Source organism: Ranitomeya variabilis, chromosome 5, assembly GCF_051348905.1.
Source record: "Ranitomeya variabilis isolate aRanVar5 chromosome 5, aRanVar5.hap1, whole genome shotgun sequence".
Classification (NCBI taxonomy): Eukaryota; Metazoa; Chordata; class Amphibia; order Anura; family Dendrobatidae; genus Ranitomeya; species Ranitomeya variabilis.
The window spans coordinates 83,658,855-83,730,943 of NC_135236.1; the positions used below are offsets into that span (position 1 = coordinate 83,658,855).

Genomic DNA, 72,089 nt, shown 5'->3' on the forward strand with positions numbered 1-72,089 from the left:
CCAGTGTGCCTAAACAACATTTAGCGTCCACACGTTTGGCATTTCTGTAGTGATGAGAGCCCGCCTAACTTACAGGTGCGTGTCTCCAGAAGCACGGGCTGGTCATAATGTACTGGTCACTACAATGGCAGTTTGCAATTTTCACTTGGCAACATTCATTGCTGCCTGTTTCTGGAAATTACCCAAGGAGTCAAAATCTCAAAATCGTCACTACACCTGTAGATAAATTCCCAAAGAAGTATAATTTCCAAAATGGGGTCACATGAGGGGGGATTCTGCTCTTTCTTCTAGCAATTAGTGTCTCTTTATATGGAATCCGCAAACTAGTCTAGGAAAATCTGCGCTCCAGGAGGCAAATAGCGCTCCATTCCTCCCGAGTCTCTCCGTATGGCTAAGCAGTACTGTACAGCCACATATGGGACATTGCCACGTTCAGTAGAAATTGTGGGAGAACTTTTTGGTGCCGTTTTACCCACTTCTTGTGTGAAATTGTAAAATCTGGGCCTAAAACTAAATTTTGATGGTAAAAATGTAGTTATTTTTTCTTCACTGCTCAATGGTATAAAATCTTGTGACACACCTGTGGTGTCAATATGATCACTGCACCCCTAGATTAATTAATTGAGAGGTGTAGTTTGTAAAATGGGGTCACTTATGGGGGGTTTTGATGTTCTGGCAACTCATGGGCTCTCCCAGTGAGTCATGGCACCTCCGAACCATAACAGTAAAATCTGGCGCTCCTTGCCTTCTGAGCTTTGCACTGTGCCTGAAAAATATTTCCTGATTTAGGGTATTAGCGCACTCAGGAAACGAAGGAGTTCAGTTTATTGTAAAAAAATTTCTATTAGCCCTTAGAAAAATTAAAAACTTGGGGCTAAAACAACGTTTCATGTGATTTTATTATTTCCACGGGTTAACTTAGAAACTTTTGTGAAGCACTTGGGGGTTCAAGGTGCTCACTTCATCTAAATACATTCATTGAGGGTTCTAGTTTCCAAAATGGTGTCACTTGTGGGGGGATTCCACTGTTTAGGCACATTAGGGGGTCTCAAAATGGGACATGATGTCCGCTAATGATTCCAGGAAATTTTACATTTCAGATTCAAAAAGTCAAATGGCGCTCCTTCCCTTCCGAGCCCTGCCGTGTGCCCAAACAGTAGTTTTCTCCCTCATATAGGGTATTGGCGTACTCAGGAGAGATTGCACAACAAATTGTATGGTGCAATTTCTCCTATTACCCTTATGAAAATGCAATATTTTGTGCTGAAAACAAATTTGTGGGGACATTTTTTTTTTACGGCTCAACGTTATAAACTTCTGTGAAGCATCTGAAGATTCAATTTGCTAACCACATATCTAGATAAGTTCTCTGGGGGGTCTAGTTTTCAAAATGGTGTCACTTGTGTTAGATTTTCACTGTTTAAGCACATATTGCGCCCGCCAATTGTTCCAGCAAATTTTGCATTCAAAAAGCCAAATGTCGCGCCTTCCCTTCCGAACTCTGCAGTGCACCCAAACAGTGGTTTTCTCCCTCATATGAAGTACCGGCATACTCAGGAGAAATTGCACAACCATTTTTTGGGTCCATTTTCTCCTTTTACTCTTGTGAAAATAAAAAAATTGGGGCTAAAAGAACATTTTTGCAGAAAAAATGTGATTTGTTTATTTTCACTGCTCAACGTTATAGATTTCAGTTAAACCCATGGGGGTTCAAGGTTCTCACCACATATCTACATAAGTTCCTAGAGGGGTCTAGTTTCCAAAATTGGGTCACTTGTGGTGGGTTTCCACTGTTTAGGCACATCAGGGGCCCTCAAAATGTGACATGGCGTACGTTATAAATTTCAGGCAATTTTGCGTTCTAAATGTCAAAATGGTTTTGTAAATTTTATTGGAAAAATGATAAATCACAGGTCAAATTTTAACCCTTCTAACTTCCTAAGTAAAAAAATTATGTTTAAAAATTGTACTGATGTAAAGTAGATATGTGATAAATGCTATTTATTAACTATTTTGTGTGATATATCTTTCTGGTTTAAGGACATATAAATTGAAAGTTTGAAAATGCAAAATTTTCAAAATTTTTGCCAAATTTCAGATTTTTTCTCAAATATACACAAATCATCGAACAAATCTTACCACTATGATGCAGTACAACATGCCATGAAAAAACAAGCTCAGAATCAGTTGGATCCGTTGAAGCGTTTTAGAGTTATTAGCACATAAAGGTACACTGGTCAGAATTGTAAAATATGACCTAGTCATGAAGGTGAAAACAAGCTTGGGGGAGAAGGGGTTAAAACTATAAAACATTTTAATGTTGCACAAAATGATTGCTAGAAAAAAAATTATAAAAGAATCTTTTAATTAGAATTTTAAAAAGGTTTACCTTATTGTAATCTAGCCAAATATTTGTAAAAAAAAATGTTATATGCAAAAGTTATTAAAAAGAAATAAGTATTCCCTATGGAAAAAGGGAAAAAAATGCAAAAAAAGCACAACAATATTGGTAGCTTATAAATTGAAAACTGCTAAAACTGTTAAAATGTGATTCGCTCATTTTCGGGTAAAAACATCTTTTGGGTTTCATTCCAAATTTAAAAAAAAAAGTCAGAGTTCATTGAGAATCCTTATGTGAGCTCATTCTGATGAGGAATTTCACACTCTTTTATATGATTTTTTTCTGAACTTTTCTATGGTGATATATGAGCACAGACCACATCAAAGATAAATTGAACTTTGATGTAGTCATAAATCAGATGAGAGGAGCCCAGAAAAACTAAAGGCCCCGTCTCACTAAGCGATTTACCAACGATCACGACCAGCGATACGACCTGGCCGTGATCGTTGGTAAGTCGCTGTGTGGTCGCTGGGGAGCTGTCACACAGACCGCTCTCCCCAGCGACCAACGATCAGGGGAACGACTTCGGCATCGTTGAAACTGTCTTCAACGATGCCGAAGTCCCCCTGCAGCACCCGGGTAACCAGGGTAAACATCGGGTTACTAAGCGCAGGGCCGCGCTTAGTAACCCGATGTTTACCCTGGTTACCAAAAAAAACAAACAGTACATACTCGCCTTTCGGTGTCCAGGTCCCTTGCCGTCTGCTTCCTGCTCTGACTGAGCCGCCGTACACTGAGAGCAGAGCGCAGCGGTGACGTCACTGCTGTGCTCTCACTTCTCACTGTACGTCCGGCAGTCAGTGAGAGCAGGAAGCAGACGGCAAGGGACCTGGACACCGAAAGGCGAGTATGTATTGTTTGTTTTTTTTTACATTTACGCTGGTAACCAGGGTAAACATCGGGTTACTAAGCGCGGCCCTGCGCTTAGTAACCCGATGTTTACCCTGGTTACCAGTGAAGACATCGCTGGATCGGTGTCACACACACCGATTCAGCGATGTCAGCGGGGCCTCAACGACCAAAAAAAGGTCCAGGCCATTCCGACACGACCAGCGATCTCACAGCAGGGGCCTGATCGCTGGTACGTGTCACACATAGCGAGATCGCTATGGAGGTCGCTGTTGCGTCACAAAACTTGTGACTCAGCAGCGATCTCGCTAGCGATCTCGCTATGTGAGACGGGGCCTTAAGCAAGGTACAAACTCCCCATCAGAACTAATTCACTGTCGGATTCTTTGTTATTTGATTCTGCTGTGAGCAATGTGCAAGGAAACACAGAGCCTATAAAAGCAGAAGGGTGGAAACATTTTAATCAAACCTAATTGCAAAGATTATTTTTTAGTCCACAATACATATATTTAAGCAAAGATAAATTACTCCTTTAGGTATCCATGTCCTTTCATTCACTTTTGAGTGAACATGTTGAACATTTTTTTTTTATATATTTATGCAGTACTATGGAAAAGTTTTAGGCAGTCGTGGATAAAATTCTGCTTAAGAAAGCTTTAAAAACATAAATGTTATTAATTTATTTGTATGAATTAACAAAATGCAAATGAATGAATAAAAAAGAAGTCTAAACAAAATCAATGTTTGGTGTGACCCTCTTTTGTCTACAAAACAGCATCAGTTCTTCTAGGTACATTTGTACAAAATCCAGAATTTTGTAGGATTCTAGTCAGGTGTATGAGTAATCAATTGTACCAAACAGGTGATAATGATCATCATTTTTATATATACGATAGGTTGAATCACAGTCATTAAAGTGACTCTGTCAGCACAGAATGACTGTTCAAACTAAGTCCCGCCGCTCGATGGCTCACGGCGGAGCCAATCATTTACATACACCTTTCCACCTGCTTGTTTTCTCTTTATCTCCATCCCCTCTTATGTAATTGACAGCTCTGGCTTCATAGACCACAGAGATGGAGATAGAGGGGAAAACAAGCAGGTGGGAAGGTGTATGTAAATGATTGGCCCCACCATGGTGAACCGAGTGTCTGTACTTGGGTTGAACAGTCATTCTGTACTGGCAGAGTCCCTTTAATTGAAACAAAAACAGTATAGTAGCCTTTAAACTGGGGGAGAAACTGACAAACTTTGCTACAATGGTGGGGTTGCAAAAGAAAGTTTTATGTCACAGATCATAAACCATGGCAAGACTGACCACAGGAACAAGGCACAAGGTAGTTATAATGCATCACCAAGTTTTCTCCCAGGTTGAGATTCTAAAACAGACTGGGGTTTCTGGATGTTCAGCTCTTTTGATGGAGCACCAAAAATGGGCAACCATAGATTCATTGGTTGGCCAAGGAAACAGTGCAGAAAATGAAAGACACCTCATGCTTACTTACCTTCAAAATTGGGAGATGTCAAGCAGTGCCATCAACTCAGAACTTGCAACAACCAGTGGGATATTTCTATGCTTATATTCTATAGTACGGAGAAACCTCACTTTAAGTGCGTTTCAGGGAACAACTATAGCCAAAAAGCAATACTTTCGACATTGACAAGGCCAAGCAATCCAACTAGGAACTAAGAGGCAGAAAAATAGCAGTAGGTGCCCTGGACTGATAAGTCAAAATGTGAAATATTTGGCTGTAACAGAAGGCAGTTTGTTCACCAAGGGCTGGAGAGGAGTACAATAATGAGTATCCGCAGGAACAATGAAGCTTGGTCAAGGATCCTTGTAAGTTTAGTTCTACATTTCAGCAAATGGAATTGGAATTTGGTCAGGATTAATGGTGTGTTATAAATACAGGCAGAAACTTATCCATAATGTCATGCTTCTGGATTCCTTGATTCTGTGTTCTGTGGTCAGCGTCTCTTCTCGCTGAGCCATAACCAATACATCTTTTCTTTGGATGTTTCAGTTCTGTTTTCTTTGTTTCTCTCTCGGTTTTGGGTAACAGGTGTTTTCCATTTACTCTGTTTCTCTGTCCTGTCTCCTTTCGGGTACAAATCTAAATAACTTTCCCAACTGGTGCTTCCTGCTGGTGATAGACTTTGTTGGATTCATTCACTGTGATGTAGTTTGGGTTGGTTGCAGTTGCTTTGTGTGTGATTTCTTTATTCCTTAGGGAACTACTACTCTAGCGATCCTAGGAGCTACTATTATGTATACCCCTTCTCACATGTAAAGCGCTATGGAATAAATGGCGTTATAATAATAAAAAATAATACTAAGGATATTCAGGGTAAGCTGCCTTTGAGTGTGGGTGCCATTGTATTACCTTAGGGTACCAACCTCCGCGATCAGGCAGGGAAAGACCTGGGTCAGAAAAGGGCTTTTACTAGTCTGAACAGGGACCTTTCTGGTTCAGGTATTTGTCTTCCTGGTTTCAACGTTAGGTGTGTGAACTTGCTTTGACAGTCGTAACACATAAATGCAATTCATTCTGCGAGGTACCTGATTGATTCTAAATGTATTCTGCAGCAGAACAATGATCCCAAAATTACAGTCAATCTCAATAAGAACAACCTTCAGCATGAAGAAGAACAAGGAGTCCTTGGAGTGATGATAAGGTCCCCACAGATCCCGATCTCCGATTATATGAAGAGACAGAAGGATCTGTGGATAGTTCTCCAAAATAACCATTCTTCCAAGTGCCTTCAAAACCTGTGTGCGTAGAAGAAGTGTTTTGTACATTCACTTTGCATTATGCTAATTGATAAAAATAAACTATCACATTTTTTTTAAGCATTCCTATTTTGCAGCATTTTTTTGGACCTAAAATAAAAAGACACCAAACTTATAAATGACACATGGTTGGTGATGGCCACTGTTACAGATTTTGCATTGGAGCAAAAAAAAACAAACTACACCTCTGTCCTTTCCTGATTGCCCAGTTTACTAGGAACATTTCCTGCAACTCTTAGCTACATAACGATGCCTTAAACTCTTCTGCCCTTTGCACGTGTTCTCAGAAATAAGTCATCTAATATCAGACGCTGGATTCCAGGGAGATATTAATACACTGACTGCTCTATAAGCAGATAGGCGGCCAGTGTTTGTGTATACACAGACTCATTAGAGGGAAATTCAGGTATCTCCCTGATCAGCAATAACAGAATTCCAGGAGCTGATAAGAGTCACCCCACACGACGTCACCCAGTATTATCCAGCGTCATGTCACCAGATCTCCAATCACGGCCTCCAGATTGGTAAGAATCAGAAAAGCCACTCCTCAAAGTGACACATCACGGACACTCAGGATTGCTGAGTAACAGTATGAAAGCAGGATGCTCCATTATCGGATACGTTGGTACTCAGTGGTACAGACAATCCCTATTGTGGTCAATTACAGGTGTCAGTGGCTTTTATACCTTGAACTTATAGATTTACTGTATGTTTTTCACGCATTGCATAGATATATGACAACCAGTTACAAGGACATTTTTGGAAAATAATGTAAAAGTTGCTCTAATTTTCAATGTGTGTGATGACGCCCCTAAGCATGGATCAAATGTGATGTAAAAGAATAAACAACATAAGGGAGAAAAAACTGTCTACCACAACCCCATCAGGTGTGGACTTCCTCACCCCTATTCGCATTTATCTTAGAATTATCCTACGTGTGCTTTTCTGTTTTTTATTGTTTAGACCAGTCATAGAAGATGCACTATATTGCAGAGCAGCACACAGACAAGGTTTGTTTTTCTGAATTGAAGTACTCACTTTATTCCCAAAATAAATTTTGGGGGAGATTCGCAAGGAGCCACCACACGCAGACGTATCCAGGACATGGCCTACAAGTGTTGCATTCCTTGTGTCAGGCCACTCATGGCCAATAAACAATGCCAGAAGCGTCTTACCTGGGCCAAGGAGAAAAAGAACTGGACTGTTGCTCAATGGTCCAAGGTGTTGTTTTCAGATGAAAGTAAATTTTGCTTTTCATTTGGAAATCAAGGTCCCAGAGTCTGGAGGAAGAGTGGAGAGGCCACAATCCAAGCTGCTTGAGGTCTAGTGTGAAGTTTCCACAATCAGTGATGGTTTGGGGAGCCATGTCATCTGCTGGTGTAGGTCCACTGTGTTTTATCAAGACCAAAGTCAGCGCGGCTGTCTACGAGGAAATTTTAGAGCACTTCATGCTTCCCTCTGCCGACAAGCTTTTTGGAAAAAGAAATTTCATTCTCCAGCAGGACTTGGCACCTGTCCACACGGCCAAATGTACCAATACCTGGTTTACAAACAACAGTTTCACTGTGCTTGATTGGCCAGCAAACTCGCCTGACCTTAACCCCATAGAGAATCTCTGGGGTATTGTCAAGAGGAAGATGAGAGACACCAGACCCAACAATGCAGATGAGCTGAAGGCTGCTATCAAAGCAACCTGGGCTTCCATAACACCTCAGCAGTGCCACAGGCTGATCACCTCCATGTTACTCCACATTGATGCAGTAATTGATGCAAAAGGAGCCCCGACCAAGTATTGAGTGCATTTACTGAACATACATTTCAGGAGTCCAACATTTTGGATTTTATAATCATTTTTCAAGCTGGTATTATAAATTATTCTAATTTACTGAAATAATGACTTTTAGGTTTTTATTGGCTGTAAGCCACAATCATCAACATTAACAGAAATAAACACTTGAAATAGATCACTCTGTAATGACTCTATATAATATATGACATTCACTTTTTGTATTGAAGAACTGAATTAAATTAACTATTTCATGATATTCTAATTTAGTGAGAAGCACCTGTATCTGCTGTGCACACATTCACACATTTTTTTAAATTATTTTTCATTTAGTTCTTAATTGTAAGGCTTTCTGAATGATTTAATCATTTTTCAATAGACTTCAGCTCAATTGCTAGTCATGGTCACTTGATGGATGAACGATCTGTAGGAAGATCGAACTTGTACAGGCCTAGATAGGTCCACCAGGGTCTTCACCATTATCTTGTTATTATCAAGCCATCCAGTTACTGGTCTTCCTTTTCTCCTTGTTCCTTCTAATTCTTCCGAACATGATGTCTTTCTCCAGGGATCTTTGTTTGATATGCTGAAAGTAGGCAAGTAGTAGCTTGGTGATCCTTGCTTCAAGGGACATGGTGGGCCTGATTTGTTCCAAAATTGATTTGTTTGTCCTTCTAGCTATCCATGGTATTGATAACATCCTTCTCCAACACCACGTTTCGAAGGTGATGATTCTTCTTTTGTCTTGTTTCTTTATCGTCCAGGTATCGCATCCGTTTGCTACTACAGAAAAGACCAATCTATGTGCAAGTTGTGCCTTACTTGCCAGTGAAATGTTCCTCGATTTGAAGACCTTGTTCAATTACTTTTTTTTTTATTTGCCCATAGCTATTCTCCTTTTAACTTTCGGTGTTGTTGCTACATCTTGAGTTAGCATCGATCCGAGTAGGTTTAAGTCATTTATAACTTCCAGTTCATCGCTATCCATTTCCAATATGTCCTGCTCGTACTTGGCAGTATTCAATGTATTTGTCTTCTTTGTGTTTATATGTGAAGGTAGGATCCTGCTGTAATTAAAAATGCTTGAGGAAAGTTGGAAAATAGCTATTTCCTTGTCATACTCTTCTAATCTCTGTGCGTCTCTTCATGAAACATTTTTTAAGATGTTTTCAAGCCTTTATGAATCTTACACCTCTTTGCTGGAGAGGATGCGGAAATAATGGAGACTTGATCCATATTTTCTGGTATTGATCTAAGATCCAGAGTTTTTGGAGTGACAACAACTGCTTTAAAAAAAAAAAGTTATTGGTTGCAACATTATAATTACTCAGCAATTAGCTCTTCTTTATGTAGAAATAGAGCATAGCAACTCAGAATATAGATTTATTCTAATACACATTTTCTCAGTGGCTAAAAACGCTATAGCTTTAAATTGGAAAAGAGTTACTATTCCTTAACTTCAAGATATAATAGAGAAAACGTCATTACACAATTCTTCCGAGCAATTGTTTGTAACAATTGTTAATAAAACTTGGGGAAAATACTTATTTAAATGGAAACCAGGGCTTACCTTTTTGGAAAAATTATTGCGCTAACAACCTACTAGTCTAGCTTTTTTCTGTGTTCTGTAATTTTCGCAGTGACGATGTTGCTGTAAGTTATTTTATAACATTCGTTCATTTGGTTTACCTTTTTCCTTTGTCCCTCCTTTTCTCTCTTCCCCTTTCCCTTCTTTACTTTTCCCTTCCCACTATCCTTAAGGGTATCAAGCTCTGCACATTAATACTAATCCCTGACTTACCCTAATGTCTCCTTTTTGTAAATAGTTAAAATTTGTTAATAAAAATGTATTTAAATAATAAAAATGCTTGAGGCTGAGAGGTGGAGTGCTCAGTCAGAGAGCCTATGTATACAAATATCAAAAGACTGACGGTCTCTTCTTACACAGAAAAACAGGTGTGTACAGGTGCTTGCTAAGAGTAGCTATCTCTCTATATATAAAAAACAAATAAAGTTGCACTCTGTAATGTTATAGCACGCAAACATGAAACATATGAAATTTGAATGGCAATACTGCTCTAGAAAATTGGAAAAGTTAGGCTACTTAGCGCATAAATTGGCCAATTCATGTGTACCCAGCAGCCGCAATAAGGCGATTCTCATTGCTGGGAACCTGCTTAATGTGTATCCTCTCTTAGGCTGAAGCCTACATTTATATGAGAAGGTAGGATTCTGCTGTTTGTAAGTGATGGTCAGTCTTTTGATATTTATATATATATATATATATATATATATATATATATATATAGGCTCTGTGACTGAACACGCCACCCATTAGCATCAGGCATTTTTAATTACAACAGGTTCTTACCTTCCCATATAAACGTAGGCTTCAGCCTAAAATAGGATTCACATTAAGCAGTTCCCAGCAAAGAGAATCGCCTTATCGCGGCTGCCGGCTATACATGAATTGGTCAATTTATACGCTAAGTATTCTCAATTTTTCCAATTTTCTACAGCAGTAATGCAATTCAAATTTCATATATTTCATTCTATAGTGCTACAGAGTGCAACTTTATTTGTTATTTGTATATGGATATGGCTACTCTTAGTATGCACCTGTACACCTGACATCTATTTGTAAATGATGGTCAGTCTTTTGATATTTGTAACCATAAATTACTCCTTAAGAGAGAGTCCAAATGGATTAGTCGCACGTACAGTGGGTACGGAAAATATTCAGACCCCTTTAAATTTTTCACTCTTTGTTTTATGGATTATGGAGGTCGCTGTGCTCTTAGAAACCTTGAGTACTGCAGAAATTATTTTGTAACCTTGGCCAGATGTGTGCCTTGCCATAATTCTGTCTCTGGGCTCCTTGGCCAGTTCCTTTGACCTCATGATTCTCATTTGGTCTGACATGCACTGTGAGCTGTGAGGTCTTATATAGACAGGTGTGTGCCTTTCCACATCAAGTCCTATCAGTTTAATTAAACACAGCTGGACTCCAATGAAGGAGTAGAACCATCTCAAGGAGGATCACAAGGAAATGGACAGCATGTGACGTAAATATGAGTGTCTGAGCAAAGAGTCTGAATACTTATGACCATGTGATATTTCAGTTTTTCTTTTTTAATAAATTAGCAAAAATGTCTACATTTCTGTTTTTTTTTTCAGTCAAGATTGGGGGGGCAGAATGTACACTAATGTGAAAAAATGAACTTTTTTGAATTTACCTAATGGCTGCAATGAAACAAAGAGTGAAAAATTTAAAGGGGTCTGAACACTTTCCGTACCCACTGTATATGCTCCAGCATCTCCTATGTGATGTATTTGATGCACCCCCAGTATCTCCTATGTGATGTATTTGATGCACCCCCAGTATCTCCTATGTGATGTATTTGATGCACCCCCAGTATCCCCTATGTGATGTATTACAGTAGTCTCAGTGTCTCCTATGTGTTGTGTGGAGCAGGTCTCCCACTGCTTGAGTTCTGTATTATGTGAGCAGAAATAAATTTCCCACTGTGAAGAGACATACATCTGTGTTCAGAGCTTACTCCTGTGAGTTATTTTCATAATTCATTGCAAAGAGTCGTTTGCGCTCAAGACCCATCCAAATTTGGAAAATCAGTTGCGAGTAGTATCATCAATACCACCCAACATCACACGTCACATCGAAAGCATAGCAGTTACAGCCATCACATTAGTGATGAGATAATTAAATATTTGACCAAATTTAGCAGTATACATTTCAAATTGATACTTTTTTAGTCCTCGAATGAGGTTATAAATAACGAAAATGGCCCCTGGCAGATAAAAAGGTTCCCCATCCCTGAACTAAGGGATCAAATAATTCTAAGACAGCTCCAATCAGTAAAGTGGCATTTTGTGTTAAATTTGGAGAAATCACCTATTATATTTGTTGTGCTGAACATTTTGCATTGTTCTGCTTTCATTGCTTTATTACAAAAACTTTGTTCATCTTGGTAATAAACCTAATTTGCAGTGGGGATGAAATAATTTTTATTGCAACTGTACATACTAATCTCTAAGTATGAGAAACATTGTAGCTTCACGTGTATATCAGCAGCTCAGCGTGCTGTCACGTTTCCCTTTATTTAATTCTTAATTATAAGTCATATAGTTACTAGTAGCGGAGGATCTAGGAATTACCTTGGCTTAATATGTTGCTGAAGTCCTTGAATTTGCTCTTATCAGCTCCCGAGCTCTGCACCCTGAGATAATCTGATGGTATCAGTTATTGGGGTCAAATATCAAGGTTTTTCCAAGCTAAAACAATAACTAATATCATATTTTAAGGCCAAACTGCCCTGACCTGATCCAACATTTTTATGCAAATATATTGCCAATCCTAGATGAAAACCGCATCCAAGTGTCTTGCATTATTAGGTAAGTTCCTTGAGCCACGTACTTACCTATATCAGTACATTATTTTCCCCCTCCCCTGCTTCCCAGAAAAAACCCGATTCATAATCTTCATTTTTTTCAAACGCTTTTTTCTGTCTTGTAGTATTCGTTGACGATTATTTTCACCAAGTTGTTAAAAAAGGCGAATGTGCAGCATGAATTTTTCGCAAAATAAAAAATGTTCTTTATTTTTGTTTCTAAGTAACATTTCTTTACTGTTTTTAGAGCAAAAAGTTGCATGTTTTGCTAAAATCATACATAATCTGTCAAAAATTTTAGGAATATGTAAAACCAGAGACTAGAGTGCATTTGCGACCACAATGATAAACATAAAGGAGATACACATAAAAAAGATCTTAAAAAAGATGCAAATTAAGAGAAAAAAAGCACATATGAAAACCAAGCAAAAATACATCACAGTGACTGCTTTGCATAAATCACATAGGATACCCTGTAACTGCTGTGTATATCACATAGGAGACACTGAGACTGCTGTATATATCACATAGGATACACTGAAATGGATATATATACTGCACATTATATATACTGCACAAATGTGCACAGATCTGCACATTTGATTTTTTTTGTTCCTTATTTCTATTTCTTATTTCTATATCTAAAATCATATCTGATTTCTATTATAGTTATTTCACAAAAGGTGACAGCACAGTTCAGGTTTTTAAACCCTTCACCAAGCCTAAGGAAGTCACCAAGTCAATTAAGAGGGCTATTCAGAGGGTTTTGCAGTCCACGGTGGTAATTACCAACAGTAAACTATAAGCAAGGTACCAAGTAGGTAAATTTAGGGGAGAGAACATGGCTCTGTAGTTGAATTTCCCAATGGAAGACCCTTTAATTTTACACGTCCTTTGTGGCAAAAGAGATGCTATATACAGTGATGAGCAAAAGGGTAACAATGTTTTGAACTTTTGACTTTTGGGCTCCATATCGCACCATCCAACTACTGCTATGAATGTGAGACTACCACCATTTTATAGACAATCATCTTGGCTATCTCATACATACATTTGACTTGCAACTATTTAGCATATAATTAGTTATGCAGGTTCTTGTCATATTACTGTACTGTCACTGTTTTGCCCCTAAAAATCAAAATTTTAATTTTCAATATTTTGTTAGTACTTTACAAATCCACTGTTGGCTTTTAACACTGCGTGAATCCTTCTGGGCATTCTCTTGATCAAATTTAAGCATGCCTCGACTGAAATCTGATACATGGTCTCTTCTACACATTCCCAAAGTGCATACTGGTAGACTCACTTGGTAAAGTATACAGTTTTTCCTTCAACTCTACCCGCAAGTGTCCCATTGGTTTGAGGTCTGGGGACTGTGGGGGCCAATCCTGCACCTCTACTTCATTGTCATTGTCATTGAACCATTTCTTCGCCAATCTAAACTTATGCTTCATGTTCTTGTCCTGTTAGAACACTATGTCTTCCTTTTCACATCCATAGTACTCGAGTGTACGAAGAAACTCATCTTGTAGGATACTCACATATAGCTCAGCATTGAGACCACCATTAATCCTAGTCAATTATCCAATGCCTTTGGCTGTGAAACAACCCCATATCATCAAGCTTCCTCCATCAATCTTGACAGTTCTTTGAATTTCTTAATCTGTTTGCTTCTTTTACCCTTGTTTCTTCCAGCCCCATTTGGACCTATCAGAACCTATTCTATTGACTTTCGTCTCATCGCTCCAAATCACCAGTTTCTAATCTTCTACTGTCCACTTTTCGTACCTTTTTGCAAACTCGAGACGATGTTTCTTATGTCGGTCTTGAAGTCGAGGCTTCTTCACCTTTTTTCAAGTGACCATTCCAGACTTGTGTAACGTGTGTCGCATGGTGCTTGCATGGACATCTGTGATCTCACTACTATGAAGCACACCTCCACTGCTGTGTTTTTTTGCGCCAGAACTGATAGACCTTGTGAAGAGCTGACTTGTTGATGCTGATATTTTGCCCGGATGTCCCCCTCTTGACTTTTGAATTGATGTTAGGACTTCATTTCGTATTCTTACAATGATCATGGCGCTCACATGATGCAGTTTGTCAATTTTCTTGGCTGATAGACCGCTATCGATGAGCTGTATGATGCTGTTTCTTTTTTCTTGGGAAATCTTCATGGCTGCTTCTCGATTCGAACCAATGACCTTTTGCTTGGGAATCAACTTATTTACTATGATGATTTTATGGTAGATTTCAATCTTGGGCTTGAAAACTCCAAAGCAAACAATGGACAAAGGTTCCCTGCAACCAGAGATATCCTGAGGGCCCACATGATAAGATGTGTATAACTTTAACCTATATTGCTATGTTTTGTAGCAAGGTAATTTTGTGGTAGAATTTCTTATTTTTTTGAATAGTAAAATCTGAGTGTTGCTTTCACTGACTCTAAACTTCAATAAAAATTTTACGAAATGCCCATTTTGTAATAAATGATTGATGTAATATCACCAAGGACCGTTAAATGATATCACTGGTTCTTCAATGTCTGCACTCGATTGCCATGGAAAGGATGCGCTACTATGTAATGAATCATTGAAGACCACATTGATGGAGTTTGCTTTATATAAGAGATATTCAACTTTTTGTAGGTTGCGAACAGCTTGCCGAGCATTAAAAATACAAAAAGAATTTAAAAGAATTTAACAAAAGGTATAAATAATTAAACTCTTAACCTCTGGGCCATTTTTGTTTTTTGCGTTTTAATTTTTTGCTCCCCTTCTTCCCCAAAGCCATAACTTTTTTTGGGGTAAATATAATTTTTATTAAAGAGAAGAGAATTTTACAAGAAAAACAGTAGTTGAAAACTACGACAATGATCAAAGTACTTTTCCTTATAATATACAATTCGAGAAGAGTAACACAAAAAACACTCGTTCACAAACCTTGCATAAATCTTACATAAAAGAGAGAAAGAAAAGAAAAAAAAAGAAAAAAATTAGAGGGAGTAAACCCTCTAGAATGACCACGGTAACCTTAACATATAAGCAATAACTCCTTGCCCCCGCAACAGGCGAGGACTTTCATTACCGTGAATAAAAGAAAGCATACCTAAAATCAGTTCGCCCATGTCCCCTAGGGCGAGACATGCACGCAAATAGTATCGTTATATAAGTAACTGGTAAATCATGGTACAGACCTATCACACCGAACTGGTGGAAGGTGAACAGCTCACCCAGGGGGGAGATAGAAAGAGGAGGAAATAGAGGGGGGAGCCCAAGTAGGCGAGGCTCAAGAAAAGAAATATAGAATTAGAACACGAAAAGAAAAGAAGAGTAGCTTAGTAATCGACTGTAAAATAGACAGGTGTATTCAGGTAAACAGGTCAGGGAAACGAGCAGAATCTTTAAATAGAATCCATTCAGTCCAGATACTTAAAAAGGAGACCCTTGTCTGTGAAAGGTCTGCATTAATTTCCTCCATCCTAAAGATGGTTTCAAATTCTGAAAACCACTCCACAATATCGGGGGGAACCGGGTCTCGCCATCGGCGGGGGATCACCGTCCTAGCAGCCGCTAGGCAGAATTTAAGGATGTCCTTTTTTTGGGATCCCACCGAACCGGGAATCATGGATAGCAATGCCATCTCCGGAGTACCGGTGATGTGCTTGCCTGTGATCAAACCATAATTTCGGAACACTTGGTCCCAGAATGTTCTAATCAAGGGGCAGCCCCACCAGATATGCAAAAGGGAGCCAATGCCATTTCCACACCTCCAGCAGCAGCTTGAAATTGAGGGAGAAAATTTGTGTAACCTGTCAGGTGTGAGGTACCACCTATATTGCAGTTTATACCCCTTCTCCGAGGCCTCACTGGAACTCGGGAGTTTATGGTTCATTCCTCATCCGACAAAGTCCGCCCCAAATCCCTCTCCCAAGCAGACTGGAAATAGAGCCTTGCTTCAGAGACACCATAACTTTTTTAATTTTTGGTCAAAATGGCAATGTGAGGGCTCGTTTTTTGCGAGACAAGTTGTACTTTTGAACAACACCATTGGCTTTAACATATCCTATACTGGAAAATGGGAAAAAATTCCAAGTGCGTAAAATTGCAAAAAAGTGCAATCACACAGTTGTTTTTTTACCCGTAGTGTCTCCATTTTTCATGATCTCGGGCTGGATGAGAACTTATTTTTTGCATGCCAAGCTGTCATTTTTAATGATACCATTTTGGTGTAGATACAATCTTTTGATCACCCGTTGCATTTTAAAGCAATGTCGCGGCGATCAAAAAAACATACATTTTGCGTTTTGAGTTTTTTTCTCGCTACGCCATTTAACGATCGGGTTAGTTTTTTTTTTATATTGCTAGATCGGGCGATTTTGAATGTGTCGATACCAAATATGTGTATTTTTAAAAATGTTTTTATTGTTTTATTTTGAATGGGGCAAAATGGGGGTGATTTGAACTTTTATATATTTCTTATTTTTTATGTTATTAAAAACATTTTTTTTTACTTTTTGCATGCTTCAATAGTCTCCATGGGAGACTAGAAGCTGCCATAATTCGATCGGCTCTGCTACATACAGGCGATGATCAAATCACCTGTATGTAGCAGAAATGCTCACATGCTATGAGCGCTGATCACCTGTATATATCAGCTGACATGTGCCCGGAAATGTGCAGGCTCAGTGATGGAGCCCGCACCAAACAGGGGGAGCCTGACTTTAGCGTACTATTACGCCCGATGTCGGAAAGGGGTTACAAAAAAATATAGCAGAAAAAAAAATTACCATACTCATTTGTTAAGTCTATACAAGCCCTGCAGCAATGCTGTCATTTGTATGACCACTGCAGTCAATCACTGGCCAAAGCGGTTAGCTGCGGGGTTAATGTAAATGATGTATATGGCATTATCATTGCAGGACAGGCTGATATTTTATAGGTGAATCATTTTTTTTAGTTAAAATATAATTTTTTTTACATTTCCTTGTCCTAGGCAACTTTCTGGAAATCCTATTAACCACCAGTGCTGTGATTTTGACATTTTGACACTAGCCTTAAGTTTTACGAATGCTAAGTCCTTCCACTATGTGCAATAGTTTTACTGCTGCTTATAGTTTTTTTTTATTTTTTATAACTTTAGTTATATATATATGCAGCGCCCCAGAGTCCTGGTCGTTGCAGTACTGAAGCCCCGCCACTAAGGCGAGTGATGGTATGTCTGATGGCACTTAAGGAGTTCACCTGACCAGGTATCACAGTCACACATTACACTTCACACTCTGGCCACCAGGGGGAGCAAAGGGTTCTATGTATTAGGCCACTCCTCACAATCTGGTAAAACTGGGGGCTGGATAGGAAGTTAGTCAGAAGCTGACTGGATTGGATCCAGGCAACACCCTCTGCCAGAGGGTGTTGCAGGGGAAGATTCAGGGGGGTCTCTGTCAGGGGTGGGATCCTGACAGTGGCCTAGCGACAAGAACAGAATGTTACGGAGCCGCGCCTGCACCCGTTGCGGTGGCATCCTAAGAAAGGAAACGAAGCGACGTTTATTGTGGAGAAGTGAGAAACAAGATCGCAGCAAAAAGGAGATAAAGCCAGTAGGAGTCGTGCCCAGAGATCGTGGCAACATCCTACTGAGGCGCGTAGCCGGTGGCCGGAACGCCGAGGAAGTATTGGGCTCCAAGCATTACTTCAAACCAACGGCAGGACAGTTGATTATAGGTTGGCTGTCTCACCTAAATCACCTAAGCAGACATAGGAGGCAATTGTGGGAGAGGGGCGACGCTAGGGTTCCGGAAGAACTCCAGGCCTACCCCATCATACGGGTGCGTCCTATCCATATCATCTGGGGGACGGAGAAAGAACATCAGAACAGATACGAGTTGTGAGAAAGAACGTCAGAAACAGACACAACAGTTGTGAGGACTATCCCGTGGTGCACAGCAGGGAGGTACTACAACACACAGGCGCTAGAAGGTAGGCACTGATTTCCACCTGCAAAGGGAACTCTGGATGTGCCTTCGGACCGGCCGGTCTCAGCCAGCCCTGTTAACCGTACTCTGGATTGAGGATCTTGAAGCCTTCAGTATAGAGGTAAAGAGACTGCAACCCTGTGTCCTCGTTATTCATCGCGACCTGCACCACGCACCCTCATCACACCTTCCATTGGACGCCCCTTAGCAGGGTCACGGACTGGGTCTAGCCACCGTGACAACCCCAGGACAGAGACAGAGAGGCCCGGTACTGAGTACCCCGCGGCCCTGCGTCTGGGGGCGCTCCATATATATTTTTAACAATGTTTCCTTCTTTTAAGAAACTTTCTGAAAATCCTGAAAATCCCACTAAGCGCCAGTCATATCATTTTGATATTTTGACTTTAGAACTAAGTTATAAGAATGCTATGTCCTCAAAATGTACATTAGTTCTGCTGCTGCTTAAGGTTTTATATTTTTTATAACATCATATTTTTTTTTACATTTTCTTCTATTAAGGCAAATTTTTTAAAATCTTGGAAATTTCTAGGAACGTTTTGTCCTCCCCTAGTGTACAATAGTTCTGCTGCTGCAGGTTTCATATATTTTTTTTTATAGAATATTTTATTTTACAACATTTCCTCCTCTTAGGCAACTTTCTTAAAATCTTAGAAGCTCCAGGAACAATTATTGATATGGTTTTGACATTTTAACACCAACAGTGAGTTCTAGGAATGCTTTGTCCTCCCCTAGTGCACAATAGTTCTGCTGCTGCGAGTTTCATATTTTTTTCTAGAATTTTTTTCACTATAATCCCTTCTCTTAGGCAACTTTACTAAAATTCTAGAAGTCGCAGTGACAAACATTGTTAATATTTTGACATTTTAATTTTAACACAATCAACAAGTTCTAGGAAAGTTTTGTCCTCCCCTAGTACATAATACTAATGCTTTGTCCTCTCCTAGTTTTTCGCCGCTGCAGGTTTCAGAATTTTTTCTAGAAAGTTCTTTCTCGTAAGCAACTTAAGCAAAAATTTATATGATTTTGATAATAGCACTAAGATGTAGGAATGCTATGTCCTTCCCTAGTGCACAATTGTTGTGCTGCTACTTACAGCTCCAGTTCCATGTGCGGGAAATAATAATGTAAAATTAAATTTTTTATGATCGAGTCATCTTTTTTTTAAGGCTTATACAAAGATAAAGATAATACAACTGTACAGCTCTAGTACATACCCACTTTTAATTCCTAAGAAAACAGTTGTTATCACTGCAAGAACTCATATCATATCAAAAGTAAATAGTGTCCAAATTAAATGATCAAATAAGGAAATTATGTAAAAAAAAGCAAAGGAGCAACTGAGAAACACTGGTATTTATAACCATTTGTGTGCACTGTATGGCTTCTTATGTGTGTTGTCTGATGGTATTCACATTGTATTAGTCTATCTTTTGGATCTTTTGCTATTCAAATGTTTTTATTGAGGTTTTAAAATGTTTCAGCAAATAAACAGACATATATATAATTGACTGGGGAAGGCAAGAGGGGGAAAGGGAATAAAGGGGAAAGGAAACAACATTTTTATTTGGGGGAGTACTGCACAGTGTAAGATTAGAATCTTATTTTTTAAACCTCGGAACTTTGTAAAGATGGGTAATATAATTCTATGTAAAAGACAAAATTATCATAAAAGTATCATAATTTTATTCCTAGAGGCAAAAATTGTTTTTCACTGTTATTGTAGGTTTTCTCTATTCATCTATCTATCATCTATCTATCTATCTATCTATCTATCTATCTATCTATCTATCTATCTATTATCTATCTATCTAATATAAATCTATCTATTATCTATCTATTATCTGTCTATCTATCGATTATTATCTGTCTATCTATCTATCTATCTCATATATATCTATCTATTATCTATCTATCTATCTATCTATCATCTATCTATTATCTATCTATTATCTATTATCTGTCTGTCTATCCATTATCTATCTATCTATTGATTTATTATTTATCTATCTATCTCATGTCTAAAGTAAATGTCTATCAGAGTTACTTGGTCCCCATTTAGTACTGTCCCTCGTTGTGTGAGTGAATACTGTAGACTGAGCCGTCCCTCCACCCACTCCTCTCCTAGTTAATAAGAAGCTGGATTTATCACATCTGTCAATCCCAATTGGCTCCTGTGCAAAAGCCTGAGCTAGAAAAACTCAGATCAATATTACATTGTAAGCGTTGCTTGTACAGTTGAACATCCCGGCTCCTGGCACAGATATCCTCCAGCTTTCCTGACACCCACCCGGTGGGCTAGTTTGTAGGAAATAAAGATGCTTCCGAGGATTCTTACACTGGTGATACTGGGAGTCGTGTTCCCTCTTCAGGTTGGTAAAACTGAGTATTTTTGATAGATTTGGAAGATTCCAGAACATACTAAACTTCTATGGGTCAGTGGAAGAATCGGCAGTATGTGTACTGTATGTGGTACATGTATAGTGGCCATGGCATGACAACCTCGCAATCTTGGTCTGTGGATGTCTGGAGGTTATGAATGTAATAGATAGATTGTTTTTAAATCATCCATCCAAACTTGCTTTCGATGGAACAAACATCAAGGCTACAGTCACTCCATAATTTGATGTTGGTATTAATTTTATTACTGGGTCACTTATAGGTGGTGAACTATGTTGGGTTGCACTAGTCATTGAGTATTTGACATAGGGCATACGTATGAGTAAGGCTGTACAGTCCATATTTTGCTGATTTTTACCCAGGGCACTTCATGTACTTGGCTAGAGGCAGCTGTGATCAACTTTTGTTCATTTGGTCTAAGTAACCTTATAGGACACTTAGAAGAGAATATACAATTGTACTTTATTATAGCTCTAAACATTGCCTTACCAAACTATCTCATGTTCATAATTTTCGAGAAGCTTTGGGTAAAGAGGACCAACTTCTTAATTAAGGCCAAAAAGTTTAGTACCATTTTGAGAAACCGGGCATCATTGTCTTGTACTGTATATGTTTAGGCAGCTCCAGCTCCCATTTCCATGACTTCATCATGAATTTGTCTGCTACTTTTATTTTGTATAGTCACCTTTATCTTTATTTTTGTGTGTTTTTGTTCTGTTTTATCTCTATCCGCATACAAAGTTCACTTTGGTTTTTCAGCCTCTATCTTCAGTGCTAGGTGCTAGTCCTAGATGCATTTTCCTACCAGGTTTTACGTTATTGTATTGTTACTGCTAAGGTATGGATAGAAGACTGCCATATATCATGTCAACTCCATTTTTTTGTTGTTGTTGATAGGTCATAGGAAAGACCACCATAAAACAGAATGGATATTGTTCCTTTTACGAGGAATGTGGTAAAAATCCCGAGGTGACTAATGCTTTGCTCGAGACAAACATTCCTTGTGAATCCAACACTGAAGCCAGGAAATTATCTGGGTTACACCTCAATCGTCTGAAAGAAGTTTGCCCGATGCTGTACAATGGTGACAATGATACGTATGCCTGCTGCTCCATTGCTCAACTGCAAAGCCTTACTAAAAGCTTCACCCTTTCTATGGCCATCTTGAATCGATGTCCGTCATGTGCTGAAAACTTTATAAACATTCATTGCCAGAACACCTGCAGCCCGAATCAGAGCACATTCATTAATGTCGCCCGCACATACCCTTTCAATGTCAGCGATGAGATTAAAATGGGCGTACTGGAATATGAGTGCTTTTATCAGACCCAATTTGCTGACAGAACTTTTGACTCCTGCAAGAATGTCCGCTTGCCAGCCACTGGTGGGTATGCTATTTCTACAATGTGTGGAAGATATGGAGCAGAGTTTTGCACCAGTCAACGTTGGCTTGACTTCCAGGGAGACATCAGCAATGGATTGGCACCGCTCGTCATTGATTTCAAACTTGTAGATAATACAACTGAGGTTCGTGAAGGAATCATACCACATGATAGCACAGTGTGGAGCTGTAGTGTTGGACCAGGGGGAGATCCCGAATCTGCTTGCACTTGCCAGGACTGTAAAGAATCATGCCCAACAATACCTGCACTAAAGCCCCTGCCAGACCCTTTCAAATTAGGATCTGTAGATGGGTACTTGATAATAAGCATTGTAGTTTTTGCTACTTTGTTGTTTTTCTTTATAGTGTTTTTGGGTATAAATTGTGCAGCAGAAAAGTGCAAGAAAGACAAGAAAAAAAATAAAGAGCCACCACGTGTCCAACGTTCTGACTTGAACTGTTCAGAGAAAGTGAGCTACATGACTAATCGATCATTGGAGAAGGTATTTCAATGGTGGGGAACTCGTATAGCTACTTACCCTAAAACGGTTATTTGCATTTGTGTAGTAGTAGTTGTTGTTCTGTCAGCGGGCATGGCGTTAATTAAATTGACTACAGATCCGGTGGAACTCTGGTCAGCACCAAACAGTAGAGCCAGACAGGAAAAGGACTTTCATGATGCAAATTTTGGTCCATTCTTCAGAACTAACCAGCTAATCATCACAGCTAAGAACCGGCCTTCATACTCCTATGATTCCATCTACTTTGGAAAGCTGAATTTTAGTGGAATTCTCTCCAATGATATCCTACTGGAACTTCTGGACCTTCAGAACCAGCTGCAAAGTATTGAAGTAAGTGTACTACTATGGTCAGTTCCAATTGAAGTTGAAGGTCTCAGGCAGTAGTAAGATGTATATTTGAAAACCATTGGCAGATCCAACTCAATTTGGTGAGATCTGCTGAGAACCTGACATCTTCAATGGTCATACACAGAAGAATACCAGCAGATGCCACTAAAATAAGAAGGATCTGTCGATAATATGAAGGTTAATATTTCATGTATATTTCAGGCTTAAATATACAATAGAAAAAATCATCCAAGCCCCCAGATATTGGTGGGACTGACCAACTGTCTTATGCATCTAGGGATTTCTTGCCTTTCTCCTAGAAGATGATGTCAGGCGGAAGAGGGGTCGAACATGTTGAATTTCAATGTCTGATCCTTTTGTTCTCCCTTCTTCCCTTTGACAAATAAAAATGAAAAATAGCTGTGGGCCAACAACTATTGAAGGTTTATGGCCATCTTGACGTAGTCATTTACCTCCAATCCCAATACATATGTTTCACTGAAACTCCTAATCTTTAATGTTGATCTGATCTAATGGTCTAATACTTCTGATCTAAAGCTCAAGTGATAAATGGTCCATTTACAAGGAATAATAATTGAATGCAATCATTAAGGAGCTGGCACCTGCCGGTGGTGTTTGATATTTCAAATATCATCCTGGTACTAGGATGGTCAGGTGCTTATCGATTCATTGACCCATATCTTGCAGAATAAAACAAATAAGGGAATGTATCACCAGGTTTTTGCTACCTGATAAAAGTATGATGTAGGGGCAGACCCTGATTCCCAGCGATGTATCACTGGACTGAAGCTTAGGTGGCAAAAACTTGGTGACCGATGCCCTTTAAACCACTTTTTAGGTTGTTTTACCATTAGTATATTTGCTTTGTGAAGAGATAAACTTATGCTGGCTAGCAAAACCTATAGAAAAGAATGATGGAGTACATTTATTTCGGGCCCCTTCTTTAGGACCACATGCTATCTGTAATGGCTGATTAAATGGTATTTATGCCAATGGAAAACGCCAGCGTTTCAGAAGGGAATAAATAATAGATTCAGATTTAGATTTGTGGATTAGTAAGTAACGTGATTCATGAAAATGCCCATTCATTCGATGTTAGCAAATAGGATTCCTTATTTTAGAGCATGGGGAGCGGGGAGTACATAGCAGTATATACGTGGCTTCCTCTGTTTATCTAGATGTAGAGATATACAGTAATCTCATACAATGATTTCCACAGTACTATTAAATATTGCGCAATAATTCATAGTCTACTCACATTAGTCAGTATATAGTTGTGTACGTTCATGTCATGGAGGCCAATAGACATGGAATTGGTGATGAATTTGGCACAGACTAAAAGTTGGTGTCAGGGCTGTGGGGTTTGCAAAAAGTGTAACCATGGACAGATCAGAGCTGTCAGGGAACTGTTGCAAAATCAGGAGTGAAATCGAGTCAAACTAGGGAAATAGAACCGTGAAGAACGCGAAAGATACAGTACTTCATGAACACATTTTACTCTTGTGAGAAGGCAAAAAAAGTCTCAGACAGTTTAAAATATTTAAAGATTATCAGAGTTAGGGTTTGCCCACTCATGGCCGACTGCTCTCTGATGTTTTATCGAATAGCACTCAGCCCAACGCTATACTATGGGGCAGTGCCGATATGCCATTATTTTCGGCATGCAGCGAGTGGCTCCTATATTTGGATCACATGCACCCATATAAGGCTATGTGCACACGTTGCGGATTTTGCTACGGATCCGCAGCGAATTGGCCGCTGCGGATTCGCAGCAGTTTTCTATGCGGTTTACAGTACTATGTAAACCTATGGAAAACCAAATCCGCAGTGTCCATTGTGCGGAAAATACCGCGTGGAAATGCTGCGTTATATTTTCCACAGTATGTCAATTATTTGTGTGGATTCTGCCGCGGTTTATACCTGCTCCATAATAGGAATCCGCAGATGTAAAATCTCAGGTGAAATCTGCACAAAAAATGCAGGAATTCCGCAGTTAATCTGGAGGTAAAACGCAGTTCGTTTTACCTGCGGATTTTTCAAAAACGGTGCGGAAAAATCCGCAGAAGAATCCGCAACGTGTGCTCATAGCCTAAGTCTGTAGGTGTGTGTGTGCAAAATAGGACTGCACTCGGATGCCATCACAGTGTAGTCCGATGTTCATGCACAGAAACAATGGAGAAGATGGAGAAATTAAGTTCTCCATCTTCTCCATACCTGTGATATGATTCTCTTATACGAGAAAATCAGATCACACTCAGATGACACTCGGCTAAAACTCTGAGTCTCATTAGCATAATTGGCCCGATTCTCTCGCTCATGTGACCCCAGCCTAAAATTGGAAAATAGTGCATGCCAAAGATGAGTCACTGGCCAAGGTAAGTTGATAAGTCATCACCATGACATTAGAAAAAAACATCTCTAGCATTTTAGTAGAAATCATACATAGCAGCAGATAAACCTAAGTAATAGATTTTAGTAACTGGAAAGATTGTGTAATGTGTATGACAAATCAGGACGCAAGACTGATGACAAGATGTGGTGGTAGCAGAAAATTTATTTTCAAAATGTTCTAGATGATGATTTTGTGTCAAATTCTTCAAAAGGGTACATACGCTTAATTAATTTTGCTTTTGTGCAATGTAAAAAATGGTCTTGAATCTTTTTGGGGGATTTTTTTTATTGCGGACCTTTTTTAAAATGTCACGAAAATTGCACAAAAATTTAGGGGTACATAAAATCACGTTGGGGAGGAGGACGGTGGGAATACAACTGAACAAAAATGTTGTGATTTTTTTTTTTTTTAAAGTTGCACATGATGAATCAAACAAAAGCATGTGGAATGGTCATCTCACAGCCATGTGTCAGATGGGTGTCAGAACGTTGCCCATTTATCTGAAATGTGTTTCCCCCCATTACTTCGCTTGGTGATATCAAGGCAGGCAAGCCAGACATTTCTATAGATCACTTTTTTTTTCAGCAGAGTCACATCTTAATTTTCTTTCCTTCCAGGTTTGGTCAGAGAAACATAAAGTGAATGTCAGCTTGAAGGATATTTGCTATGCACCATTGAATCCTACAAATCCCACATCAACAGACTGTGCAGTAAATAGCTTGATGCAATATTTCCAGAACAACAAAACGAGGTTCAACATGGAGGTGACACAAACAACATCTGGAGAAACGGGTCGTGTGGGCTGGAGGGATCATTTCATGTATTGCGTCAAGTAAGTATTGGGTTCATTCAAATGCCGGATGACCAGAAATGACTATTGGGATATTACACATTTTGCAAAGAACTAGTGTTACAAGGATTTCACAATGCACCCTACCATCCCTGGCTGTTCAGGTTCTGCATAACAGCAGTCAGATGGGCAACCATTCATGGTATTGCCTCCTCCCCACCATTTTCTAAAATGTAGAGTAATACTACATATTAACTCACACTCCCATCTCCTTCACAAATCTGCTGCATTTTCTATTAGTCAGGAGAGGCACTGTGCAGACAAAATGGGGTCCTTTCATTTTTATGATTGGTTAGGCTCCAAGTGGTTGACCTAGAGTCCACAAAATACCAAATCCAATGAAACCAAATACACTTTTTTTGTTGCAGTTCACCACTGTCGTTTAAGGATATTACAGAGCTGGAACTGAGCTGTATGGCAGATTACGGTGCGCCGGTCTTCCCCTTTCTTGCCGTGGGAGGTTATGATGGTAACAGTCTCTTATTTTATATATAGTAACTTAGGTCTCATATAGTTCAAGAAAACAAAGATATCCAGCCGCTTGAATATAGAAATTCGCTAATTTATTAGTACCGTTTGAAAGGTTTGGCTACAGAATATTGCATAATGTCAAAAATTGATGCGGTTTGGACAAACAAGTCTTCTTAGACATGGTAAAATCATGTAGTTAAGGCAGAAATTTGGAGAATTACCAGTTGCAACCAGTTGGATAATTTTTTTTCCATTTTTCATCCGATACTATTAAAATTTTTAAAGCTAAAACTAATCATCAATTCATCCCATACTAAATTTCACATTAGAGTAACTGCGCACACGAATGCCCTCTCTAAGCCAGACTCGGAAGAGTTGCCCTGGCTTATCATTTAGATCAGAGGTGTCAAACTGCATTCCTCGAGGGCCGCCAACAGGTCATGTTTTCAGGATTTCCTTAGCATTCCACAAGGTGCTGGAATCATTCCGTGCAGGTGATTAATTATCACCTGTGCAATACAAGGAAATCCTGAAAACATGACCTGTTGGCGGCCCTCGAGGAATGCAGTTTGACACCTCTGATTTAGATGGCAAATCATTTGAATGGCTGCCATGGAGGGGATATGTATAACTTCTGTTGGTAATATCTATTTGTGGCTGGGAATTTTGGTTATTAATTAAGGTAATTGAAGGCTATGAAAAAATGTTTTAATATTACCAAAATTAGAGTTTCAGCATGAGTTGTTTACCAGTTTTATAAGCATTCAGATTGGGAGCCAGGAGATTTATTCCAGTATGGCTAAAATATTTTGCTGTTCAGTAGTTTTGAAAGGCCAGGTGACAACTTCTGGCTAGGTTCTCACTAGTATCTCTAACAATATTTTACTTTTTGCCCTCAGACAGTCGTTTCTCCGAATCTGAAGCTTTGATTTTGACCATTTCTTTGAACAATTTCCCACGTTCTGACCCTAAGTTTGACTATGTTCTGGTTTGGGAGCAGAAATTCCTGGACATTCTTCAAGAATATTTGGACAATCCAAAAAGTAATTTCACATTCGCATATATGGCAGAAGTAAGTGTCTTACCACACCAGCATTAACTAAACTTATGGATAAGCATATGGACTTGACCAAGTATGAGAATTTTCATTGGAATGTTTGATAAGTTTCCTCACTTTGTATTTTATTTTCAGTATTTTCAACTATTTCATAATTGAACATCTCCTTTTAACTTCACTTCAATCTTTGCCTTATAGAATTCTATTCTTTTTTCAGTAATATCTAATTTTGTTTTGTCAACAGAGATCTCTGGAGGATGAAATCAGTCGAACCACAACAGAAGACATTCCCATCTTTGCCATCAGTTACCTGGTGATCTTCTTGTACATTGCCTTTGCCCTGGGAGAGTATAGCAGCTGTCGGAGAGTTCTGGTGAGACCAACTTCATATTTTTTATTACGCCCATATAAATTAGATATTTTTTTTTAAACCTGTTCAAATTTGACACAGTCCATTGATTGGATCGGCTGGAGTATGATGTCAAGGGAATGCCAAAAATGTACACTTTAGAATTTTCCTGCACAAGGAAAAGAGGCGCTCACTTCCTGAACAGCTTGTGTTACACGGGAGTACTAGTGGCAGTGTGGGCGCATACCATGATAAAAAAAAATTGCAGTTCTCCTTTATTGCAATCAACTTGCTCTTGCCAAAGCACAGTTGAAATGCAAGGTGCTCAAAAACTGTTTCTGCCTATCCACCCTCTGGCTCTGGCTACCACTTACCTCTCCATGTGTTTCATTTCCACGGTAGAAAATATTCTTTGATGAAAGTTTTTAGTCTCTGACAGAATTAGGTTTGCATTAGACCCTTTAGGTAGATCTTCTCTTCAGTAAGTTCTTGTTCCAGGTTTGGACATGGTCAACCCTGATGCTCGTTTCAATCTACTTCTATCCTTGTAGGACGGACTCCATGCTTATATGTATATTTTAGACCCATTCTTAGACATATTGGGCAGCTTAAGGCACTAGCCCAACATGACAAAGATACCCATACTTTAACCTGGGCCAGCTTTCTTCTGACAGTAAAGAATAGAAGAAACATTTGGAGGAATTCGTCTGGTTCTTTAAAGGTATTCTGTTGTTCAGAACCTTTATAGTCAATTGTCATCAAGGGCAGGCTTCTCCATACTTTCATGATGCCATGTCAAAACCAAAGCCTAAAATTTCTAACAAATGAGAATAAGATATCTAAACCAGACATTTTCTGACCTAGTAAGTAAACAACTCAAAGGAAGACCAGTCAGACAATTAAAATTGAAAAATGTTTCCTTAGCCAAACTCATGGTCAAATGTTCCCTAAGACAAACTCTTGTACCTTATAGTTTATGACTTCATCTCACACCATTGTAATGACTATTACTTTTCCTCAGGTTGACTCTAAAGTGACCCTTGGTCTGGGTGGAATTCTGGTTGTCTTAGGAGCTGTTTTGGCCTCAATGGGTTTCTTTAGCTACATTGGGATAGCTTCATCGCTGATCATTGTGGAAGTTGTGCCTTTCTTGGTTCTAGCAGTGGGAGCTGATAACATCTTTATCTTTGTCCTTGAGCTTCAGGTAAAACAATTTCTTTAAAAATCTCATTACTGAATGCTATCTAGTCTTCTTGGGATATACGAGTTGACCTTAAAAAAAGAAACCAAGAACATATGTACAGTATTATGAGTATGTCGATCATTAAAAGAGAGCTCCAGATTAGGCTAGCTAAAGTGGAAACCTGCCTCATAATTTTAACTTAAATAGGCCTGATGAACTTCCCTGGGTCCATGTCAAATTTTTAAGTAAGCAAAGAGACTTCCGGCCTCAATAATGGAGCAAGTAAAGAGATTCTTCCTACCGTATTTATTTGCCTAAGCATAAATATATATTCACCCAACTACGTGTGGATAACTCATTTCAGTTTACCATGAGAATTACATGTTTTAGAGGTTTGGGACAATACGTTATATTATTTCCAGTAAGTTCCTATCTACAGTATACAAAATGTTCTTCTTTCAGAGAGATGAACGTTGGGAGGGTGAAACACGAGAGGAACATATTGGAAGGGTCCTTGGTGGTGTGGCCCCCAGCATGCTACTTTGCAGCCTGTCGGAGTCTCTGTGCTTTTTCCTGGGTAATAATAGTTTTAATGTGTCTACTAAGGTGTAGCTATCATTACAGGTGTGCGTTCCTGTTTTAAAACTTTCTGCACCATGTCACATCTTGAAATATCTTCTTTGGTGCAGGTTCCCTTACACAAATGCCTGCTGTTCGGACCTTCGCCCTGAATGCCGCCCTTTCCATCCTCTTTGATTTTGTCCTGCAGATCTCCATGTTTGTGGCCCTCGTGTCTTTGGATGCTAAGCGGCAAGAGGTAACATGAGGAACCTGGGGCACCAGGGGGAGACTACATCCTTGGCAGATGGGGTTAGGACAACATTATCTAACATTATATCCACTGTACTCTTCCAACAGGCAAATAGATTTGATTTCTGCTGCTGCATCAAAAGCAAAACTGAAAAACCCAAGAAGAAATCTAAGGGGATGCTAGTCTCTTTCATGAAGAAAGTTTATTGTCCCATTCTTCTGAATTCGTTCAGCCGAGTGATGGTGGTGCGTAATCCATAATGCCAAATTCTGTATCTTTTTTTCTGCACGATTCATTTTCCTTGTTTTTTTACTTCCATGTTACGTCCCCTACTGACCACCATGTCCTTTTCTCTTCACAGATGATTATGTTCATCTTCCTCTTCTGCTGTGGGATATATTTCATGATGTATTCTCGTGTGGGCCTAAATCAGGAGCTGTCTGTACCCCTGGTAAATAGATTATTTATCTGTGCATACATGATACCAAACCAAAGTGATGTTGACCAATGCAGAAATGGATGAGAAGCTTGGGTCTCCCTCTTTGTGGAGGACCTGTCCTGTCCTGCATTACACACACAAACCATGACTCTGAATGGGCACTGTGTAATACTTCATTTCTCCTGTGGTGGTGCTGCAGGGAAATTGAACACTTGCCGCCAGATTTTTCTTCAAATTATAGATGATCACTGAGGGTATAAGCTGAAAACCTCTTGTTGTCCAATGAATCGTTCTAACATATAGAGATTGTCCAACTTGGAAAACCCCTTTAAAACTACAATTATGCATAGCGTGCCGTACAGATTCTGGGACTTCAGGCTGCTGTATTTCTGTAGGGTTGGGATAATGAACTGACAAGGGTACCAGCTTAAGGAAGGGTAACTTATTTTGGGGCATAATGACCAATCACAGTTAGAGCACTGGAGAAAAAATGACACTTGTCACAGCAATAGGTTTTGCTCGTAGATGGATAGGGCTTATTAAAAGGAACGTATCAGCATGATTCAACTCCCTCAAACTGTTTCCATGGTCACGTTGCTCTCTGAAGAGAATGTCATCCACACGTTGGTGCAAACCTGCTTTTTAATTTATATGCAAATTAGGAATAAGTGCTTTGGTGTAGTTAGAGCACTTCCCTGCCAAGACCCCACAATCAAGCAGAGGAATATATGGTTGGGTTGGAAATAGAGCTGAGGAGGCTGAGGCTTGGGAGGTGCTCTGACTATGCCCAGAGCACTAAAGCCTAATTTGCATATAAATTACATTGCATAAGTAAAGATGTGGATGATATTATGTTTCGGAGAGCAATATGACCATAGAAACATATTGGGGGAAGGAGTGATCATTTTAACATATTCTTTTTAGAGAAAGGGGGCATCAGGTGGCACTATATCTTCAAGAAGTACATTACAGATCTTGTAGAGCAGTTACATGAGTTAGTAGACCCACATTCTTCATCTGGGCACTTACTCCCACCAAAAATTGATTAAAAAATCAATAATGTTTTATTAACTGAGGTACATCCACTATGTATAGTTATTTGACATTTCAGCCAGCACTAGGCCTTCATCAGAAATAATCTTCCGTTTTCAGAGACCACACTACAGGTCAGATGAGACTGACCAATAGACTATCAGAATATCGAGATAATACTGATAGTCTAGTGGATGTACCTCAGTTAATAAAACATTATTGATTTTTTTCTGCAATTAAGAGTAGAGTGCCAAATTTATTTTTTTTGCCTGAGGATAGAAATCGAACGAAGTCCACGTTCACAAGTTCAATATTTGGTCAGTATTTTACATCAGCATTTGTAAGCCAAAACCAGGAGTGGGTGATAAATACAGAAGTGGTGACGTGTTTCTATTATACTTTTCCTGTGATTGTTCCACTTCTGGTTTTGGCTTACAAATACTGAGGTAAAATACTGACCAAATACTGAACACGTGAACATGGCCTTATGGTAAGTGACACATTATTTTATTTTTATACATATCTAATACACATTCCTCTCCAAAAATACTGACCCCTTTGTCTGGGCTGTATTTATTATTTAAGTGATTTTTGTATGTTGGAGAAGTGTTATCACATTGGCCAAAGTCCAGCTAAAATTTGACTTACCCTCTTGAGAGTAACTGGAAGGTACAAAGTGCAGTCCATTATACAATATGATGTGGGAAACACCTCCTAGAGAGGGAAGTATATAAATACGCCAATAGGATCTTTTCAAACTAGGGATTAAGATCCGTGACAGGACTGTTTGAATTTCTGCTGCGGATGTGGTGCTGACAATCCTGAAAGTTTATTATAGAAATGCTTATTCTGATAAACCAACATATTTGCTTTCATACATCAAAATTTTTCATGAATTCTCTCTCCACAGGATTCCTATGTACTTACTTATTTTAATCATCTGAATGAGTATTTTGAGGTCGGAGTCCCTACGTACTTTGTGACCACAGCTGGATATAACTTTTCCTCATTAGAAGGAATAAATGGTATCTGCTCCAGCGCAGGCTGTGATAATAACTCAATGACACAGAAGATACAGTATGCTACTGATTTTCCAGACAGGTAAATGCTGCTGAGATAAGTGTGACATTGAACCTTGAGATGAAAGTCCTAGCTTGTTTTATCTAGCATATACTTATAGTATAGTATTGCTTGCAATGTGGGGTAGCGATCACAGCTAAAATGCTGATTTTGTACTTGCCAACAGTGAGAACTCCTGACCACTACTATGATTACACCTGTCTTGTTGGAAGTATACTAAGGAAATGCTGATTCACTATGAATACATTGACTCTCACTCCTCCAATACACATCCAGGGAAATAAAGGCTTAAAAAGAACCTGTTACTTGCTCAAAAAAATCATGCTAAATACTTTGTAAAAAATCTCTGAGCTTTCCTGATTCTGACGCTCTTTTCCATTTTGTGCTGTGTCACCCCATTGTAGAGATATTTACATTTGTTTCTTCTTGAGCGCCCTATGTGAAATCTCTGCTTGTAGAGCAACTGGGCGTGTCTTCAGACTCTTCTCTGAGGGCGTGTGCTTTCATTCCTCCCTCCCAGATCTTGCTAATCACAGTTTCAGACTGCTAGATCAGCTGGTGATCTGTGATTGTCAGAGTCTGGGAGGGAGAGGTGAAATTGCACACCTCCAGAGAAGACCGTGAAGAAACACCCAGTTGGACTGCAAAGTACAAATTTCACTTAGTGCGCTCTAGAAGAAACAAAAGTAAATATATGTGCAATAGAGCAACACAGAGCAAAACGGAAAGGAAAGTCAGAATCAGGGAAGCTCAAGGATTTTCACAAAGTATTGTACTCAATTTTTCAGAGGTAATAAGAGATGCTCTTTAATTTCTCAACAACTGCACATCAGATTACTATGAGCCAGGTCTGATTTTTATTGTTGTACTAAGATTTATACAGTCATACCACAAGTTTCAGTAATAAAATTCCCCTGGCAGGTTCAGGAAAATTATTGGAGATACACATGTTTTGTTATACATATGTTTAATTCCTTTGTGTGTATTGGAACAACAACAAAAAACAGAGAAAAAAAGGCAAATTGCTCAATTTTTCACACAAAACCCTCCAAATGGGCTGGAAAAAAATGTTGGCACTTTTCCAAAATTGTGGTTTAACAACTTTGTTTCAAGCATGTGATGCTCATTAAATCTCACCTGTGGCAAGTAACAGGTGTGGGCAATATGAAAATCACACCTGAAATCAGATAAAAAGGGGAGAAGATGACTCAATCTTTGCATTGTATGTCGGTGTGTGCCACACTAAGCATGGAGAACAAAAAGAGAAGAGCACTGTCTGAGGACTTGAGACCCAAAATTGTTTAAAAATATCAACAATCTCATGGTTACAAGTCCATCTCCAGAGATCTTGATGTTCCTTTGTCCACAGTGTGCAACATAATCAAGGATTTTACAATCCATTGCACTGTAGCTAATCTCCCTAGACATGAATGGCAGAGAAAAATTTATGAAAGGTTGCAATACAGAATAGTCCGGATGGTGGATAAGCAGCCTCAATCAAGTTCTAAAGAAATTCAAGCTGTTCTGCAGGCTCAGGGTGCATCAGTGTCAGTGCAAACTATCTGTCAACATTTGAATGAAATTAAATACTATAGAAGGAGATCCAGGTGGATCCCCCTGCTGACATATAGACATAAAAAAACTAGACTATAGTTTGCCAAAATGTACGTGAGTACGCCAAAATCTTTCTGGGAAAGCATCTTGTGGACACATGAGACCAAGATAGAGCTTTTAGATAAAGCACATCAATTTACTATTTACCGAAAATGAAATGAGGCATGCAAAGAAAAGAACAGCGTACCTACCGTCAAATATGGTGGAGGTTCAAAGATGTTTTGGATTGTTTTGCTGCTTCTGTCACTGGGTGCCTTGACTGTGTGCAAGACATCATGAAATCTGAAGATTACCAACGGATTTTGGGTTGCAAGGTAGTGCCCAGTGTCAGAATGCTGGGTTTGTGTCCAAGGTCATGGGTCTTCCACCAGGACAATAACCCCAAACATACTTCAAGAAGCATGTACAAAAAAAGGTTGCACTCTATCGTGCCAAAGCATGTCTAATATGAAATACATGAAATTTGAATAGCAAAATGGCTTTTGAACATTAGAAAAATATTTAAGAGACGCTTTGCACAGAATTTGATTTAATCAAATAGTGTGAGCCCATCAACCATCGTCAAGGTGGTCTCATTAAACTGATGGGTACCTGACCTCCCTGTCCAAATGTGAACACTTACCGAAGGCTAATGTCTGTATGCTTGGGTGAATATGGACACCTCTCTCAGCAAAGCCTACATATGGGTTGGCCGGAACCAAGTGTGACTAGATGTAATTAAAAACCAGATGGTGAGGGGAGGAGTGCTCAATCAGTAAGCTAACATAGAAATGACAGAAAAACGACTGGCACATCCAAACTAGTGTGAATAGGTGCATACCAGGAGCAGCTACCTCCATATATAATGTACAAAAAAAGGTTGCACTCTATCGTGCCAAAGCATGTCTAATATGAAATACATGAAATTTGAATAACAAAATGGCTTTTGAACATTAGAAAAATATTTAAGAGACGCTTTGCACAGAATTTGATTTAATCAAATAGTGTGAGCCCATCAACCATCGTCAAGGTGGTCTCATTAAACTGATGGGTACCTGACCTCCCTGTCCAAATGTGAACACTTACCGAAGGCTAATGTCTGTATGCTTGGGTGAATATGGACACCTCTCTCAGCAAAGCCTACATATGGGTTGGCCGGAACCAAGTGTGACTAGATGTAATTAAAAACCAGATGGTGAGGGGAGGAGTGCTCAGTCAGTAAGCTAACATAGAAATGACAGAAAAACGACTGGCACATCCAAACTAGTGTGAATAGGTGCATACCAGGAGCAGCTGCCTCCATATATAATGTACAAAAAAAGGTTGCACTCTATCGTGCCAAAGCATGTCTAATATGAAATACATGAAATTTGAATAGCAAAATGGCTTTTGAACATTAGAAAAATATTTAAGAGACGCTTTGCACAGAATTTGATTTAATCAAATAGTGTGAGCCCATCAACCATCGTCAAGGTGGTCTCATTAAACTGATGGGTACCTGACCTCCCTGTCCAAATGTGAACACTTACCGAAGGCTAATGTCTGTATGCTTGGGTGAATATGGACACCTCTCTCAGCAAAGCTTACATATGGGTTGGCCGGAACCAAGTGTGACTAGATGTAATTAAAAACCAGATGGTGAGGGGAGGAGTGCTCAGTCAGTAAGCTAACATAGAAATGACAGAAAAACGACTGGCACATCCAAACTAGTGTGAATAGGTGCATACCAGGAGCAGCTACCTCCATATATAATGTACAAAAAAAGGTTGCACTCTATCGTGCCAAAGCATGTCTAATATGAAATACATGAAATCTGAATAGCAAAATGGCTTTTGAACATTAGAAAAATATTTAAGAGACGCTTTGCACAGAATTTGATTTAATCAAATAGTGTGAGCCCATCAACCATCGTCAAGGTGGTCTCATTAAACTGATGGGTACCTGACCTCCCTGTCCAAATGTGAACACTTACCGAAGGCTAATGTCTGTATGCTTGGGTGAATATGGACACCTCTCTCAGCAAAGCCTACATATGGGTTGGCCGGAACCAAGTGTGACTAGATGTAATTAAAAACCAGATGGTGAGGGGAGGAGTGCTCAGTCAGTAAGCTAACATAGAAATGACAGAAAAACGACTGGCACATCCAAACTAGTGTGAATAGGTGCATACCAGGAGCAGCTACCTCCATATATAATGTACAAAAAAAGGTTGCACTCTATCGTGCCAAAGCATGTCTAATATGAAATACATGAAATTTGAATAGCAAAATGGCTTTTGAACATTAGAAAAATATTTAAGAGACGCTTTGCACAGAATTTGATTTAATCAAATAGTGTGAGCCCATCAACCATCGTCAAGGTGGTCTCATTAAACTGATGGGTACCTGACCTCCCTGTCCAAATGTGAACACTTACCGAAGGCTAATGTCTGTATGCTTGGGTGAATATGGACACCTCTCTCAGCAAAGCCTACATATGGGTTGGCCGGAACCAAGTGTGACTAGATGTAATTAAAAACCAGATGGTGAGGGGAGGAGTGCTCAGTCAATTCTGTGCAAAGCGTCTCTTAAATATTTTTCTAATGTTCAAAAGCCATTTTGCTATTCAAATTTCATGTATTTCATATTAGACATGCTTTGGAACGATAGAGTGCAACCTTTTTTTGTACATTATATATGGAGGTAGCTGCTCCTGGTATGCACCTATTCACACTAGTTTGGATGTGCCAGTCGTTTTTCTGTCATTTCTGTGTTAGCTTACTGACTGAGCACTCCTCCCCTCACCATCTGGTTTTTAATTACATCTAGTCACACTTGGTTCCGGCCAACCCATATGTAGGCTTTGCTGAGAGAGGTGTCCATATTCACCCAAGCATACAGACATTAGCCTTCGGTAAGTGTTCACATTTGGACAGGGAGGTCAGGTACCCATCAGTTTAATGAGACCACCTTGACGATGGTTGATGGGCTCACACTATTTGATTAAATCAAATTCTGTGCAAAGCGTCTCTTAAATATTTTTCTAATGTTCAAAAGCCATTTTGCTATTCAAATTTCATGTATTTCATATTAGACATGCTTTGGCACGATAGAGTGCAACCTTTTTTTGTACATTATATATGGAGGTAGCTGCTCCTGGTATGCACCTATTCACACTAGTTTGGATGTGCCAGTCATTTTTCTGTCATACTTCAAGAAGCACCCAGACGTGGATGGAAACAAAGTGCTAGAGAGTTCTGAAGTGGCAGCAATGAGTCCAGATCTAAATCCCATTGAACACCTGTGGAGAGATCATAAAATTGCTGTTGGGGGAAGGCGCCTTCAAATATGTGAGACCTGGAGCAGTTTGCAAAAGAAGAGTGGTCCAAAATGTCAGCTTACAGGTGTAAGTAGCTTGTTGATGGGTATAGGAAGGGATTGATTGCATTTATTCAACAATTTTGTCTGGAACATTTTTGGGGTTTTATGTGAAATTATGTCCAATTTGCTATTTTTTCCTCTGTTTTTTGGCTGTTCCAATTACACACAAAGGAAACAAACATGTGCATAACAAGAAAAGTATAATAGAAATAATTAAATACTTCACTTTTTGGAACAATTTCAAAGGTGCCAAACACTTTCGTCCATGACTGTAAATTTTGCCATAGATGCACCGCTAATTTGTTCAGTCTGTCAGATAATAAATAATAATCAGTCGGTTTCATTGGTGCATCTTCAGTCCTAATTGTTAGAAATATATTAGATTAATTATATATGTATTTGATGTACGGGGAAATTAACCCAATCGGAACATTACACTGACTTTCACTACAGAAAGTTTAGGCCATCAAAATAAACAATCTGACATTGCAAGATGTGAAAACTATCAAATGTTTGGGGGGGGTTTACTGGCCCTCCATAATGGCGGTAGTTGGAAAAATGACAACCTTGCATTATAATGCTAACTGCTACGTGTGAATGGACTGTCAGCATTATCTACTTTATCTGTGCTCTTCTTTCATCACCTACTGTTCACACCCTGCGTCACAGCTTATCTCCCAGTGACCTCTGTGCACACTTGCTGTCTAATCATGCCGGGCCCTGATTGTCTATAAGGCATAGATTAGTCCTTGGACTTCATTGCCATTTATTAAACATTACTCTGATTATTATAATTATTGTTCCTGGAAATTTAACCATTTCCCATCTCGGTCTTAACACTTGTGAAAGAAATTTAAAGGGGTATTCCGATATTGTACCTTTGTAACATACGGTATATCAACAGCATATGCCATAAATGTATAGTAGATGCAGGTCCCATCAAAAACCGAGCCCCCATGCCTTCTGCTATCAGTGTAGATGTGGTCTGAATTTTCATTAATTTATTTTAATTCAGAGCAGCATGCCTTTAGGCTTGTTTTTTTTAGATAAATAAGGGTCCTATTGGTGGGACCTGCATCTCCTATACATTTATGGCGTATCCTGTGGCTATGTTATAAATGGGCAAGAAGAAAATACCCCTTTACAGGACTTAGAGACTTTATCTCTGTATCAAGAAATGCATAGTGGAAGCAATTTTGCTAATACGGTGCACCCCTTTTTCTCAAAATGGCTGCTGATTGAGGAAACTGTGAACAGACCTGTCCATCAACCTTCTTCAATGGAAAAACAGCTTACTCATGTGCAGAGTTATTCTATTGGACAGGTCTGGTCACATGCTCCTCCATCGGCGGCCATTTTGAGAACAGGAATACTGTACGGTCTTGTGAGGAAGGTGGATGGCGCTTTACCTGTAATACTTATAAATTAGCAATTGCCACAAAATCATGTCTACAACACATCTGTTAAAATAAGAATAAAGCAGCCAACCCATCTATCTGTCATCCACAATACAGAGAAATATAAACGATCAACCATTTTAATAATATCCTCAGTAAACGTCTAATTTAAAATGGCTGATTAGACCGCTATAAGATGTAAACACTTACTCGGCTACTTTCTGAACTCCAATAGATGTGAATGGGGAGAGCTGCACATGTGGGGCCCCTTCTACATTCACAGCGGCTGTAAAGCAGTGACAAAATAGGTGCAGGACCCAAAAGTGGGACCTGTATATACAGACAATAAAAGGCTTGGCCTAAACCGATTGATTGAGGTCATCAATATGAGATACGTGGGCATCCAACATCTGTCACCACCATGGTGCACTGCTGAAAACTGCTCCGGCAGCGGCTGGAACTAAGTGAAGTACGGATGGGAAAGCAGTGGCGCCCCACACGTTTCACTGGCCACTGCGAGTACTGCACTTTATCTTCCACTCAACCATTGATGGCGACTGCTGTGTTCTGCCCGTACGTCGCTTAGATCTTTGAGCAGTTTTCAGATGACCTGTGGGGATGTTGGGTATCGGACCCCCTCCAATCTCATATTGATGATGTAACATGGATAACCCATCAATTATTCAGTACTGGACAACCACTTTAATGGCATATTCGCAGGATTTGGGATTACTGATTTAAGGGTAAATCCACACCTGACAAAAAAAAAACTCTTGTGCTATGGATTTACTTCGGATTTCACCCAACACAGCATACGGAATGGAGTTTCAAGACCTCATTCACATGGATTGCCATTTTATTTGCTTTAGTTTTGCAGTTCGGGCCCCCCATTGTCTAATATATAATTGCCTAGAATACTACTTCCTGCAATTTGTGCCAACTTCCGTGGCTTTGTCCGGAGCTAATGTCCGGAGATAATGTCCGGAGCTAATGTCCGGAGCTAATGTCCGGAGATAAGTGACGTCACCAGTGTCCTACACCCAGGCAGAGCACAGGGGCCCCAGGCAGCATATGGGGCCCCAGGCAGAGCACAGTGGCCCCAGGCAGAGCACAGGGGCCCCAGGCAGCCTATGGGGCCCCAGGCAGAGCACAGTGGCCCCAGGCAGAGCACAGGGGCCCCAGGCAGCCTATGGGGCCCCAGGCAGAGCACAGTGGCCCCAGGCAGAGCACAGGGGCCCCAGGCAGCATATGGGGCCCCAGGCAGAGCACAGGGGCCCCAGGCAGCATATGGGGCCCCAGGCAGAGCACAGTGGCCCCAGGCAGAGCACAGGGGCCCCAGGCAGAACATGGGGCCCCAGGCAGAGCACAGGGGCCCCAGGCAGAGCACAGGGGCCCCAGGCAGCATATGGGGCCCCAGGCAGAGCACAGGGGCCCCAGGCAGAGCACAGGGGCCCCAGGCAGCATATGGGGCCCCAGGCAGAGCACAGGGGCCCCAGGCAGCATATGGGGCCCCAGGCAGAGCACAGTGGCCCCAGGCAGAGCACAGGGGCCCCAGGCAGAACATGGGGCCCCAGGCAGAGCACAGGGGCCCCAGGCAGAGCACAGGGGCCCCAGGCAGCATATGGGGCCCCAGGCAGAGCACAGGGGCCCCAGGCAGCATATGGGGCCCTAGGCAGAGCACAGTGGCCCCAGGCAGCATATGGGGCCCCAGGCAGAGCACAGGGGCCCCAGGCAGAGCACAGGGGCCCCAGGCAGCATATGGGGCCCCAGGCAGAGCACAGTGGTCCCAGGCAGAGCACAGGGGCCCCAGGCAGCTTATGGGGCCCCAGGCAGAGCACAGTGGCCCCAGGCAGAACATGGGGCCCCAGGCAGAGCACAGTGGCCCCAGGCAGAGCCCAGGGGCCCCAGGCAGAACATGGGGCCCCAGGCAGAGCACAGGGGCCCCAGGCAGAGCACAGGGGCCCCAGGCAGCATATGGGGCCCCAGGCAGAGCACAGGGGCCCCAGGCAGCATATGGGGCCCCAGGCAGAGCACAGTGGCCCCAGGCAGAGCACACACCAAATCGGAGGCCGATGGTCCCCGCCCACCAAATCGGAGGCCGAGGGGCCCCGCCTACCAAATCGGAGGCCGAGGGTCCCCGCCCACCAAATCGGAGGCCGAGGGTCCCCGCCCACCAAATTGGAGGCCGAGGGTCCCCGCCCACCAAATCGGAGGCCGGGGGTCCCCGCCCACCAAATCGGAGGCCGAGGGGCCCCGCCCACCAAATCGGAGGCCGGGGGTCCCCGCCCTCCAAATCGGAGGCCGAGGGGCCCCGCCCACCAAATCGGAGGCCGAGGGGCCCCGCCCACCAAATCAGAGGCCGAGGGTCCCCGCCCACCAAATCGGAGGCCGAGGGTCCCCGCCCACCAAATCGGAGGCCGAGGGTCCACACCATCCAAATCGGAGGCCGAGGGGCCCCGCCCACCAAATCGGAGGCCGACGGGCCCCACCCACCAAAGCGGAGGCCGAGGGTCCCCGCCCACCAGATCGGAGGCCGAGGGTCCCCGCCCACCAGATCGGAGGCCGATGGTCCCCGCCCACCAAATCGGAGGCCGAGGGGCCCCGCCTACCAAATCGGAGGCCGAGGGGCCCCGCCAACCAAATCGGAGGCCGAGGGGCCCCGCCAACCAAATCGGAGGCCGAGGAGCCCCGCCCACCAAATCGAAGGCCGAGCGGCCCCGCCCACCAAAGCGGAGGCCGAGGGGCCCGGCCCCGCCCACCAAAGCGGAGGCCGAGGGGCCCCGCCCACCACATCGGAGGCCGAGGGGCCCCACCCACCAAATCGGAGGCCGAGGGTCCCCACCCACCAAATTGGAGGCCGAGGGTCCCCGCCCACCAAATTGGAGGCCGAGGGTCCCCGCCCACCAAATTGGAGGCCGAGGGTCCCCGCCCACCAAATTGGAGGCCGAGGGTCCCCGCCCACCAAATCGGAGGCCGAGGGGCCCCGCCCACCAAATCGGAGGCCGAGGGGCCCCGCCCACCAAATCGGAGGCCGAGGGTCCCTGCCCACCAAATTGGAGGCCGAGGGGCCCCGCCAACCAAATCGGAGGCCGAGGGGCCCCGCCCACCAAATCGGAGGCCGAGGGGCCCCGCCCACCAAATTATTCTTACATTTCAATAAATAAAGTATATATGGATTCTAGACTCCCGATTCTTTAGAATCGGGCTGCCATCTAGTACTATATAATAAATTGAAAAAAAAACCTCTCGTTCTGGTACATTGTTCTCCTTTTGAGCTGACACTAAAGTAATTATTAAATGGCTGTCTCTTTCCAGATCTTACTTGGCGGTGCCAGCATCTTCCTGGGTTGATGACTTTGTGGACTGGCTAAATCCCACATCAGATTGCTGCAGATTATTTAACAGCAATGGCTCCTTCTGCTCCTCCGCTTCCCGTAAGTAATAGCTACCGCATGAGGTTTTTTTTATGAATAGCTGTACATTCTCTAAAAAGTGACTCTGACGGACATAGCAGTCAGTGTAGATGTCTATAGGGTAGGGTTCCATGATTTGGCTAAAAACCATTCCTACATGAGGTGGAGAATGACGAAGTTTGCGAGAAAAGTTTTGTTATTATCAGCAGCCCTAACTCAAATTTAGAAGTTTCTGGAATTCAGTCTATGGCAGGTGAGAACATAAGTAATACACAGGATTGTGATTTCCAACAATCTCCTACACTTGCCTGAGTGTCAGTTTATTTTATACTTTTCATGAATATAGGTATTCTTTACAAAAAGTTAGGCTGTTCATACATAATAGCAGAATTCATAGCTACCTAATAAGTGAAAGACAATCCCTGTGATCTTCCAGACCTCAACAGTTCTTTGTTTCAGTATATGCTGGTTTCATCTACCATATTGTTTTTGGAATTTGGCAGTTCTGAAGACATTAACCTTACTCTGTCATCAGCAAAATTCTAACAGCCTCAATATACATTAGAGCAAAGTAGGCCAAACTTGTGATAATCAGGTTGTGTATGGGGTCTTCCAACTCTCCCCCAACAGATGATGTTGGAGTAAACTCAAATGAGACATGTTGAATCAAAACGCTTTTTTGTCTCTCCCCTATTCTAATTTGCACATTGAAACACGAGAAGCAATGGAATGAAACAGAAAGGGAGAAGATACAGATTAGATATTAGAAAAAACTTTTTGACAGTGAGGGCGATCAATGAGTGGAACAGGCTGCCACGAGAGGCGGTGAGTTCTCCTTCCATGGAAGTCTTCAACCAGAGGTTGGATAGACATCTGTCTGAGATGGTTTAGTGAATCCTGCATTGGACACGATGACCCTAGAGATCTGTTCCAACTCTAACATTCTAGGATTCTATGATTGAGACCTCATACATGCCTAGCTGAACCAAATATTTGTGTGTATTGGGGAGTTAGGAATCAATACCTGTCGACTGACAGATATTAAATGTGCTTGACCAGCTTTAGATTAAATTTCAAAGATTCCGCAACATAAAGACGTTCCATCGATGTACTACCTATCTGCAGCAGATCCTACGTGTAAATGTCAGAAAGGTGAAGTGGGGGCACATTTATGACTGACTCCTCCACCTATTTGGAGAACAGTGGTCCTCTCATCCACATACTGCCAGGTGTATCTTCCACATGACCTCCCCATTTATGATTTACCTGGTCACCAGTGGTGTGACGCCTATATAGAAGACATGTTGAATTTGCACAAGATGTCTAATATGGGAAAACATCATCTTTAAGGCTTTGTTCACATATAGGGAAACAAAGGCTAAATGTATTCATAGGACCTTGCGTAGCCAGTATATGACAATATGGTATCTTTTTTTGTCATATGCTTCACCAGAAAAGCATAGTCTGTTGCACTTTTCTATATAGTGGGAGCACATAGACAACGTACGCAACTGTGTCACAGTGACGTAACTTGAAGCTTGTAGTCCCCAATGAAAAATCTCCATCAGGACCCCCAACTATTGCAGGTTTTTAATAGTGATAGTCTTTTTATATGGGCCAAAGGAAACTTTTAGGCCCCCTAGGCTTCAGGGCCTGGGAGTGATTGCAACCCCTGCACTTATTTTTGTTACACTCCTGATTAGTCACATCATCGCCAAGGAGCAAAAGGTCTAATTTCCACAAAAGAAACCTTGATATAATGGCACATGGCAAGTGTGTGTGTGGAATTGGGGGGCAGACAGATTTTGTATTGGGATCCTGGAAGCTAATGTATGTCTTATAATAAAAAAAATCACTCAGATCTAGATTAGACAATATAACATCTGCCTTTTGTTGGTTTGGAGGACTGTACATACTAATGATGATTATTTTTCTGACAGCCACACTTACGTGTATAAGGAAATGTATGAAAAGTCCAGATGGACCTCTGAGACCAACAGTGGAAGAATTTAACCAATATCTACCCAACTTCCTGGGAGACTATCCAAATCTAAAATGTCCAAAAGGGTGAGTAAAACCGTCCCTACATCCGGCCAGCATTACAGTATTTTAATAATGAGGGTCATACAGAACCAGCTATTTAGTCACTTTTGGGTGCTGATATAGCACTAATATTCCACAGCGCTGACCTAAAATGCACATTAACCTCTCAGTGTGATTGTGAGAGTCTAGAAGAAAACGTGAGAAGTCAAGGAAAGATTGAGAAGGTGCAAACTAAATTTTCAGATTCGAACCCAGGTCCCCCTTGCAGCATGGAGACACCATGCTGTTTTCCCATTGAGTGTTCCAGTCTTTACACATATGGTTTAAATGGATGGATTAGTTCCAAATATAACATGATCTTATATTTCTTTCCAGGGGGCTGGGTGCTTATGATAATGCTGTGAAACGGAATGATGCGGGAGAAATTATAGGTAAGGAACATCGCCTGTGTTGTACGTATGAAATGCCCCATCCTATCTCTCGTACATGATCGATATTCATAAATTTACTTTGGTTTATTATCTGCTGCAGCATCTCGTTTTATGGCCTACCACACACCCTTGAAGAACGCACAAGAGTATACAGGAGCGCTGAAATATGCCCGAGAACTGGCTGCTAATATAACAGAGTCATTGAGGAAAGTGCCAGGCACGGATCCTAATTTTGCCGTTTTCCCTTACACGTGAGTTTCTACCTTTTCCCTGTAAAATAATCACAAGCAATGTAGCAAATATAGGGATACTTTGGGTTTGGTTTTAAGTTGAGTTGGTGCAAAATGATTCCATAGGACCAGGTCCATCGGCCACGTCAGTAATCAGTGACTGAAAGCCCTGAAAAACCATCTCCTAGCTCCCGGGAACCCGACACTCTAACTCTTCTCTCGATGAGCCTGACTGTTGTGACTCTATATCTGCATTGCGCCACATCGAATGCCGTTGTGCCAGGCTGGCTAATCTGAAGAAGACCCGCAAATGCCGGCAGGTGGCAGGTAGTTCTCAGGGCTCCAGTCCAATGGCCACATACAACTGACATGGCCGATGGATGGATGGACCCAGTCCTACAAATCAATTTGCACCAATTTTGATTTTAAGTACAGTCTCTTCCAAATGATTTCTTCCATCAATGGGTGGGGGGCTGACTCCTACGATACTTATCCTCAGAAATAATGGGGCCATGACTAGTTTAGAACTATGTCTCCTTTATTTTTTTCCCCTGCCATCCAGAAGACCTCCGGGAACTGCAGACCATCCCTATCCACTTATATGAAGCTGTGCTGCTCTTTCCTGCACAGGTAGTACCCAAGAGTGTTACTGTGCAAAGAAAAAGCTGGTGCACGACTACAACTGATATTAAAGGGATGTCCCCAAAATAGTATGATTCCCATAATATAGGGAAAAATGTACTGATTGCTGGAGATCCCACCGGAATTGCGCATGCTCGACCTCCATTCCATTCATTGTCCACGGAACTGCTGGAGAAGGTCCGGTACAGCACTACGCTATTTCCGGCAATCCTATGGGCTATGAATGGAGGGAGGTGGAACACGTGCCCCTCGGTCTCATTTAATATGTGGCTTTTCAGAGCACGTTCCTGGGTCCCAGAGCCCTCCTTAGTGGATCGCTGTGGGTCCCATCAGTCGGATCCCCAGCGATCAGTACATTATTCCCTATCCTTTAGAATTACCCTTTAATATTATGGTTAATCTTAGTGATATGCCAGTATATTATGTACTAGGAATATCCCATTATGTATATATTAATTATATATATAGTGTTACTTGGCTTTCACATGAAATGATTCTCCTTCTCACCATATATAACCCTTCTTTACACAGGATCACATACGTCTATTATGAGCAGTACCTGTCTGTTGTCCAGGAGGGGCTTTTCACCTTAGCCATTTGTCTGCTGCCCACCTTCGCTGTGTGTTGCATCCTCCTGGGCATGGACCTGCGCTCGGGATTAATTAACCTGATTACCATTTTTATGATCATCATAGACACAGTTGGCGTCATGACTATATGGGGCATTGATTATAACGCTGTCTCCCTTATCAACCTGGTAACGGTGAGTAACTACTCCCTATTATACATCCATATTGTTCAAGGGCAAATGCAAGATTTTTAACCGGCAGTTTCCTTATTTTTTTATTACCTAAAGATAGCAAAACACCAACTTACTATGTCCCATGTTTTTATATGGGATGATTATTAGTGATAAATATTGCTAATAGTAATAAAAGTGGTTCAGGGGTTAGCAATTATTATGTCAGATAGGTATGTTATAAACTGAAGACTAACAATCTTGACAATTTAGGGTTAATAATAGGTTAAGGTTAATACCTAAAATCTGCAGTGGATGTAATTTCCCTTTATTGTTTGTATTGTATTATTTATGTAGTGATATATATATATATATATATATATATGTATATATATATATATATATATATATATATATATATATGTCCTTTTATTTTTTATTGTATTATTATTTTAATATATATATATATATATATATATATATATATATATATATATATATATATATATATATATATATATATATATATATATATATATATATATATTATACTGTAGCTCATAGTAAATAATATTTCTTTATTCCTGGAGTCACCACTAGGGGGAGCTCACCTATGTGCATTGATACAACTCCCATAGGACTCAGTACTAATTTATATGTAAAGTGCTCCCCCTAGTGGTGGTTTCGGGCAGCAGAAAATATTTTATTGTATAGAGCTGTTTGGTTCCCTTATAAGAGGGATACATGGGTGTCTGCATATTAGGCAGTTTCTCTCTCCCTACGACAGATTGTCTAATGTCCCTTCCATCCCTGTTCTTTTGCTTATAGGCCATTGGGATCTCAGTGGAGTTTGTCTCTCACCTTACACGATCTTTTGCCATGAGCAACAAACTAACCAAAGTAGACCGGGCAAGAGATGCCACTATCCACATGGGCAGCGCTGTGAGTATAAGAGACGGGATGGGAACAAGAGGGAGACACCATAATTCATAGTAAAGTGGGCAAGCATTTTAATGTCTTAAAGGGATTGTCTGCTTTATTCAAATTCCCTTTAAGAAATTGTACTTGTTATCAGGGGAGGGGTGGGGAGGAAACTATTTTGGACTCTGACGGACCCAGCTCCTCTGTGACTTATGTGGACAGCACATTGTTTTAATAATGGCAGTGTAGTGCATCCTTACATATTTTTTACTAACAGAAAAAAATAATTGCCCAAAAGTAGCCAATCAGAGCCCAGCTTTAATTTTACTTAAGTTTTGATAAAATGAAAGCTGCTCTGTGATTGGCTACTATTCATTTTTCTTGCAGAAAATGTCTCTGATTGCTCTAATAATATTTTAGAAGATACGCGTTGACTCATATTCCCCATTTTGTTTGACCCCCTGTGTCTGATTCCATGTCCTTGTGTTGCACACAGGTATTCGCAGGAGTAGCAATGACAAACCTTCCTGGAATTATTGTCTTAGCATTTGCCAAAGCGCAGCTCATTCACATCTTCTTCTTCCGTCTCAATCTGACCATAACTCTGCTAGGACTGGTGCATGGCCTCGTCTTCCTCCCCGTCGCACTCAGCTACTTTGGTAAGTTGTATGTAGATAGGCAGGAACATTAATGAGACCTGTGGCATGGCTGGTGCAGAAAAAAACAAATAAACTTACATACACTTGTATGCAAATACTATACCTAGATGTTTATAGATTTACTATCAGACTCGGACTGGCCCACAGGCAAACAGGTGAATTCCCAGGTGGGCCCCTGCGCAAAAGCCTAACCCCCACTACCTTATCTGAGCAGTAGTTGGCACAGTGTTTGACGGGAGCATCTCATCAAATATTTGACAAAGTACTCTGTTTATTATTATTATATAGAAGCATAGGTAATTTTGTGAATGAGGGTGAAGTAATATGTGTATGTAGCTGAACAGTAGACCCCCAGAGTCAATGTTATTGGTGGGCCCTTGGCACCCCAGTCTGACAATGCATACTACACCTTATAGGATTATTTCTTTATTCTTGCATCACGTTCTGCCATATTTCAACATCGTGAGCGCCAATAATGAAGCACATTGAAGACAGACTATGTTTGTCCTTTTACTAAGTCCAGGCTTAAGCCCCCCATGCAGCTATCTCCCTTATCCCCCCATACACAGACGCAAACAGCTCAGCCGAGCATTCCTGTGTTCTCTATGTGAGAGTCGCTGCCAGAATCATCTCCCAGAGAATCAAGGTACCAACCATTGGCAATCCAGCAGGCCGGATTCTTCCTTCCCCCTAAAATTAGGGGAGAGTTGGGAGACCACAATACATATTAGACTGTTGACCACTTTAGTCTATTGTGTATGGAGGCCTTTAATGGTGATGCCCTCTTATGGCGTTCCATATAGCGCATTATTTTTAAAATGTAAAAGATGAAAATATATATGTGGAGACACGGGGGTCAGTGGGTGCTCTTGTCCGCTGGCCCAGCTGTCTTTAGCAAGACGGCACAGATCAGGGCTCATACCACTGAACGTCCGCTCTCTCCCCGTGGGCAGAACACTACTCAGACAACACAGGGTGAGGGTAAAACAATGTGGCAATAATTTATTGAACCACAACACACAATAGCATACAGAAAAGCCACAGCAATTACCCAAGATGGTGCAAATTACAGAGTTTCACCCTTCCGCTGACTCCCCAGGATTAGAGACACTTCCAGTGTCGCATACCCCCACCCCACTCCCCACTTTTGGCGGGCTCCCACAGCGAGGAGGTAACGACAAGCTTAGGAAGCTAATCGAGAGCAGTAAGGTATGTGGTCAGGTGAACCGATTGTCCCAACCTGGATTCTTTAAGATGTCTCTGGGGTTTCAGTGATGGTCAATGAAGCGGTCCTGTGTTCATCCAGCTGGGTCCGCAGTACCCTAAGCTGAGATCCTGAAGAGTCACGTCAATTTGAATAATATTAAAATTGTTAAATTATGGGAAAGTGTGTACTAAAATAGACGTGTCAGGAGACCTCCTTTTATAAGAAAAGGGAAATGTATCTAGTTTTATCTTATGCTCTGACACAAGGAATCATTTATTTTCAGGTCCCGATATAAACCGAGCAGTGTTACTTCAGTATCAGGAGAAAGAACAGATGGCCAAGGACAACAAGGAGCAGATTGATCATCATGCATATTATGAGACCACCATCCCGGGAGATGGGAAAGCGAGGAATGAGGAGAACGGCACCCACATGTACAGCAACATGGCATTTCAGGAAGAAGAGAAAAACACAAAGGAGAATGGAAAACCTTAAAAGAAAAGCTAACCTTAAGGACAGACTTTGTATGACTGCTAGTGCTGTCCATTACCTCATGAACTACTTCAAGATCCAGCCACTTCTGCAATAAGTGACATGTATCCAGACATGGCATCATAGACTTCACACTAAATGTGAGTTTGGTGGACGTTATGTAAAGGTGTAATCTTCTGGGTGCCAAAAGGGCCCCCATCTAGCGCACCTACCGTAATTTATAGCACTAGTCTCTTCATATAGGACTGAGGGACCTCCTCAGATTCCAGGACCAGGGTGCGACGGGCAGCTGTGCACCATCGATGGCCAACAGTTTCCACAAGCATAGTTTCAAGAGGTTTAGAAAAAAAAACCTGACTAAAAACAGACATTTTGGAGGCACATGCCATGTTCTCGCGTAGCATTAATGCTGCCTTATTTCAAGTACAAATTTTCAGGATCCACATACATGTTTATAAGGGAAAAACACAACCAAACAAAAGCACTTTTCAAGAGCGTCAAAAGCATCCACTTTGCTCAATTTATTAAATGCAGAAGACTTTCTCTACGAAAAAAAGTTGTGGAAAAAATGTGACATTTCCTCTCTATGGAAACATGGCCTAAATGTCCTGAGTTTGTCATTCTAAATCATGGTAAGTACGTTGTAGTAAAGCCGCTGCTGGTTGGAAACCCCCCAGGACTGTCGTAGGCAGGACACAATGTGGAAGCAGTTGATTTTTTTCATTTGTTTCCGTTAATATTATATAAAAGAAATATTGTACAATAAAATAGTATTTTTGCACCTTGTCTGTTTTACCCAGCAGTGGTCAAGAGCTGCAAACCTCTTTGCTCTGAATTAAGTGTTCTAGTTGAGATTTATCTTACACTGTCGATTTTTGTTGTGTAACTCAAAACCATGTAAATCCTATGGTCCCTCCAAGGGCCCTTGAGAACAGGTGGCAGTACTGCTTGATTTAATCACTTTTGCTACTGAGAATCCTTGCAGGATTCTTCTCGGCAAAAGCACTATGTTGCTAAAAATTGGTACAAGGGTCAGTGACAGGGCCAAATAACAGATCCTGCGTTGATGAGTGACAAAATGCCTTCCTATTTATTGAAAGTCCATTTTGACCTTTGTTATGGAGTCTCTGTTTTCTACGTACGTCACTAGTTTGATCCCACTGTAAATGAGGGACAGACTTAGGTTAAGTGTCTAGGACCTACATCCATCCAAGTAGTTCAGCGTTAATAACCCTTTCCCTTGGCTGCAGTTTGTTTTACAAAAACGACTCATTAACTTTACTCACCCTCCCCTGGTCCAGCATTAACTAGTGTAACAAACAGTGACAGCGCTGCAGCCAATCCGGGATCTCAAGGGTTCTGCTAAAGTTGACAATATGAACAACTCAGAGCTGCTAAGCTTAGTTGTTGGCTGCAGCGGTGTCAACATGAAATCAGTGATGCAGGCAGTCACAGAGCCGTGGCGGAGACTCAGCGCTGGACCGGAGGAGGAGAAGTAAAGAAAACTTTGTTTTTTTTAAACAAATTTCATCTGCAGTAACATAGCTAACTGGGTGTGGAGTAAGAAGAAACGGAGGTCCAAAGTCCATGGTTGGGTCCACATTGTGCCCCAGATACGTGGGTGATCTCCAGTTTCAATTGTAAATTGTATCAGCATCCATAGGAAGGTGATACAACCCTCTCTGTCCTGTAGGTGTCATGTCGGACGCTGTTCAGACCAGGTCGTCTGACAGACAGCGGTAATTCCGCTTTTTGACCACTATTTACTCATTGGCGTCTGCTAGATTTTGTCTAGCTGTTCCGGGGTTAATTTACCTGGTCCTCGGATTGGAAGCTGGGCCATTTCCATGGCCTTTAAATAGTTCTCCTGATCTTTGGGCATCGCCGATTATAGCTTCTGTCTTGCGTTGTTATCTCGGTCTGGAGTGGAGAGCTGGTTGTTGGAGATTCGTTGCTGGTGGCGTATATTCTTTCGTCTTATTTACTCCTTCCTATATTTGTGTTTATTTTGCCCTGCACATTTATAGTGTATTCCTGAGCGTCTGCGGCGTGGTGTATATTTTCCTTTATCCTTGTCTGTGCTAACTGTGGGTATTTAAGTATTACCTCTTCACTGGGTGGTGGGTGGAGGTTTCAGCCTAGGGCTGAGCTCAGGAGTAAGGGCTCATTTCCACTGCCGAGAGACAAATCGGTCCGTAATCTGGACCGAAAAAACGGATGTAACGTATGCGATTGTCATGCAAGTGCAATGCGAGTGCAATGCGATTTTTAATCGCATCATCCGTATGACATCAGTATGACATCCGTATTGCTGTCCAATTTTTACGCACCAGTGTCCTTTGAAAAGCCGGCAAATCAGCGCCGTGTACAGTAAAATCACACTGACAGGTTAGAATAGAGTAGATATATGCACATAGAATGTGTGTATATACATATATATATGTCATTGAGACACCTATATATGTATATTTATATTTAATGCAGCGCTAGATAGCATAAAAGCCGCTAATTCAATTGCCGGCTTTTGCTCTCTCCTTCACAAACCCGACATGATATGAGACATGGTTTACATACAGTAAACCATCTCATATCCCCTTTTTTTTTGCATATTCCACACTACTAATGTTAGTAGTGTGTATGTGCAAAATTTGGCCGCTGTAGCTGCTCAAATAAAGGGTTAAATGGCGGAAAAAATTGGCGTGGGCTCCCGCGCAATTTTCTCCGCCAGAATGGTAAAGCCAGTGACTGAGGGCAGATATTAATAGCCAGGAGAGGGTCCATGGTTATTGGCCCCCCCGTGGCTAAAAACATCTGCCCCCAGCCACCCCAGAAAAGGCACATCTGGAAGATGCGCCTATTCTGGCACTTGGCCACTCTCTTCCCACTCCCTGTAGCGGTGGGATATGGGGTAATGAAGGGTTAATGCCACCTTGCTATTGGAAGGTGACATTAAGCCAGATTAATAATGGAGAGGCGTCAATTATGACACCTATCCATTATTAATCCAATTGTTTGAAAGGGTTAAAAAACACACACACGGGGCGCATGCGCGGACTCTAATGGAGCAGGAAGTGCTCGGCTGAGCTCCGCATCCCGAGGCTTGATTTCCCCCCTTTTGGACGCCGGAATCGGGTTCTTTTCACGGCGCTTCGCTTCTCCTCACCTCCGAGAGCGCCGAGGTCCGCAATGCCCAGGAAAGGTGGCGCAGGACAGCCGGCAAGTCGCCCGATATTAGAACTCTTGGCGGGCGGCGGTGCAGGTAAAATGGCCGCCGCGCCTGTCCTCACTCTCTCTCACACCCCGGCGCTGCAGCTCACTGAAGGGGCAGACGATGAGGATCTGAATAATGGAGGGGACGCTGTTATCTCAACTGCAGCACTCACCAAATCACTCCAGGAGACCTTCCGCACAGAACTCTCTGCAGCCATGAATGCAGTCTCCACCCAGCTGCAAGATATCTCCCAGCGCACAGTATGTTTGGAGGAGAAAATGGAGGCCACTGCAGAGGCCCTTAGTGAAGACCAAGAGACCCTCACACTTCATGCTGACCGCATCATGGACCTAGAGCTGAGAAGTGAGGACCTAGAGAACAGGTCTAGAAGAGGTAATATTAGAGTGCGTGGCTTACCAGAATCCTATGTGACATTAAAAGAGACAGTCACTACCCTATTTATTGCGCTCCTGCCGCAGGCAGATCCGTCCTCATTACATGTCACAAGAATCCACAGGGCACTAGGCAGAACACGTTCCGCAGACATTCCCAGAGACGTAATCCTCAAAATGCAATATGAAGAATCTAGAGATTTAATTCTTAATGCTGCGAGATCTTTATCTACACTTCCTGGACTTCCAGACTCTGTGAAATTGTTTGCGGACATAGCGCCAGCCACGCTGTTTCGCAGGAGAGCCCTTAAACCAATCACCATGGCACTACAGTCAGTGCAAGTGAAATACCGCTGGGGATTCCCATTCTCTTTATCTTTTACACATAAGAATGAGCAGCATATTTGTCGTACACTGGATGAAGGCAAAAAGGTGCTAGAGCAAGCTGGAATTCCGCTTCCTGATGTTCTGCCTCCACTTCCGCAAAGAAGACCCAGACCAGCTAAAGAATGGCAGCAGGTTCCTGCGACCAGAAGCCAACGTTCACGAATCACTTGACTGTTTCCTGGATTTTTTGGGTTTAATTCCTAAGACGTGGCTTTACATTGACTCCACCGGTTGACTACATTGAATTATTTACAGTTGTCTGTTAATGATCATTAGACTGATCTATATTTTTCCCGATTTCGAACTTTTCTGAATATGCCCGCACCAGTTTATTCTTTCTATTTCACTTATTTATTATTTTTATACTAGATTTCCCATCCTCCCCCTCCTTCTCCCCCCCCTCCTTCCCCCTCCTTCTCCCCCCCCCCTTCTTCTCTCCCCCTTCCTTCCCCCCCCTCCTTCCTTCCCCCTCCCCCCCCCTCCTTTTCCTTTCCTCTTCCCTCTCTTCCCCTCCCCCCTCTCCTTTCCCCTCCCCCCCCCCCTTTTTTTTTTTTTTTTTTTTCCTTCCTCCCTTTTCTCCATCCCCCTCCCCTCCTTGGCTGGGCTTGTAATCATAACGGGTGCGGCCTCGGGTTTACTACATGTTGCCCTATTTTGGTGATCCCCGGTTTACTTTTAATATGGTATTCCGGATCTCCATATTTCGTGAGGCTAGAACTCACACTATTGTTCTATTAATGTTATATGTGTTTGTTTTCCCTTGTTTTGTCTCTCTCCCTTTGTTTTCTTGTAGACTTACCCCATGTCGTTCGCTTCGCAGCTTCCAACGGTGGAGATCTGGCAGGACTAGTCGAGTGTCTGAGTTTGTAAGCATTACTTGTATCTTTACTAATGTGTAGGGTTATTTCTCACAACGTAAAGGGTCTTAACTCTCCCATTAAACGGAGGAGAGCATTCATAGATTACCATAAACACAAGCCAGATATCTTGTGTTTACAAGAAACCCATTTCTCCTCTTCTTCCTCACCTAAATTTTTTGACTCGAGCTATTCCCGCTATTTCCTTGCCTCTTGGGACAGAAAAACCAGAGGCGTTGCTATATTACTAAAAAACTCCTTCCCCTTCCACTTGACTGACTCATACTCAGATCCAGAAGGAAGGTTTCTAATACTACAGGGAACCCTTCAGGGTAAAAAAATCTGTATTATTAATAGTTATCTCCCCGCTACCTCCCAGGTCCGGGTTTTTAAATTAATTCTATCAAAGCTTTCTCAAATCTCATACCACCACCTGATATGGTGTGGAGATTTCAACATGGTCCTTGATCCAACCCAGGACAGTAGTGCAGTACGGAGGTCTGATGTTTCCAAGAGAGATAGGAAACAAATTTTGCATTTGATGAGGGAGAACAGATTGGTGGATGTCTGGCGGGAGATTAACGGGCAGGCAAGGGGCTTCACGTTCTACTCACCGGTACACAAATCGTACTCTCGCATTGACTTACAGTTAACGACTGCAAACACTCTAACATCAGCCTTATACTCACGACATGTCCCATCAGCTTGGTCAGATCATGATTCTGTTCTGTCGGTCTTTAAATTTGATATTACCACGTCTGGCCTTTTTAAGTGGCGCTTAAATGAATCTCTGCTTACAGATCCCACTATATCCTCTCAACTCAAAGAAGATCTTAAACTTTTCTTTCAAACTAATGTAACTAATGACTCCTCCCCTGGTAACATCTGGATGGCCCATAAAAAATTCATAACTGGCTCTATAATCAAGATAGCTTCCACCCGAAAAAAAAACAGATCAGCCCTCCAAAATAGACTGGAAACCAAACTGTTCAAGCTAGAACAGGCTAATCAGCTTTCGACATCTCGCTATCTAATAAAACAAATCTCAGATGTTAAAAAACAGCTGAAATCACTGCTCACTGTTAAAACAGAGAAAGCCCTCGCCTGGACTAGAGCCTCCTTTTACAAGCAGGCAAACAAACCTTCCAAAATGTTAGCGCGCCAGCTACGCGCAAGAGAGTTTTTAAACTCTATCCCCTCCATCAGGGATAACTCTGGACGCATATCAGCTCATCCAGAGGTTATCTATAAAGTCTTTTATGAATATTATCAAAAATTGTACTCCTCCCCTCAAGACACCCCCTTGAACTCCCTGAACTCTTTTTTACAAGGTGTTTCCCTTCCAAAAATCTCTGAACCTGCTATACAGCAACTCCAGTCAGAAATCCTTCCTGAGGAAATTATTACAATAATCAAAAAATTAAAGTCGGGCAAGGCTCCGGGTCCAGACGGCCTGTCAGCCCTTTATTACAAAAAATTTGGAGATCTCCTAGTGCCCCACATTAAAAATTTCTGCAACGCCCTTCTTTCAGGCTCCCAAATGCCCCCTGAGTTCTACATCGCCCACGTAACTGTCATTCCTAAACCAAAACGAGATCACTTATTAGTTAAAAACTACCGCCCCATTTCTTTATTAAACGTCGACTTAAAAAATTTCACTTCCCTTATCACTGATAGACTGAACAAAATACTTCCCTCGCTTATACATCGGGATCAGGTGGGTTTTATCCCGATGAGACAAGGACCTGACAACATACGTAGAAATCTCAACATTATCCACTCAGCGAACCGTACGCAGAAGCCTTTGATGGTACTGGCTCTAGATATCGAAAAGGCTTTTGATACAGTTCTTTGGCCTTATCTTTTTTCAGTGTTGGACAAATTTAATTTCCCTCAAAAGCTGATTTCCTGCCTTCAACTAATATATGATAACCCATCAGCATACCTCAAACTCCCATCCACTAAACCGTTATCTATAAATATACAAAGAGGTACTCGTCAGGGATGTCCGTTATCCCCAGCATTATTTGCTTTAGCCATGGAGCCGTTGGCCGCAGCCATAAGAGAAAATCCAAACATATTAGGACCCACAGGTCTGGGTGAAAAATACAAACTGAGCCTTTTTGCAGATGACCTTTTACTCACATTGTCTAACCCCTACTCTACTCTGCCCAACCTATTTTCGCTTCTACGTACATTTGAAAAAATATCAGGTCTCAAGATAAATGTTGATAAGTCAGAGGCCCTATTCGTCAACACCTCTAAGACTGACCAAGACAATTTGATCTCACAGTTCGGATTTACGAGAAGGGAACATTCCCTATCCTACTTGGGAATTAACCTTACGACTCATAAATCCTCCCTTTTCAAGTGGAACTATTCCCCTTTAATTGCAAAATTTAAGACTGACATAGCAAAATGGTCTCGCTTAAAAATTTCATGGCTTGGCCGGTTACACACTATAAAGATGGTTACTTTGCCGAGATTCCTATACCTATTTAGGTCACTACCTGTTGCGGTCCCTTTGAAATGTCTCCGAGAGATCCAGTCAATTATTTCCAAATTTATATGGAATGGAAAGAGACCCCGTATCAAACAAAACATAATGTGTTTACACAGAAAGTATGGAGGCATGTCATTGCCTAATCTCTTGATATATTTCAAAGCAGCCCAAATAGCTCAATTGTCCAAACTTTCTTCTAACAGTAATACTCCCAGGTGGGTGCAACTAGAATCCTACTTCCTGCAACCATATTCTCTTTGTGGCCTCTTGTGGTCTACGGTAAGACTCCCGCCGGGCATTCAGGTCACAGCTCCATTTTCCGCCCTCTCTCTGATCATATGGAGAAAGGAGAGATTTAAGCATAATCTTCAATCTAAGTCTTCACCCCTTACATCATTGTTTCGAAATCCTATGTTTCAACCGGGGTTGGAGCCTGCACTGTTCTCCTGGTGGATCGGGAAGGGGATTACCATGCTAAAACACCTCTGCTCCCCTTTTAATATTTTACTCACTAAGCAAGAATTTATACAATGTCATGGCCCTCCGACTGGGGAGGTTATGCGCATCAATCAAGTTTTTCACTTTGCCAGACAGTATCTGTCACGAGGGGCCCCTTTTAGGCTCACTGGTTTTGAACAAAGGTATTCTGGAAACCCTATGGGTAATGGGATAATCTCGCTAATATATTCCACGATGAATGCTGCTCATACATCAGGGAAACTAAATTATATGCTGCAATGGGAGAATGATCTGGAGCTCGTCTTGCCTCTGGAGACGTGGCATAAATGCAGTGAAACCTTGTCTAGAGGCAGCCATCAAACATCTCTGACTGAAACATCACTTAAGGTGTTACATAGGGCATACTATGTTCCAACCAAATTACATGCCATTTATCCGCACATCTCTAAAGATTGCTTTAGGGGCTGTAATATCCCTGGGGATATGCTCCACATTTGGTGGAAATGTCCGATAGTTGAGAAACTATGGCAAGAAGTTAATTCAATTATTAACCAATTATTTGGTAAACCAATTATCATGGACCCCACAGTATTCCTATTGGGTAAGATGCCACATGGATTCTCGAAGAACCTTCAGAGATTAGCGAATACATTGTGCATGGCAGCTAAAATCCATATAGCTTCTAAATGGAGAACTCAGACACTGTCCATTTCGATGGTGAGAGACAGAATGAATGAAATTTTAATGTGCGAGAGAATCCAAGCAACTAGGTGTGATGACATGAGTGCCTTTTTTCGAATCTGGAGCCCTTGGCTCGATCTCGACTCCAGCACACCCCTGACACGGACCCTCCTACTGTCTCCATGAATTTCTTACATCTTATATCTGTAATAGCCCATTAACATAATTAGTATACTACGATTAATCAGCACTCGCCCAATTATCTGCGCCTGATGCCATGACATGTTGGATTTCCCCCCATATTTGGTAAATCGAAGTGATGCTATTCCCCCTGTTGTTTCTATCCCTAGTCTGTCCTGTCTCGTCTTTCTTGTTCGGTTTATATGATTGACCTTTATGGATATGGTTACTTTTACATTTCTGTCAAGATGCTCTGAAAATAACTATGCCTTCTTTACATGGAAGGTCGTTTTTGTCATATATTGTTATGAAAACTTTAAATAAACATATTGAAACAAAAAAAAAAACACACACACACACACATGATTTAAAAGTAGTTTAATGAAATAAACACAGCGGTTGTTGTAATAATGTATTGTTCTCTCAATCCATTAGGAAACCCTCGCTTTGAAAAATAATAAACGCACAAGATACATACCTTCTGGTGAACCGTCTCGTCCCACGAAGTAATCCATCTGAAGGGGTTAACTAATATTACAGGCAGGAGCCCTGCTAAATGCAGCGGTGCTCGTGCTTGTAATTCCCCAGCGAATGAATGAAATGTAGGTCATTGACCTACATTTCCTTCAGTCGCGGTGATGCGCCCCCTGGTGGATGTCCTCATATGACCTGGAGCGTGGGAAAAAGTTCCCAGGCTGCAGTTCATGAGAACATCCACCAGAGGGCGCCTCACCGCGACTGAATGTAAGTATAGATCCTGCTTTCCTTTCAGCACCCGGGGATTACAGGTACGAGCGAGTGGTTTATCGCAGCTCGTGCCTGTAATATTAGTTAACCCCTTCAGATGGATTACATCGTGGGACGTGATCTGACATCTGAGGGTATGTATCTTGTGCGTTTATTATTTTTCCAAGCGAGGGTGTTCCTGATGGATTGAGAGAACAATAAATTATTACAACAACCGCTGTGTTTATTTCATTAAACTACTTTTAAATCATGTGTGTGTGTGTGTGTTTTTTAACCCTTTCCAACAATTGGATTAATAATGGATAGGTGTCATAATTGACGCCTCTCCATTATTAATCTGGCTTAATGTCACCTTACAATAGCAAGGTGGCATTAACCCTTCATTACCCCATATCCCACCGCTACAGGGAGTGGGAAGAGAGTGGCCAAGTGCCAGAATAGGCGCATCTTCCAGATGTGCCTTTTCTGGGGTGGCTGGGGGCAGATGTTTGTAGCCACGGGGGGGCCAATAACCATGGACCCTCTCCTGGCTATTAATATCTGCCCTCAGTCACTGGCTTTACCATTCTGGCGGAGAAAATTGTGCGGGAGCCCACGCCAATTTTTTCCGCCATTTAACCCTTTATTTGAGCAGCTACAGCGGCCAAATTTTGCACATACACACTACTAACATTAGTAGTGTGGAATATGCAAAAAAAAGGGGGATATGAGATGATTTACTGTATGTAAACCATGTCTCATATCCTGTCGGGTTTGTGAAGGAGAGAGCAAAAGCCGGCAATTGAATTAGCGGCTTTTATGCTATCTAGCGCTGCATTAAATATAAATATACATATATAGGTGTCTCACTGACATATATATATGTATATACACACATTCTATGTGCATATATCTACTCTATTCTAACCTGTCAGTGTGATTTTACTGTACACCGCGCTGAATTGCCGGCTTTTCAAAGGACACCGGTGCGTAAAAATCGGACAGAACTCGCATGGTGCGAGTGCTGTGCGATTTTTTTCTCGCACCCATTGACTTGCATTGGCGAGTCTCGTCCGAGACTCGCAGCAAATCGCAGCAAGCTGCGATTTTTTTCTCAGTCCGATTTCGGCCGAGAAAATAATCGCAAATGAAAAGACACCTATTGAATAACATTGGTCCGAGTGCAATCCGATTTTTTATCGGATTGCACTCGTCCGTTTTCCTCGCCAGTGGAAATGAGCCCTTAGGGTGAGGTTCGAGGCCTGAACATGCACACCATCAGTGTAAACTTCAGGTAGAGGGTCAGTCAGGATTTCCCTAGTCTTAGGGAAATTGCAGGAGCCCGGGTTATTAGCTCTCGCTCACCTAGTCTCTCCCTGACATTATAATCGGCCCAACAACAAGGAAAAAAAAAAGGGGGGTTCTTTTTTTTTTTTTTTTTTTTGTCATGGATCCCATGACTTCCATAACCCGCCAGTTGGAGGCGCTGTCCCTACAGGTCACTGAGTTGAGGGGGGCAGTGCAGCAACAGGGACTAGCAGTGTCCAATGTGCAAGCTGGAGCGACAGGAAGAGTTACTGAGCCTAAATTTCCGTTGCCTGAAAAATTTGCTGGGGAACGCAGTAAATTTGTTTCTTTTTGTGAAGCTTGCAAACTATATTTCCGTATGCGCCCGATATCTTCGGGCAATGAGGCTCAGCGTGTGGGTCTGGTGTTGTCATTGTTAAGTGGGGATCCCAAAGCATGGGCGTTTTCTTTGCCATCTGATTCTGCGGCATTTGTCTCTGTGGAGAGTTTTTTTTCTTCTCTTGGGAAAATCTACGATGAACCTGACAGAATGGCTCTGGCAGAATCTAAGATACGCTCTATTCGCCAGGGGGAGCGAGTTGCAGAGGTACTGTTCTGAATTTCGTCGCTGGGCGATCGATACCCAATGGAATGATGCAGCATTGCGGAGTCAGTTTATACATGGGATTTCTGGAAGGGTTAAAAAAGCCCTTCTGATGTACGAGACTCCTACTTCTCTAGATTCCGCTATGAGTCTGGTTGTCTGCATTGATCGCCGTTTGCATCAGGGGGAGCATGAGACACCGCCTATGGGAGAGGGTTTAGGTTCACGTGAGGTTACTGCAGGTGAGCCAACGGAGCCTATGCAAATCGCAGGGGTGTCACATGTCAAGCATCGAGCCCCTGAGCTCAGGAAGCAGGGAGCCTGTTTTTACTATGGTAAAACTGGTCATTTTATTAACATCTGTCCTCTGCTGCCTAAGAAAAACGCAACGGCGGAAAACTTCTGAGCCCAGAGGGTGTGGAGGAGACCAGTCTGAGCTTATGTGTATCCTCCGTGGTGGTTTCTCAATGCATGCTCCCTGCTAAGGTTTTTGTTGCTGGCAGTGAGCTGCCAATTACTGTTTTTGTGGATAGTGGTTCAGCCACAAATCTCATTGATGAGGAGTTTGTGCGCACAGCAGGTTTTAGGATTGAAAAACTGTCTCATCCTATCCGCATGGTCACCATCAATGCTGCTCCTCTCTCTCAGGGGGAGATTACTGAATTTGTGGCTGAGGTGAAACTCCACATTGGAGTTCTACATTCTGAGCGGGTTACATGTAAGGTGCTCAGGAATCTTCCTGCTCAGGTGGTTTTGGGTTTTCCTTGGTTGTCTATTCACAACCCGGTAATTGGAAAACTCAGGACATAATTCGGTGGAGCGAGTTCTGCCAGGAGAATTGCCTGGCCACATGTGTGGCTGCGGAGACTTCAAGCGTTCCGGAGTCACTTCTGGATTTTGTGGATGTGTTCTCTGAGATGGGTTGTTCAGAGTTGCCGCCACATCGTCCTTATGACTGTTCTATCAGGTTTAAACCAGGGGCCAAATTACCTAAAGCATGGATGTTTAACATCTCCGGTCCGGAGAGACAAGCGTTAAAAGATTACATTGCGGAAAGCTTGACCAAAGGGCACATCAGGCCGTCATCCTCGCCAGTGGCAGCAGGGTTCTTCTTTGTGAAGAAGAAAGATGGCGGATTACGCCCGTGTTTGGATTTCAGGGAGTTGAACCAGATTACGGTTCGTGATCCATACCCTATGCCTCTGATACCAGATTTGTTCAACCAGGTGGCAGGTGCTAAGTGGTTCACCAAGCTTGACCTCAGGGGGGCGTACAACCTCATAAGAGTCCATCAAGGTGATGAGTGGAAGACGGCTTTTAATACCCCTGAGGGTCATTTTGAAAATTTGGTGATGCCGTTTGGGTTGACTAACGCACCTGCAGTGTTCCAACATTTCATCAATGATGTGTTCTCGCATGTTTTGGGGAAATTCGTTATCGTGTACCTAGATGACATTCTCATATATTCTTGCGACCGTGAGGCTCATTTAGATCATGTCAGGCAGGTGATACAGCTTCTCAGAGAGAATAAGCTGTATGCTAAACTTGAGAAATGTGTATTTTCTGTTCAAGAGTTGCCTTTCTTGGGTTATATTGTGTCTGCTTCTGGTTTTAAAATGGACGCCGCTAAGGTGCAAGCGGTGCTGCATTGGGAACGTCCTGATAACCTGAAAGCACTTCAGCGGTTCCTTGGGTTTTCTAACTACTATAGGAAATTTATCAAGGATTTTTCCATCATTGCTAAACCGCTAACTGACATGACTAAAAAGGGTACCAATTTCTCTGTTTGGCCTGAGGCTGCTGTGCGCGCATTTGAATTTCTTAAGAACAGTTTTGTTTCAGCCCCCATTCTTGTGCAGCCAGACGTATCTAAACCATTTGTTGTGGAAGTCGATGCGTCTGAGGTTGGTGTGGGGGCGGTACTATCTCAAGGCTCATCTTTGAGTGGTTTACGTCCGTGCGCTTATTTCTCCAAGAAACTGTCGTCCGCCGAACGTAACTACGATATCAGCAACAGGGAGTTGTTGGCAATTAAGTTGGCCTTTGAGGAATGGCGACACTTCTTGGAGGGGTCGGTCCATCAGGTAACTGTTATTACCGATCATAAGAATCTGCTGTATTTGGAGTCAGTCATAGCGTCTGTCCCCCAGGCAGGCTCGCTGGGCATTGTTTTTCACGCGGTTCAACTTTGTTGTCACTTACAGACCGGGGTCTAAAAACACTAAGGCAGATGCTCTGTCCAGGTGTTTTCCGGGGGGAGAACCTCGGGAGGATCCAGTACCCATCCTCCAAAAGGGTGTTGTGGTTTCGTCTCTCACTACCGAGGTTGAGGCTGAGATTGCCGAGGCTCAGGAGGAGGTACCATCTGAGCTTCCCGTCCACAAATCTTTTGTTCCGCTTCATCTCCGCCTAAAGGTTTTGGCGGAGCATCATGATGCCGTCCTGGCTGGTCACCCAGGGGTTAGAGGTACCTTGGAGTTGGTGTCACGTCGGTTTTGGTGGCCCAAGATCCGACAGGACGTGTTCTCATATGTGTCAGGTTGTACCACGTGCGCTAGGGCTAAGACGCCCCGCTCCCGTCCTGTTGGCACACTACTTCCTCTTGAGGTACCTAGTAAGCCATGGACGGAAATCTCCATGGATTTCATCACTGATTTGCCCTCATCAGCTGGAAACATGGTCATCTTGGTGATTGTTGATCGTTTTTCTAAAATGTCGCACTTTGTGTCTTTGCCTGCGTTGCCTAACGCTAAGACTCTGGCTCAGGTATTTGTGCAGGAGGTGGTCAGACTTCATGGGGTTCAGTCTGACATCGTGTCTGATAGGGGGTCTCAGTTTGTGGCAAAATTTTGGAGAGCGTTTTGCTCACGGCTGGGAATCAAGTTATCTCATTCTTCGGCGTTTCATCCTCAGTCAAATGGTCAGACTGAGCGTATGAACCAAAATTTGGAACAGTACTTACGCTGCTTTGTCTCTGATAACCAGGAGGAGTGGTCTACCTTTCTTCCTTTGGCTGAGTTTGCCATCAATAATCACCGCCAGGAGTCGTCTGGGGAGTCTCCGTTTTTTTGTGTTTACGGGCTACATCTTACCTTGAGTCAGAGGGGCTCTTCCGGCGTTCTGGAGGAGGACCAGTTAGGAATACAATTGTCATCAGTCTGGAGGAGAGTTAAACAGCGCCTGTTGAGTGTGGGTGCTAGGTACAAACGTGTGGCTGACAGTGGGCGTGTGCCAGGTCCGGACCTGAGTGTGGATGACTGGGTGTGGTTATCCACAAAAAACATAAGACTCAAGATACCGTCCCTTAAATTGGGTCCACGGTTTATTGGTCCATTTAGGGTCACCGCCGTCATTAACCCAGTTGCGTACAGATTGGAGCTCCCTACGGTGTATAAGATACACAACGTGTTCCACAGGTCTCTTCTAAAGAAGGTGGTGGGTTCTGTGGACGCGGCGCCTATGCCACCTCCAGTCTTGGTGGATGGTAATTTGGAGTTTGAAGTCTCCAAGGTGGTTGACTCTCGTGTAGTGCATCGCACTTTACAGTACTTGGTACACTGGCGTGGTTATGGGCCTGAGGAGAGGTCCTGGGTACCAGCCTTGGACGTTCATGCTGACCGGCTGGTCAGGTTGTTTCACCGCCATCATCCGGACAAGCCGGGTCCTATAAGCCGTGAGGGCCCTGGGGTCCCTCGTAGAAGGCGGGGTACTGTCATGTCGGACGCTGTTCAGACCAGGTCGTCCGACAGACAGCGGTAATTCCGCTTTTTGACCACTATTTACTCATTGGCGTCTGCTAGATTTTGTCTAGCTGTTCCAGGGTTAATTTACCTGGTCCTCGGATTGGAAGCTGGGCCATTTCCATGGCCTTTAAATAGTTCTCCTGATCTTTGGGTGTCGCCGATTATAGCTTCTGTCTTGCGTTGTTATCTCGGTCTGGAGTGGAGAGCTGGAGGTTGGAGATTCGTTGCTGGTGGTGTATATTCCTTCGTCTTATTTACTCCTTCCTATATTTGTGTTTATTTTGCCCTGCACATTTATAGTGTATTCCTGAGTGTCTGCGGCGTGGTGTATATTTTCCTTTATCCTTGTCTGTGCTAACTGTGGGTATTTAAGTATTACCTCTTCACTGTGTGGTGGGTGGAGGTTTCAGCCTAGGGCTGAGCTCAGGAGTTAGGGTGAGGTTCGAGGCCTGAAAATGCACACCATCAGTGTAAACTTCAGGTAGAGGGTCAGTCAGGATTTCCCTAGTCTTAGGGAAATTGCAGGAGCCCGGGTTATTAGCTCTCACTCACCTAGTCTCTCCCTGACAGTAGGCCACTGCCTGCTTTTGGTCTACGGTCTGCAGGACGTCAGTGTTCCTGCACAGGCCGCTTGCTCTTAGCTGACAATTGAATTTGTCGGGATCTCTCTTCTCAGTTAGGATTTTTTTTTCCTCAGGGGCATAAAAGTGTCAAAAATGTGTTAGCAGAGCACTATTGGGAAACAAAGAGGCTTTTTTTTCAAATTCAAGATTTTTATTGAAAGTTTTTTTAACATACAAAGAACAATAAAACAAACTACCCCTTAACAAGCAACATTGCAGTTGGAAATACACTAGGTGACCTAATCAGGTCAATACTTTACAACACAAATGTGTAAAAGTCCTCGACTCCCAGTCCAAACAAATTTTAGGGTAAAATGATCCTAGGAACACAATAGAGCTGAGAAGAGGGTCAAAGGGAACCACAGCCCATGTCGGGGATGCATAAGTGGATCAAAAAATGAGAATGAAAAGGGGGATAGGTTAGAAGACGGACAAAAGACAATTGTGGAGGGGGGTCATGAGCGGACACTAAACTCAGTAGTGATTAACATAGCAGCATTTTAGTTGAAGAATATATTATACTAGCTGAAGAGTCCGGCGTTGCCTGGGCATAGTAAAGATCTGTGGTTAGTTATAGCACCTCACTTCTCTTATTTCCCATCACGCCTCTCATTTAGCACCTCACTTCTCTCATTTTCCCATCACGCCTCTCATTTTCCCCCTCACATCTTTTATTTTCCCCTCACATCTCTCATTTTCCCCCTCACTCCTCTTATTTTCCCCTTCTCTCATTCCCCCCTCACTCCTCTCATTCCCCCCTAACACTTGTCATTTCGACCTCACATCACTATACTATTTTCCCTCATTCCTCTCATTTTTCACTCACACCTTATCATTTTCACCTCACACCTCTCATTTACACCTCACACCTCTCATTTTCCCCTCACACCTCTCATTTTCCCCTCGGTATATACATGTTTGTCATCTCCCTTATATATAGTATACACCTGTATGTCATCTCCTGTATATAGTATATACCTGTATGTCATCTCCCCTGTAAATAGTATATACCTGCTGTATGTCATCTCCTCCAGTATATTGTATATACCTATGTGTCAACTCCTCCTGTATATAGTATACACCTGTATGCCATCTCTTCTGTATATAGTATATACCTGTATGTCATCTCCTCCTATATATAGTATATACCTGTATGTCATCTCCTGTATATAGTATATACCTGTATGTCATCTCCCCTGTATATAGTATGTACCTGCTGTATGTCATCTCCTCCTGTATATGCCTGTGAGTCATCTCCTCTTTTATATAGTATAAACCTGAATGTCATCTCCTCCTGCATCTACATATATAATTGTCTAAGGGTTTTTCTGTCTGTCTGTCTGTCCTGGAAATCACACGTCTCTGATTGGTCGAGGCCGCCAGGCCTCGACCAATCAGCGACGGGCACAGCATGGCGACGATGATGTAATAAAGGTTGCCTTGACCAATCAGCGACGGGCACAGTCTGCCTCGAATTCGCCTCAACCAATCAGCGACGGGCACAGTATCGACGTAGATGTCATAATGGTTGCCATGGCGATGATAATGTCATAAAGGTTGCCTCGACCAATCAGCGACGGGCACAGTCTGCCGCGAATTCTGGAATCATCATTGTCCATATACTACGGGGACATGCATATTCTAGAATACCCGATGCGTTAGAATCGGGCCACAATCTAGTATAGCATATACCTGTATGTCATCTCCTCCTGTATATAGTATATACCTGTGTGTCATCTCCTCTTATATATAGTATGTACCTATATGTCATCTCCTTCTGTATATAGTATATACCTGTAAGTCATCTCCTCCTGTATATAGTATATACCTGTGTGTCATCTCCTCCTGTATATAGTATATACCTGTATGTCATCTCCTCTTATATTTAGTATATACCTGTATGTCATCTTCTCCTGTACGTAGTATATACCTGTAAGTCATCCCCTCCTGTATATAGTATATACCTGTGTGTCATCTCCCCTGTATATAGTATGTACCTGTGTGTCATCTCCCCTGTATATAGTATGTACCTGTATGTCATCTCCTCCAGTATATAGTATGTACCTGTATGTCATCTCCTCCTGTATATAGTATGTACCTGTATGTCATCTCCTCCTGTATATAGTATGTACCTGTGTGTCATCTCCTCCTGTATATAGTATATATGTGTGTGTCATCTCCTTCTGTATTAGACCTCGTTCACACGTTATTCGGTCAGTATTTTTACTTCAGTATTTGTAAGCTAAATTGGCAGCCTTATAAATCCCAGCCAACAGGAAGCCCTCCCCCCTGGCAGTATATATTAGCTCACACATACACATAATAGACTGGTCATGTGACTGACAGCTGCCGTATTTCCTATATGGTAAATTTGTTGCTCTTGTAGTTTGTCTGCGTATTAATCAGATTTTTATTTTTGAAGGATAATACCAGACTTGTGTGTGTTTTAGGGCGAGTTTCATGTGTCAAGTTGTGTGTGTTGAGTTGCGTGTGGCGACATGCATGTAGCGACTTTTGTGAGATGAGTTTTGTGTGGCGACATGCGTGTAGCAACTTTTGTAAGATGAGTTTTGTGTGGCGACATGCGTGTAGCAACTTTTGTGTGTCGAGTTGCGTGTGACAGGTTAGTGTAGCAAGTTGTGTGCAGCAAGTTTTGCGCATGGCGAGTTTTGCGCGTGGCGAGTTTTATGTGTGGTGCGTTTTGAGTAGGTGCAAGTTTTGTGTGAGGCAACTTTTGCATGTGTTGCAACTTTTGTGCATGTGGCAATTTTTCCACGTGTGCAAGTTTTGCGTGTGGCGCGTTTTCCATGAGGTGAGTTTTGCATGTGTTTTGACTTTTATGTGGCGAGGTTGGTGTATGTGTGGTGAAATGTGCGCTGAGGGTGGTATATGTGTTCAAGCACGTGGTAGTGTGTGGCGCATTTTGTGTGTGTGTTCATATCCCCGTGCAGGGCCGTTTCTTCAACAGGGCGGGCAGGGCGGCCACACGGGGCGCCGTGGGGCCGGGGGGCGCAGGAGAGGCCTCGGGCCCCGGTGGTCCCCTGCCCGCTGCTGCTGCTGTTTAAGGGCTGTCAGGGGCGCGGATGCCGCGCTCAGTGCTGAGCGCGGGCGCGCCCTGCCCGAACTCAGCTGCAAATCTGACAGCTGAGCGGTCAGATCATCGCCTCGCGTCGCCGCGCCCCCCCCCCCGCACCGCACATAATGGTTGCGGCCACCTCGGCGCCGCCACTCACCTCCGCTCCGCGCTGGATGAACAGCGAGAATGAACAGCCAGGATGAGGCAGCTCGGCCACTCCCACACTGATAGCAGGGGCGCCGCGCTCTCGGCTGAGCACGGGCGCTCCCTGAGAGGCTGAGACAGTGATCAAAGAGCTAAGCACACACACTATCACTGTCAGACTAGGCTGCCTGGCTGTTGCCAATTTCAATGCTGGACAGGACAGGCTGCAGTCTAGTCTGACAGTGGTAGCAGTATAGCAAAAATGCCCACCCCCTGCCTATGGATTAGTCCTTCCCTTCCCAGCAGCCCCATTTAGCAGTCTGAGCGCGCTCAGACTCAGAGGGCAGAGGGCACTGACACACTGAACAGGTGAGGGGGTCTGAGGGATGGGATGGGTTGGGCTAGCCTTTTTTTTTGGATGGGGACCCCCACACCTGCCCCCCCCCCAACCACCCTTGGGGCATGCTGATTTGGCATGCCCCACAGCATGAAACCCGGGAGGGGGCCCAGCTGACTTACCTCATCTTTGGCAGTCTGGTGGCATCCTCACCCAGCGCACTCTTTGCACCAGACAAACATTTCAACATTCTGCTTGTATGATTGCATAACATAAAATGATATCTTTTACTGTCAAATTTTTGTCTTTTCTTTTTAAAGACCAGTTATAATGCCACCTCCTAAGCCTTCAGGAGCACAATTTCGAAAAAGAAAGCAAAAAAAGAAGAGTGAAGATGCAAAAGGTGCAAAATTAATGGCAATGTACTTGCAGACAGAAAGTGCAGTACCACACCCAGGATATGTTTCTTCAGAAACGGAACCACAAGGTTCAGGCTCTCAAAGTCTGAGCTACTTTTCACATGAAGAACGTGATCCCAAATCTGGAGATGAACATCACAAATCAAGAATGATGTCTTCAACACTGGAGTCTGAAACATCTTGTTCAATAAATACATCTGAAAATGAGCAGACTGCACCTAAACCTGCAGAGGCTGTTACAGCTGTGTCATCGCATGAGTCTGGAAGTACAAATGATGTTCTTTCTACAGACATTTCCGAAGATAACTCAGAGTGTTCAAATAAGGATGTCTTTACCTATAAAGATATAGCATTGTGGCCAAAACCAATCAAGGGTCAAGTAAAAGACCATATTGTCCTCCAAGGACCACAACCTCTGCCTGCCTCTGATTTCATATACCCCAGGGACAATGAAAAGCGTCATTTTTCCTCATTTTATGGATTCCTTGTGCTGCCAAATCGAGAGAAGGTACCCAGACGATGGCTACAATATTCTGTTTCTGCAGACAGAGTGTACTGCTTCTGCTGTAAGTTGTTTGATCACAATCCAAAATCCAAGCTTGGGACTATAGGCATCAGCAACTGGGCACATATTGGGGAATACCTATCTACACATGAATTGTCTGCTGCACATGTAAATTCACGTCATGCATGGATTGATGCACAGAATAATCTTAAAAAAAATACAGGAATTGATAAAGATTTGCAAACCCAGATTACACAGGAACATAACCGCTGGCGAGAAGTGTTGGAAAGAGTTATGGCAGTAACTGTATACCTGGCAACCAATAATTTAGCTTTTCGAGGATCGTCAAATACATTGTTTACACCAAATAATGGACATTTCCTTGGGCTTATAGAGCTTCTTGGAAAATTTGAACCAGTAATGAGAGATCATTTAAAACGAATTACTTCCCAGGAAATCCATACACATTACTGTGGAAATTTAATTCAAAATGAAATTATCTGCTTGATGGCCTCTCAGGTGAAGAAATGTATTCTAGAAAAAGCCAAAAGATCTAAGTATTTTTCAATAATGTTGGACTGCACACAAGATGCAGGTCACACTGAACAGTTGTCATACACCTTAAGATTTGTTGATATAGATGATGATCACGTAGCAATAAAGGAACATTTTATTGGCTATCGTCCTGCTACTGATACATCTGGGGAAAGTCTCGCCAATCTCCTTTTAGAAGAGATTAGTAAATGTGACCTGGACATGAACAATTGTCGAGGACAAGGATATGACAATGGTGCCAACATGATAGGCATGCAAAAAGGAGTTCAGGCTAGAATCTTAAAAAAATATCCTCGGGCATTTTTTAACCCCTGTGGATGCCATAGTTTAAACTTGGTTATAGGTGACGCTTCCAAATCATCGGTAAAATCTGTAAATCTGTTCGGTGTGTTACAAAGGCTTTATAACCTGTTTGCATCATCTTCTAAACGATGGTGTATAATAAGTGAACATGTGAAGCATCTTACGCTGAAGAAGGTATGTGCTACTCGTTGGGAATGCCGTGTTGAAAGCTTAAAGGCAGTACGCTATCAATATCCGGAAATTCACGAGGCTCTCCTAGATTTGGAGCAAAAGGTTGATGATCCCACTCTTGCTTCTGAAGCAAAGTCACTGTCAGTGATGTTGGAAGACTTTGCCTTTCTAATCACACTGGTAGTATGGTATGACCTTTTATTTCAGGTACAAATCGTAAGTAAATCTATGCAGTCAAAAAATATGGAGATGACTCGATGCAACGATTTGTTGAAGAAGTGTACCATATTTGTAAAAGAATATCGTGATTCTGGCTATGAATCTGCAAAGACCGTGGCCACTGAAATGGCTACAGACTTGGGCATCGAAGCTAAATTTACAATAAATAAAAGGCCCAGTAAAAAAAAAAAATTGTTTGACTATGAAAGTCAGGATGAGTTAATTACAGATGCAGAGCAACATTTTAAGATTTCTGTTTTCTACCCTCTTGTAGATAACATGGTTGCATCACTGGAGAGGCGTTTCTCACAACTGTCTGAGCATAATAAATGTTGGGGCTTTCTATACAACATTAAAGATTTGCCAGAAAAAGAACAACTTAAAAATATGTGCAAATCGTTGGAAAATATGCTAAGCCATACTGCAGAGGTAGACAAACTACAATGTGACATTGACGGCAATGAATTGCTGGAAGAATTAAAACATATTCAGCCAATGATTTCAAATTCTTCTATAACACCACTGGAGGTTTTGAAGCACATAAATTACACGCACTCTCATGACCTGTTTAAAAACATATGGATTGCCATGAGGATATTACTAACTATTCCGATTACAGTTGCAAGCAGTGAGAGAAGCTTTAGCAAACTGAAGCTGATAAAAACATATCTTCGTACCACAATGACAGATGAGAGGTTATCATCTCTTGCTATTTTATCAATAGAAAATGAACTGGCAGAAAAGCTGAATTATTCGGAAGCTATTAATGCTTTTGCAGCGGCTAAATCTAGAAGAGTCAGTTTCTCATAAATCTGCAACCTACAATTTTTAGGATCTGTTTCCAAAATAATTAATAGATATTATTTACCTACAACTTTGTTCTCACCGTTAATAATTAGCATACTTGTCCCTTTTCCCCAAGTTCTATATAAGTTAAAGGCAAATTATAATTTATTAAAAAAAGGGAAGATACAAGCCTGCTCTCTATTTATTACTCAAGCCCACAAAAATAATGTTTATTATTTTCGGTGCCGGGGGGGGG

At 42.1% G+C, this 72,089-nt stretch overlaps 1 protein-coding gene across 1 annotated transcript; it reads left to right on the plus strand.

Moving 5' to 3' along the window:
* The first annotated feature begins 20,426 nt into the window (after window positions 1-20,426).
* On the plus strand, window positions 20,427-50,451 carry NPC1L1 (NPC1 like intracellular cholesterol transporter 1). Its single transcript, XM_077262761.1, has 20 exons — window positions 20,427-20,597; window positions 21,523-22,857; window positions 25,885-26,099; window positions 26,486-26,586; window positions 27,488-27,660; window positions 27,890-28,018; window positions 29,016-29,198; window positions 29,640-29,754; window positions 29,867-29,994; window positions 30,096-30,233; window positions 30,350-30,439; window positions 32,370-32,560; window positions 42,204-42,322; window positions 44,242-44,368; window positions 44,720-44,775; window positions 44,876-45,026; window positions 46,179-46,410; window positions 47,215-47,328; window positions 47,804-47,966; window positions 49,457-50,451. The coding sequence occupies exons 1-20, from the start codon at window positions 20,544-20,546 to the stop codon at window positions 49,666-49,668; spliced, it is 4,026 nt and encodes a 1,341-aa protein (XP_077118876.1). The 5' UTR covers window positions 20,427-20,543; the 3' UTR covers window positions 49,669-50,451.
* The last annotated feature ends 21,638 nt before the right edge of the window (window positions 50,452-72,089 follow it).

What these genes read in the sequence shown, in the direction of transcription:
- NPC1L1 (XM_077262761.1), top strand. Translation starts at nt 20,544, where the DNA reads ATGCTTCCGAGGATTCTTACACTGGTGATACTGGGAGTCGTGTTCCCT. An exon ending in TGATGCGGGAGAAATTATAG is followed by an intron (nt 44,776 to 44,875) that starts GTAAGGAACATC and finishes TATCTGCTGCAG; the next exon opens with CATCTCGTTTTATGGCCTAC. An exon ending in CCCTTATCAACCTGGTAACG is followed by an intron (nt 46,411 to 47,214) that starts GTGAGTAACTAC and finishes TTTTGCTTATAG; the next exon opens with GCCATTGGGATCTCAGTGGA.